This window comes from Heptranchias perlo, chromosome X (assembly GCF_035084215.1).
Source record: "Heptranchias perlo isolate sHepPer1 chromosome X, sHepPer1.hap1, whole genome shotgun sequence".
NCBI lineage: Eukaryota > Metazoa > Chordata > Chondrichthyes > Hexanchiformes > Hexanchidae > Heptranchias > Heptranchias perlo.
In genome coordinates, this window is record NC_090370.1 from 25040386 (window position 1) to 25112474 (window position 72089).

General features: G+C 42.9%; 2 protein-coding genes and 2 long non-coding RNA genes across 4 annotated transcripts; 3 read left to right on the forward strand and 1 right to left on the reverse strand.

The window, feature by feature from the left end:
* The first annotated feature begins 560 nt into the window (after positions 1-560).
* On the forward strand, positions 561-11074 carry LOC137307095 (uncharacterized). Its single transcript, XR_010959033.1, has 4 exons — positions 561-977; positions 1354-1439; positions 7225-7315; positions 10812-11074. It is a non-coding gene; the product is annotated as an uncharacterized lncRNA (long non-coding RNA).
* Positions 11075-11779: 705 nt separating this feature from the next.
* LOC137307096 (histone H2B 1/2-like) lies at positions 11780-12154 on the forward strand. The gene has a single exon (XM_067976421.1). It carries the CDS (start codon positions 11780-11782, stop codon positions 12152-12154), a length of 375 nt encoding a protein of 124 aa, XP_067832522.1.
* Positions 12155-13359: 1205 nt separating this feature from the next.
* Positions 13360-14406, forward strand: LOC137307134 (histone H2A.J-like). The gene is made up of 2 exons (XM_067976451.1): positions 13360-13531; positions 14189-14406. Exons 1-2 carry the CDS (start codon positions 13360-13362, stop codon positions 14404-14406), a joined length of 390 nt encoding a protein of 129 aa, XP_067832552.1.
* A 49000-nt stretch (positions 14407-63406) lies between these two features.
* Positions 63407-65428, reverse strand: LOC137307097 (uncharacterized). Its single transcript, XR_010959034.1, has 2 exons — positions 65035-65428; positions 63407-63706 (listed from the first exon to the last, which is right to left on the reverse strand). It is a non-coding gene; the product is annotated as an uncharacterized lncRNA (long non-coding RNA).
* Between the last annotated feature and the right edge of the window lie 6661 nt (positions 65429-72089).

Here is a 72089-nt window from a genome sequence, read left to right on the forward strand (position 1 = left end):
TCCCAGCAAATACACCGACTCCCATTTTTCTCCCATGTTTCTCCAGGATTGGTTTGAGAAATCCTGCCTTCAGTTTCGGAGTCACACGTTACTTAATTAGTAAAGGGGCCAAGAATGAACAGAACCCATTGGCTCATTTCAAAACGTCGCACTTTATCTGTGAAAGCCCCTTTACCATCAAAATATACCGAGAGAAACAGCAGGGATGGAAACATCCAGTTTAATAGTTGGAGATTGTAAAGTCAGTCTGGATTCCAGCGTTCGGCACTGGTGGAATCCCATCTGTTTCCCATTCTGGTGCCTGTTCCTGCACTGCCTGTGGACCCCATTCCCTCTGACCTTTCCCCCACTTCCTTTGCTCAGACTCTGAAAAATTCCAATTGGGGAAAGTTTCCACCGATTTTTGTGTTGGGAATTAAACCAGATATCTGCGCATGCGTAACTCAGCCCCGGCCCCAGCGCTGCTTGCTGGTGAGCAGAAGAGCGCATGCGCGCTCCCCTCCCCCAGCTCGGCCTGTGGGCGACATTCCCTCAGTGAGCGGAAGAAGATGGTTCAAAACAGCCGGGAATGGAGAGATCACGGCCCCCGGGGGAAGGGAGCAAAGAGCAGCCTCGTTACAGCAGCTCATCGCTTCGGGACCGTGTCCGCAGATGGGCTCAGAGATCGGCATTGAGTCCGGGGGAAGGTCAGGGGGAGTCCGGGGGCTGTTTGTAAGAGGCGGAGTGGATCAGGATCTCGTCCCGGAACATGGAGTGAGAGGGGGAAGGGAGAGGTCATTCTCGGGCTGTGTGTGCACAGGGTGAGGGAGAGAGAATGGGAAGAACCTGCTATTAAAACCATTGCTGCTTTCTCTCCCCAAACCAGGAGTGAATGGTGCTGGTTTAGTTCCAGTCTCACTCTGTTTATTGTTATTGGACAGTGAAGAGTGGAAACAGATGTGGGGAGTGAGACAAAGAGCATCAATTGCAGGCAACAGGTGAGAAGTGTGAAGGACACATTTTGAACAGCGGCTGTTTGCTTTCAGTTGAACGGTTAGTCCCATGGGAGAGGGGATTAGAAACCTGACCTGCACAAAGGTCCCTGCCCCATCGGGTAATCCCATTCATGCATCAGTGCAGGGGTTGGGTTGTGTCTGGATGTTACTAAATTATTTTAAAACCGCCCAACACACCTGGTGTACAGAAGCTGAGAGCTGCAGTACTGCATTGGAGTTAGACACTGACACTCTTTGTATCACTGGAAATCATTTGTGAACATTAAAAATAATTATTAACAGAGATATTAAACTGATCACTTTTGCATTTTCTACCTCACTTGTTCTTGAGTTACAAGAGATACGTTTCTTTCTACAGGCAAATATTTGAAGGATCCAGAATGAATGTGAAGTTTCCTCCACCCGAGGCAAAGGAACAGTGCAGCCAGCTCCTTCTCACACACAGTAGGTATATTGTCACTCACAGAGCACAGAGACACAGACAGTAATCTGGTCCACAGTCTCAGACAGCAGAAGCGGTCAGTCCCACACTGATCCCAGGTTCCAGAGACACATTTTCAATCCAACAGTCAAACAGAGCAGGTGAGGCAGACGCTGTTTCCATTTCCCCCGAACTCAGTCCTGCTGACAGGAAGATACAAAAATCCCAGTACAAAGTCACGCTTTCAGGATGTCAATTTCACAAAAGGGCAACATTAGCCATGGATTAAATACCAGATACCCCGAGATTATCATCGAAGTTACAACATGGAAACAGGCCCTTCGGCCCAACATGTCCATGTCGCCCAGTTTATACCACTAAGCTAGACCCAATTGCCTGCACTTGGCCCATATCCCTCTATACCCATCTTACCCATGTAACTGTCCAAATGCTTTTTAAAAGACAAAATTGTACCCGCCTCTACTACTGCCTCTGGCAGCTCGTTCCAGACAATCACCACCCTTTGAGTGAAAAAATTGCCCCTCTGGACCCTTTTGTATCTCTCACCTTAAATCTATGTCCCCTCGTTATAGACTCCCCTACCTTTGGGAAAAGATTTTGACTATCTAACTTATCTATGCCCCTCATTATTTTATGGACTTCTATAAGATCACCCCTAGAACTCCTACTCTCCAGGGAAAAAAGTCTCAGTCTATCCAACCTCTCCCGATAAGTCAAACCATCAAGTCCCGGTAGCATCCCAGTAAATCTTTTCTGCACTCTTTCTAGTTTAATAATATCCTTTCTATAATAGGGTGACCAGAACTGTACACAGTATTCCAAGTGTGGCCTTACTAATGTCTTGTACAACTTCAACAAGACATCCCAACACCTGTATTCAATGTTCTGACCAATGAAACCAAGCATGCTGAATGCCTTCTTCACCACCCTATCCACCTGTGACTCCACTTTCAAGGAGCGATGAACCTGTACTCCTAGATCTCTTTGTTCTATAACTCTCCCCAACGCCCTACCGTTAACGGAGTAGGTCCTGACCCGATTCGATCTACCAAAATGCATCACCTCACATTTATCTAAATTAAACTCTATCTGCCTTTCATCGGCCCACTGGCCCAATTTATCAAGATCCCGTTGCAATCCTAGATAACCTTCTTCACTGTCCACAATGCCACCAATCTTGGTGTCATCTGCAAACTTACTAACCATGCCTCCTAAATTCTCATCCAAATCATTAATATACATAACAAATAACAGCGGACGCAGCACCGATCCCTGAGGCACACCGCTGGTCACAGGCCTCCAGTTTGAAAAACAACCCTCCACAACCACCCTCTGTCTTCTGTCGCCAAGCCAATTTTTTTATCCAATTGGCTACCTCACCTTGGATCCCGTGAAATTTAACTTTATATAACAACCGACCAAATTGAATACCAGCCCAGAACTCTCACAAACACGTGAGTTTAATTAATGCAGTATCCATTTGAATAGCGTATCAAGAGATACAAATTGCAAGTCAAAACTCATGTACAGTATCAGATTGAGAAATGCTGTGACAGTGTAACCTGAGAAACAAATTAGATACCAGTTTATAATATACTCATAGTATGAGATTTAAAGATACAGTATCAATTCTATTAGCACAGACTGAGATACACATTACACATGAGTCCAATAATATTCTCAAATAAAATTTAGAGATGCAGTATCAATTCCTTTCGTGCAGACAGATCTACACATTATAGACCAATTCCAAAATGTCACCATATCATTTTGAAAGATACATTATCATTCACAATATTACTCACAGAGATACAGGTTTAATAGTAGTTCAAAAAGCACACAAATTATCAGATTAAAAGCTCCAGCATCAAATTCTAAAGTGTGTCCATATTTACCAATTAAATAATGAGAAAAACTATTTAAGCATTAAGGTACTAATCCTACAATATTGAACATGATAATGTAATCTGAGAGAATAACTATGTACAGATACAGAATGAATCTCTCACACAGATACAGTACAGAGACACACAGACACAGAATGAATCCCACACTCACATACAGTACGAGAGACAGACAGACACAGAGTAAGTACCACACTCAAATATGGTACCAGACATGATAGATACAGAATGAATCCCACACAGGCATACAGCACCAAGGACTGACAGGTACTGAGTTCATCCCACAATCTCATAAAGCACTCGGGACTGAGAGGTAAAGTATGAATCCCACACTCACACACTGTACCAGAGACTGACAGATACAGAATGAATCCCACACTCACACACAGCACCAGAGACAGACAAATACAGAATGAATCCCACACTCACAAACAGTACCAGAGACTGACAGATACAGAATGAATCCCACACTCACTCACATCACCAGAGACAGACAGATACAGAATGAATCCCACACTCACAAACAGTACCAGAGACTGACAGATACAGAATGAATCCCACGCTCACACACAGCACCAGAGACAGACAGATACAGAATGAATCCCACGCTCACACACAGCACCAGAGACTGACAGATACTGAATGAATCCCACACTCACACACAGTACCTGAGAATGGCAGATACTGAATGAATCCCATACTAACATACATTATGAGAAACTGCATATATGGATGTAATTCAACACCCACACACAGTACTAGAGAATGTATATACTGAATGAATCCCACAGTTAAATTGAGTACCAGGGAGTGACAGATGCAGCATGAATCCCACACTCACACGCAGTACCAAGAGACTGAGAGATACAAAGTGAATCTCATAGTCACCTACATTAGTGCAGGCTGAGTTACAAATTACGTACCAGAGCAAAAATCTCATTGTGTCAGATTGAAAGATACAGTATCAAATCCACTAGTGCAGACTGAGCTACATATTAGATATATTGGTAAATACTCATAGAGTATTATACTGAAATAAACAGTATCAATACCATTGATACAGACTGAGCTACACATTACATACTCGTTCAAAAACCTCAAATGTTCAGACTGGAAGATACTGAATTAAAGAATGAATCCCACACTGAGATAAAGTACCAGAGACTGACAGACACAGAATTAATCCCACACTCACACACAGTATCAGAGACTGACAGATACAGAATGAATCCATCACTGATATATAGTACCCCTGAGACTGAGAGATGCAGAATATACCCCATGCTCACAGCCAGTACCAGAGACTGACAGATATAGAATGAATCCTACACTCACATACAGTACCAGGAACAGAATGAATCTCACTCATGCACAGTACCAGAGTCTGACAGTTGTAGAATGAATCTCACACTCACACACAGCACCAGAGACAGACAGATACAGAATGAATCCCACACTCACACACAGCATCAGAGACTGACAGATACAGAATGAATCCCACACTCACACACAGTTCCAGAGTCTGACAGTTGTAGAATGAATCTCACACTCACGCAAAGTACCAGAGTCTGACAGATACAGAATGAATCTCACACTCGCATTACTGCGGACTGAGCTACACATTACATACCAGTCCAAAAATCTCATAGGGTCAGATTGAAAGATACAGTATCAATTCCATTGGTGCAGACTGAGCTACATATTCGATATATTGGTAAATACTCGTGTTATACTGAAATAAACATTATCAATACCATTGGTACAGACTGAGCTACACATTGCATACGAGTCCAAAAATCAAATAGATGATCAGACTGGAAGATATCGTTTAAATTCTATTAGCTTAACATTATATAACAGTCCAACAATCTCATACACTTTTAGACTGAAAGATACCGTATCGATTCTATTCGTGCAGACTGAGCCACACATTATAGAGCAGTCCAACAATCTCATACAATATCAGACTCAAAGATACAATATCGATTCCATTAGCACAGACTGAGCTATATGTTACTCACCAGTCCAAATATCTCATACAATGTTAGACTCAGATGCAGAATTAATCCCATTATTGCAGTTTGAACGACACATTATATACCAGTCCAGTAATTTCAACGTGAACAGATTGAAAGGTACATTATCATTCACAATAGAGTTCAGAGATTAAGATGTAACACTGAGCCAAAACTCACACATGGTGCTTGATTAAAGAAAATCGAAAAGTGTATCTATATTAACAAATCAAATACTCGACGAAGAACTGTATCTACTTTGAAGTGGTAAAGATACAGTTTCAAATACGATACTGTAAACTGAAATAAGAACCCAAAATGAATCCAGACTTGCACATTGTCTCAGAGACTGAATTACAGAATGAATCCCTCACTGAGATAAAGTAGCAGAGAATGGCAGATACAGAATGTATCCCCCCCACACACAGACAGTACCAGAGACTGACAGATACAGAATTATTCCCAAACTCACATAAAGCACTTGAGACTGACAGATACAGAACGAATCCATCACTTATATATAGTACCTGAGAGTGACAGATGCAGAATATACCCCATGCTCACACTCAGCACCAGAGACTGACAGATACAGAAAGAATCCCAAACTCACGCACAGTACCAGAGACAGACAGATACACAATAAACCCCACTCTCATATACAGTACCTGAGACTGACCTCTACTGGACGTAAGCGAGAACTGTAAAAGAGCGGATCAAATTCACATTATCTGTCGTGGTGAGAGAAACAGGACAATGTGCATTTTGAGGAAAGTTTCTGTCTGTAACTTTTACTCTCGAATTTTTGCACTTTTTGACAGTGAAAAATGAAGACAATTTATTCATAATAAAGTTTTTGTTCCACTCGTTCAATAGTTGTGAATTTGCCACATTGCGCAGCATTTCTCTCTGATTTCTCAGGACACGATTTACATTGTTCCTCTATCCCATTTAGACTGTAATTTTTCAAGCAGTATGTGGCCTCCTTATTCCCTCCAGCGAAATGCAGCACCGCAAACCTTTCGATATTGAAATTCACTGGCCATTTACACAGCCGTTCTGCAAGTTTATTTTGCCGCTGTCTTCCTCAGTGTTGACAATACCTCCTAAATCAATTACAAGAATTTAACACTGCGTTACAACTAATGTTTGGTCTAACAAAATGTACTTGCAGCTCGCCTCCATTCCCAATTTTTCTAAATCCCAATCGTGCAATATAATGTGAAGAATTAGTTTCTGCTCTGTCCCTCTCTCATCTTCAAACTTCACTGTCCCGGGGTTTGGGGACATCTACTGGCCGGAAGCAGAACTGGTCGGAACAAATTGCTGAAACCGGACAATGTGCAGTGTGAGCGTGTTTATGATTGGTGGCAGGTACTAAATCTGATTTTTTAAACCTGCCCATTAACCTGTAGTGTTTGTTTCTGAAAAGTAAACAGAGCCGGACAGTAAGGATATGGGGAGTGAAACAAAGAGCATCTATGGCAGTCATCAGGTGAGAAGGTTGAAGGACACATTTTAAACAGCGTCTGTTTTGTTTCAGTTCAATGGTTTGTCCCAAGGGAGTGGGAATCAGAAATCTGATATGATCAAAGGTCCCCGCCCCATCGGGTAGTCCCATTCATGGATCAGTGCAGGGGTTGGGTTGTGTCTGGATGTCACTAAATTGTTGTAAAACTGCCCAACACACCTGGTGTGCAGAAGCTGAGAGCTGCAGTACTGCAGTGGAGTCAGACACTGACACTGTTTGTATCGCTGGTTTTCATTTGTGGTTAATGCAATGATTATTAACGGAGAGATTCAATTGATCACTTTTGTATTTTCTATTTCACCTGTTCTTGAATTACAAGAGAATCTTTTTCTTCCGACAGTCAAATCCTTGAAGGACCCAGAATCAGTGTGATGTTTACTCCACCCGAGGCACAAGGAGCAGTCAGTGCAGCCAGCTCCTTCTCACACACAGTAAGTACATTATCACTCACAGAGCACAGAGACACAGACAGGTCATCAGTCCCACAGTCTCAGACAGCGGAAATAGTCAGTCCCACACTGATCCCAATCCAACAGTGAAACAGAGCAGGAGAGACAGATGTAATTTCCATTTCACAACGATTCATTACAGCTGACCGGCAGATAAATAATTTCCAGTCTAAAATCACACCCAGTATCAGATTGAAAGGCACTCTGTCAATCTCACATTAGTTCAGCCTTAGCTACAAATTAAATACCAGATAGAATTGACACATTGGACTGATTGATAGGTACAGAATGAATCACAATCATGCACCCCAAGATTCAAATTAAATACCAGCCCACAACTCACACTCATTATAAGTTTAAAGATGCAGTATTCATGCCACTATTGTACACTGAGATACAAATTAGATACCAGTTCAGATGTTACCCATATTTGACTCACATATATGTCCAAAAACCTCATAGTGTCAGAATGAAATGTACAGTTTCAATTCATTCACTGCAGACTGAGGTACACATTAGATACCAGTCCAAAATTCTCATACAGTATAAGACTGAAAGACACAGTATCAACCCCAATTGTGCAGACTGAGCAACACATCACATACCAGTCCAAAAATCACAGTGCCAAGTTGAATGATACAGTATAACTTCCATAAGTGCAGATTGAGCTACACATTATATACAAGACCAATATTCACATTAATTATTGTACTGGAAGATACAGTATCATTCCCATTCGTGCAGACTGAGGTACACATTAGTTACCTGTTCAAAAATCACATTGTGTCAAACTGAAAGTACAGTATCAATTCCTTTACTGCATACAGACGTTCACATCAGATACCTGTCCAAAAATCGGGTACAATATCAAACTGAAAGATATGGTATCGATGTGATTAGTACAGACTGACCTACATGTTACATACCAGTATAGAAATCTCACACAGTATCAGACTGTAAGATACAGTATCAATCCCATTAGTGCAGACTGAGGTATACATTAGATACCAGTCCAAAAGTCACATTCAGTAACAAATTGAAAGATACAGTATCAATTCCATTAGTGCAGACTGAACTACACCTTACTGTGTAATATATTTAGGCTGGTTTGTATCAGATTGAAAGGTACAGTATAAATTACATTAGTGCAGACTGAGCTACACATTATATACCGTCCAAAAATCTGATACTTTATCAAACTGAAACATACAGCATGAATCCTATTAATGTAGGCTAAGCTACACATTACAAACGAGACCAAAAATCTCTTGCAGTGTCTGACTGAAAGTTGGAATGTCAATTCCATTCGTGCAGACTGAACCACACATTACACACCAGTCCAAAAATCTCATACAGTGTCAGACTGAAAGAAAGAGTGTCAATTCCATGAGTACAGAGTGAGCTGCACCTTACACACGAGTCCAAATATCTCATACCGTATCAGACTGAAAGAAAGAGTGTCAATTCCATTAGTAATGACTGAGCTACACCATAAATACCAGTCCAATAATTTCACAGTAAAAGACTGAAGTGTACATTATCTTCACAGAGATTAAGATATAATCCGACAAAAAAACTCCCACACGTTGTTTGATTGAAACAAAATCCAAAAGTGTATCCATATTTACAAATTAATGCTACACAAAAGATTTGCATAAATTAGTGAATTAAAGATACAGTTTCAAGCACCATACTGCAGCCTGAAATAAGAATACAGAACGAATCCAGACTTGTACTTTTCCCAGAGACTGAGGTACAGAATGAATCCTACACTGAGATAAAATACCACAGATTGACAGATACAGAATGAATCCCACACTCACACACATTCCCACAGATTGACAGATACAGAATGAATCCCACACTCACACACATTCCCACAGATTGACAGAGACAGAATGAATCCCACACTCACAGACTGAACTGGAGACTGACGGATACAGAATTAATCCCACACTCACACACAGTACCAGAAACTGACAGACAGAGAATTAATCTCACACTCACATACAATCTGACACCTACTGGCCATAAGTGAGAACTGTAACAGAGCGGAAGAAATTCACATTATCTGTCGTTGTTTCAGATTCAGGACAATGTGCAATGTGAGGAAATAGTTTCTCTCTGTAACTTCTACTCTCAGATTTTTTCATGTTTTTCAGTGAAAAATTAGACAATTGATTCATAATAAAGTTTTTGTTTTGCTCATTCGAAAGTTGCCCCATTATATTTCACTCTCCATTGCACAATATTTCTGTCTGATTTCTCAGGACACGATTTATATTAATTCAAATAAACCGAACTGAAGCACAAATAAAAACTGAGCGCAAATCTGGAAGGTTCAACGGCGACCGTCAAAAGTGAAAGGGACAAAATACAGAAAAAATTAAAACCGAAAATGCTGGAAAGACTCAGCAGGTCCGGCAGCATCTGTGGAGAAGGGAGGCTCGGGTTAACGGTTCAGGACTATGACCCTTCAATAGATCAGAAAGGTTAATCCGATATAATTTAAATAAGGAAAAGGAATCATCAGAGGAAAAACTTCCGAAAATCAATTAATTTCACTGAATCCGAGCAATTGTGTCTCGTATCCACCGTACAGATCAGGGCAAATAATAATACAAAGGAACAGAGTTAAATTCAACATTATGCGGGAAATAAATGAATTTTAAAAGTATTTTTAATATAAATTAAACCCGTTTGTGTTTTGGAAACACTGTCCCTCTGAACATCATCAAATTCAGTTCCAGTCTTGGTGTTTCTGAATTCAGCGTGCTGGGATTCAAACCTGTTGGAATTAACTGCTTGGAAGGCAGCTATACTCACCATTCTAGCGCCTTATTTCACCAGGAGGGAGAAGTGGAGTGTTTCTGTGGAGTTTCGGACTGAATTGCTCCCTTTGGGTTTCTGGCACTTTAATCATAGACAATAAATAGTTCCCAAACATCAGCCCCTGAACAGACACAACAAGCTGGTGGAATTTCTCATTCATAGAGGATGGCAAAAACGAATAGGAAGAGGCTCGGAAGAAGTCACAAAACAATTCGGGAAGCAAACAGGAGCCAGGAAATCAAATTATCAAGGAATATAAAAAGAAATAGTAAATTATTCCACTGACACAAAAATAACAAAAGGAAAATCAGAATTGATTGAGTGCCACTAAGTGATGCACAAGATAAACTCACAGGTAACGTCAGCGAAATGGCAGAAATGTTGAATTGTTACTTTGCCTCAGTATTTACCCGGGAGATTAACAGGGTGAATGTATTGGAGGAAGAGGTCAATAAAGATATCAAGGCATTTATGTTCGAAAGTGTGGTTAAACTCCTGGTCCAGATAGATTGCATCTGTGCATATTAAATGAAGCAAGGGAAGAGATAGCAGAGGCATTGTTACATGCATCGGAAAAAATCATCAAAAAAGGAATAGTGCCAGAGGACTGGATGACAGCTAATGTGATTCTTATATTTTAAAACAGGATGTAGAACAAGTCCAGGGAACATAAGACCAGTTAACGAAAGGTCGGTGGTAGGATTGATCATGGAATCCTTTACCCAATGAAGCAACAGAAAAACATCTAGAAACCGAAAATATAACAAAGAATACTCAGCACAGATTTCAGAAAAGGAAAGCTTAACAGTTTGGCCAAAGGTTTGACAGTTTAAATTACAGTTCGACAGAACTTACCTGCTTTACAATTCTATTCCTCTGGAAATAAACCTCTGTGTTTGCTTTTTTATGGCCTTATCATCCTGTGCTGCTACTTTTAATCATTTATCAATCTGTACCCCGAAATCCCTTTGTTCTTCCACCCCATTTAGACTCTTAATTTCCAAGCAGTATGTGGCCTCCTTATTTCTCCGAGCAAAATGCACCACCTCACACCTTTTTATATGGAAATTCAATGGCCATTTCGACCGCCTTTCAGCAAGCTTATTAAAGTCTTCATGTATTTTGTTGCATTCTTCCTCAGTATCGGCTATAACCCCGAAATTAATTACAAGCATTTAATACAGCATTACAACTAATGATTTGTCTGACAAAATGTTCTCCATTCCCAGTTTTTCTAAATCCCACTCGTGCAATATAATGTGAAGAATTAGTTTCTGTTCTGTCCCTCTCTCATCTGCAAACTTCACTGTCCCGGGGTTTGGGGACATCTACTGGCCGGAAGCAGAACTGCAACAGTTCGGAACAAATTGCTGAAACCGGACAATGTGCAGTGTGAGCGTGTTTGTGATTGGTGGCAGATATTAAATCTGATTGGTTTCTTCAGATATCCAATCAGAGAATGAAAATAATAGACGACGTTGCATCAATCCCAATGACCCAATCACAATCATTAGCTTCCCCCATCCTTCATTACCATAGGGCTGTGGGGCTGCCTATTTAATCCGAGCTCGGAGCGAATTTGGGTCATTTCTGGGTCTGAAATTGAGTTTGAAAATGCCTGAGGACAAGAAAGCAGCTCCCAAGAAGGGCGCCAAGAAAACCTTGAATAAAGCACCGGGCAAGGGCGGCAAGAAGCGTAGAAAGTCGAGGAAGGAGAGTTACTCCATCTACATCTACAAAGTGATGAGGCAGGTTCACCCCGACACCGGCATCTCCTCCAAGGCCATGGGCATCATGAACTCCTTTGTGAACGACATTTTCGAGCGCATCGCGGGTGAGGCTTCCCGCCTGGCCCATTACAACAAGCGGGCGACCATCAGCTCCCGGGAGATGCAGACCGCCGTGCGCCTGCTGTTGCCCGGGGAACTGGCCAAGCACGCCGTGTCAGAAGGGACAAAGGCGGTGACCAAATACACCAGCTCCAAGTAAAACTCCACAATGAACTGAAAAATTTTAAACACAAAGGCTCTTTTAAGAGCCACCCACAGTCTCTCTGAAGACGCTGTACCGACACCTCTGTATGGAATCATTTTACTGTCGATAATTTGACACTAACGTTCTCTCTCACGGCAATTGATACCAGCTCAAATGCTAAATTTAAATCAGATAGATAGCTTTTTGGCAACGAAAGGTATGAAGGGATGTGGGCCAATGGCAGGTGTATGGAGTAAGATCACAGATCAGCCATGATCTTATCAAATGGCGGAGCAGGCACGAGGGGCTGAATGGCCGACTCCCTGTTCCTATGTTCTTGTGCTTTTGAAATTTCTCTTGAAATCTGTAAGATTCTCTCAATCACTGCCCGGTATAATCAGTGGATCGCTTTTTTATTCAGTCCCAATAACTAAAAACGTGTCCTTGATCCTCTCATTCCCGCTCATATTCCGCCCCTTCCCCCGCATCTGCCCCATCAGAGCCGTTTTAAGGCGGTGGATTGCACTTCAGTCATTTCTTTCTCATTGTCACCTTTGTTTGTTCATTATTCGGGAATATCACTTTCAGAACCGCAATCCTTTGTAAAGCAGCAATCCCGAAAGGGTGTTCACACCGAGTGCAGAACAGTCTAAAGACTCTGTCACTGTTCGACTTCTTACACCAGGAGTCTCGGCTCCGGTTTCGATCGCGCTGCAGCTCCTGTGAACAGGGATCAATCCACAATCTGTGGTTTGTTACTTTTACAAAGATTGAGCTGGAATCTGTCCCGTTAAAAAATGGGGCTTTATTCCCGCCCGATTGAAAGCGAACGGTGAATGAAGGCGGATTTTAACCGGATTGTAAAAGATTCTGGAAGTTGTGACGGGAAATGTGGAATAACAGAGTAAAAGGAGAGAGATTTTTAAATCTTTGTCTTTACGCGACATTATTTACTAAATCCGCTTCTTGTGTTGGAAATATATTGGCGGGCTTTTCAAATTTCATAAACTGTTCAGTTCGGTATTTTCCGCCCTTTTCTCATTGCCGGCTATTGATTGGTGAATAAAGCAGCTCTCTGATTGGTTCAACGAACAGCCCAATGAGATTGCGAATAGTTGGACCAATCACAAGTGTCCCCACTGTATTCCTCCAGAAGGTACAAAAAGGGCGAGTTCGGGAGGATTTCTTCATTCTTTGTGAAAGTGTTTGATATTTTGGAAATGTCTGGAAGAGGAAAAACCGGAGGTAAAGCTCGGGCCAAGGCCAAGTCTCGCTCATCCCGGGCCGGACTGCAGTTCCCTGTGGGTCGTGTTCACAGGCACCTGCGAAAGGGGAACTACGCTGAACGTGTGGGTGCCGGAGCCCCGGTCTATCTGGCTGCTGTGCTCGAGTATCTCATAGAATCATAGAATCATAGAAGTTACAACATGGAAAAAGGCCCTTCGGCCCAACATGTCCATGTCGCCCAGTTTATACCACTAAGCTAGTCCCAATTGCCTGCACTTGGCCCATATCCCTCTATACCCATCTTACCCATGTAACTGTCCAAATGCTTTTTAAAAGACAAAATTGTACCCGCCTCTACTACTGCCTCTGGCAGCTCGTTCCAGACACTCACCACCCTTTGAGTGAAAAAAATTGCCCCTCTGGACCCTTTTGTATCTCTCCCCTCTCACCTTAAATCTGTGCCCCCTCGTTATAGGGAAAAGATTTTGACTATCGACCTTATCTATGCCCCTCATTATTTTATAGACTTCTATAAGATCACCCCTTAACCTGCTACTCTCCAGGGAAAAAAGTCCCAGTCTGTCTAACCTCTCCCTGTAAGTCAAACCATCAAGTCCCGGTAGCATCCTAGTAAATCTTTTCTGCACTCTTTCTAGTTTAATAATATCCTTTCTATAATAGGGTGACCAGAACTGTACACAGTACTCCAAGTGTGGCCTCACCAATGCCCTGTACAACTTCAACAAGACATCCCAACTCCAGCATTCAATGTTCTGACCAATGAAACCAAGCATGCTGAATGCCTTCTTCACCACCCTATCCACCTGACGGCTGAAATCCTCGAGCTGGCCGGCAACGCGGCCCGGGACAACAAGAAGACCCGCATCATTCCCAGACACCTGCAACTCGCCATCCGCAACGACGAGGAGCTCAACAAGCTCCTGGGACGGGTGACCATCGCTCAGGGCGGGGTGCTGCCTAATATCCAGGCCGTGCTGCTGCCGAAGAAAACCAGCAATGTGAGCACCAAGAGCAAGTGAAGCGGCCAAGATTTAATCTGATATCTCAAAGGCTCTTTTCAGAGCCACCCACTGTATCTTTGAAAGGGCTGGTTACTGACTGAAGAGAGTCAGGGATCAATTTAATAAGGACTTGATTCCGATCCTAGAACTAACAATAACTTGTTGATAACAAATGATCCAGATCGGTCTGTTGAAGTACTCGCTTCCGGACAGCAGATGTCGCCAACCTCCAATAGATTGATATTTGCAGTTTGTGTGGTGAATGAGACAAAATATCAAAATTGTCATTAAACTGGGCGGGTGGGATACAGAAATACCAGGGACGTTTGATCATCGGCGTCAAGAGGCATTCTGTTGTGTTCCACCCAATATTATTTACAGTCTTATCCTCCGACAACACTTGCACGCTCTGTATTATTTTACCCACATTTGTATAGCAGAAGCTGACTGATGTGTTGATTATTGTGTCAGCGATTACTGAATCAGTGAATCACATTTTTCTGTTATTGGATGTGAGCGAGGGAATTATTCTGTTCCTGTGTCAGTTACGACTTCTTGCCGCCGTTGGCTGGTGCTTTACTGAAGGATTTCTTGGTGCTTTTCTTGGGAGCTGTTTTCTTGTCCTCAGGCATGTTCAAACTCAATTTCTGACCCAGAAATGACCCAAATCCGCTCCGAGCTCGGATTAAATAGGCAGCCCCACAGCCCTATGCTCATGAGGGATGGGTGAAGGCAATGATTGTGATTGGACGGATGAGAGTGATGCCACCTGACATAGAAAATATGAGTAAGAGTCGGCCATTCCGGCCTTCGGGTCTGCTCCGCCATTCAAAATGATCATGGCTGATCGTCGAACTCAGTACCCTGTTCCCGCTTTTTCCCCATATAAAAACATAGGAACAGGAGTAGGCCATTCAGCCCCTCCTGCCTGCTCTGCCATTTGATAAGATCATGGCTGATCTGTGTTCTAACTCCATGTACTCGCCTTTGGCCCATATCCCTTAATACCTTTGGTTGCCAAAAAGCTATCCATCTCAGATTTAAATTTAGCAATTGAGCCGTTTGCGGAAGAGAGTTCCAAACTTTTACCACCCTTTGTGTGGAGAAATGTTTTCTAATCTCTCTCCTGAAAGGTCTGGCTCTAATATCCCTTGATCCCTTTAGCAGTATGAAATATATCTATCTCCTTCTTGAACACATCTAATGACTTGGCCTCCACTGCCTTCTGTGGTAGAGAATTCCACAGGTTCACCACCCTCTGAGTGAAGAATTTTCTCCTCATCTCGGTTCCAAATTGCATACCCCGTATCCTGAGACTCTGACCCCTGGTTCTGGACTCCCCAGCCATCGGGAACATCCTCCCTGCATTTGGTCTGTCTAGTCCTGTTAGAATTTGATATGTTTTGAAGAGATCACCTCTCATTCTTTTCACTCGAGTGAATACTGGCCGAGTCGACCCAATCTCTCCTCATACGTCAGTTCTGCCATCCCAGGAATCAGTCTGGTAAACCTTCGTTGCACTCCCTCCATGGCAAGGACATCCTTCCTCAGATAAGGAGACCAAAACTGCACACAATACTCCAGATGTGGTCTCACCAAGGCCCTGTCTCACAGCAGTGAGACATCCCCAAAGACATCCCTGTTTCTTTCACTCTCTGATTGATTTCTTCAGATATCCAATCAGATTTAGTACCTGCCACCAATCACAAACACGCTCACACTGCACATTGTCCGGTTTCAGCAATTTGTTCCGAACTGTTGCAGTTCTGCTTCCGGCCAGTAGATGTCCCCAAACCCCGGGACAGTGAAGTTTGCAGATGAGAGAGGGACAGAACAGAAACTAATTCTTCACATTATATTGCACGAGTGGGATTTAGAAAAACTGGGAATGGAGACGAGCTGCAAGTACATTTTGTTAGACCAAATATTAGATGTAATGCTGTGTTACATTCTTATAATTGATTTAGGGGGTTATAGTCAATCCTGAGGAAGAATGCAACAAAGTAAGTTTGCAGAACGGCCGTGTTAATGACCATTGAATTTCAATATAGAAAGTGTGAGCTGGTGCATTTTGCCAGGGGAACAAGTTGGCCACATCCTGCTTGGAAAATAAGAGCCTAAACGGGGTAGAGGAGTAATGTAAATCGAACTGAGAAATCAGAGAGAAATACTGCGCAATGTACAGTGAAATATAATGGGGAAAATTCACAACTATTGAATGAGTAAAACAAAACTTTAATGAATAAATTGTCCTCATTTTTCACTATCAAAATGTGCAAAAATACGAGAGTAGAAGTTACAGACAGAAACTTTCCTCACATTGCACATTGTCCTGTTTCTGCAACCACGACAGACAAAGTGAATTTGTTCCACTCGGATACAGTTCTCGCTTACGTCCATTGGAGGCCAGTCTCTGGTACTGAATATGAGAGTGGGGTTTATTCTGTATCTGTCTGTCTCCGATACTGTACATGAGTTTGGGGTTTATTCTGTATCTGTCTGTCTCTTTTACTGTGTGTGAGTGTGGGTTTATTCTGTATCTGTCTGTCTCTGATACTGTACATGAGCGTGGGCTTTATTCAGTATCTGTCTGTCTCCGATACTGTACATGAGTTTGGGGTTTATTCTGTATCTGTCTGTCTCCGATACTGTACATGAGTTTGGGGTTTATTCTGTATTTGTTGTTATCTGGTACTGTACATGAGTGTGGGATTTATTCTGTATCTGTCTGTTTCTTTTACTGTGTGTGAGTGTGGGTTTTATAATGTATCTGTCTGTCTCAGATACTGTACATGGGTTTGGGGTTTATTCTGTATCTGTCTGTCTCTGGCACTTAACATGATTGTGGGGTGTACTCTGTATCTGTCTGCCTCTGGTACTGTGTGTGAGTGTGGGGTTTACTCTGTATCTGTCTGTCTCGGGTACTGTATATGAGTGTGGGGTTTATTCTGTCTCTCTCAGTCTCTAGTACTGTGTGTGAGTGTGGGATTCATTCTGTATCTGTCAGTCTCTGGTACTGTGTGTGAGTGTGGGATTCATTCTGTGCCTGTCAGTCTCTGGTACTGAAGATAAGTGTGGGGTTTATACTGTATCTGTCTGTCTCTGGTACTGTGTGTGATTGTGGGATTTATTCTGTATCTCCCTGTCTCTGGTACTGTATATGAGTGTGGGGTTTATTCTGTATCTGTCTGTCTCTGGTGCTGTGTGTGATTTATTCTGTATCTCCTGTCTCTTGTACTGTATATGAGCGTGGGGTTTATTCTGTATTTGTCTGTCTCTGGTACTTTACATGAGTGTGGGATTTATTCTGTATCTGTCAGTCTCTGGTGCTGTATATGAATGTGGGGTTTATTCTGTATCTGACAGTCTCTGGTGCTGCATGCGAGTGTGAGGTTTATTCTGTGCCTGTCAGTCTCTGATACTATAAATGTGTGTGGGGTTTATTCTGTATCTGTCAGTCTCGGGTACTCTATGCGAATGTGGGATTTATTCTGTATCTATCTGTCTCTGGTACTGTGTGTGCGTGTGGGGTTTATTCTGTATTTGTCACTCTCTGATACTGTATATGAGTGTGGGTTTTATTCTGTATCTGTCAGTCTCTGATACTATATATGAGTGTGGGACTAATTCTGTAACTGACATTCTCTGGTACTGTCTGTGAGTATGGGATTCATTCTGTATCTGTCATTCTCTGGTTCTGGCTGTGAGTGTGGAATTCATTCTGTATCAGCCATTCTCTGCTGCTTTATCTCAGTGTGGCATTATTTCTGCAATTCAGTCTCTGAGGCAATGTGCAAGTCTGGATTCACTCTGTATTCTTATTTCAGTTTACATTATTGTATTTGAAACTATATCTTTAATACTTTAAAGTACATGCTTTTTTGTCGAGTGTTTAATTTGTAAATATTGATACACTTATGGATTTTCTTCAATCAAACAATGTGTGAGAGTTTTGGAGTAGTGTTACATCTTAATCTCTGAACTTTATTGTGAATGACAATGTACCTTTCAATCTGTTCACGGTAAAATTATTGGACTGGAATATAATGTGTAACTCAGTCTATAATAATGGAATTAATTCTGTATCTCAGTCTGATACTGTATGAGATTTTTGGACTGGTGTGTAACATATAGCTCAGTGCATGCTAATGGAATTGATGTTGTATCTTTGAGTCTGATACGGTATGAAATTGTTCGACTGCTATGTAACGTTTTGCTCAGTCTGCACTAATCGAATTCAAACATTATCTTTCGATATGACACTGTAAGATTTTTGGACTGGCTTGTTATGTGTAACTCAGTCTGCAATAATGTGACTGTGAGATTCATTCTGTATCTGTCAACCTGTGGTAATGTGTGTGCGTGTGGGATTCATTCCATTTCGGTCAGTCCCTGGTACTGTATGCAAGTGAGATTCATTCTGTATCTGTCTGACTGTGGTACTTGTGATTCTCTCTGTTCCTGTCAGTCTCTGGCACTGTGTGTGAATTTGGGATTCATTCCATATCTGTCAGTCTCTGATGCTGTATGTGATTGAGACATTCATTCCGTTTCCATCAATCTCTGATACTCCCTGACCAGTCACTATTTATCCTTCATTTGAAGATTCACCCTGACCTGTCACTATTTCTCCTTCATTTACAGACACTCCCTGATGAGTCACTATTTCTCATTCAGTTACAAACATTACCTGACCCGTCACCATTTCTCCTTCATTTAAGGACTCTCCCTGACCCGTCACCATTTCTCCTTCATTTAAGGACTCTCCCTGACCCGTCACCATTTCTCCTTCATTTAAGGACTCTCCCTGACCCGTCACCATTTCTCCTTCATTTGCAGTCGCAACCTGACACGCCAACATATTTCCTTCATTTACAGACACTCCCTAACCAGTTACTTCCTCTCTCCGCATCTCCCTCCAGATGTCCGTTCACTTGTGAACAAGGCCCTTGTCATCCACAACCTTATTGCGGGTGGCTGCATCTGGAAACATCGGGACAGGAGCAGGCCACTCCGCCCCACGAGACTGTTCCGTCATTCAATTAGACCATGGCTGATCTGTATCTTAACTCTATCTGCCTGGCTTGGTATCATAAATCATAATACCCTGGCCAAACAAAAATCTATCAATCTCAATTTTCAAATTTTCAATTGACCCCCAGCCTTAACAGCATTTTGGAGTGAGGAGAGTTCCAGATTTCCACGACCCTTTGTGTGAAGAATTCCTTCTGACATCACCCCTCAACGGCCGAGCTCTAATTTTACGGTGATAACCCCTTGTTCCAGACTCTCCCAACACAGAAAATAGTTTCTCTGTATCTACCCTATCAAATCCTTTAATCACCTGAAACACCACAATTCGATCACCCATTAATCTTGTATATTCAAGTGAAGACAAGCCGAGTCTATGCATCGATTCTCATAATTTACATAAGTGGTCACTGTAAGTACAGGATAGAAATTCAGAACAGACAGTTTCAGTTTGTGTGGAACATTATTTTCTCCATAGCCCGAAGAAGATGCAAATCCCCCGTCCCACACTCTCCCTCCTTCCTCCTATTCAGCTGTATCTGGAATTGAAGGAAAATGGTGACGGGTTTGGGAGAATCTGCAAATGAAGTAGAATAGTGACAGATTAGGGACCGTCTTTAAATGAACGAGAAAAGGTTACTGGTCAAAGAGAGTCCGTCGCCAAAAGTGGGAGATACCACAGATGGACAGCTTACCGGCAGCAATAGGGTGGGACGTAATGTCGAAATGAGGGGGAGAGCATATATACCCAGCCAGTCTCAGCATCTTCAGGAGAGGAGAGGAAGGGGAACCACTGAGTGTGGAACTGAACCCGGTCAGAGCCAGCACCTTCAGGGGAGGAGAGAGAGGGAGAGGGGAACCAGTGAGTGTAGAACTGAACCCAGTCAGAGTCAGAACCTTCAGGGGAGGAGAGGGAGTGGAACCAGTAAGTGCAGAACTGAAACCAGCCAGAGTCAGCACCTTCAGGGGAGGAGAGAGAGAGAGAGATGGGAACCTTCACCGTGTCGAGCTTCTTGAATGTTGTTGGAGCTGCACTCATCCAGGCAAGTGGAGAGTATTCCATCACACTCCTGACTTGTGCCTTGTCGATGGTGGAAAGGCTTTGGGGAGTCAGGAGGTGAGTCACCCGCGAATAATGAATAAAATTAAAACTAAAGAAAAAGGCGTACGCTGAGTACATAGACAATACCGGAGAGGATGAGAAAAGGGAACGTGAGAAGATTGGGAACGAAGTAAAAAGAACAATTCGGAAAGCAAAGAGGAACGACGAGGTTGAATTAAATTATCAAGCAGTATAAAAATAGTTAATGATTCGACAGACACATAAATAACAGAAGAAAAATCAGGATAGGGATCGGGCCACTGATGGATACATATAATAAACTCACAGGTAATGACAGGGAAATGGCGGGAATATTCAATAATTACTTTGCCGCAGTATTTGTGAGGTTATCCACTTTGGTTGTAAAAACAGAAAAGCAGATTATTATCTGAATGATGATGGATTGGGAAAAGGGGAGGTGCAACGTGATCTGGGTGTCCTTGTACACCAGTCGCTGAAAGCGAGCATTCAGGAGCAGCAAGCCGTTCGGAAGGCGAACGGTATGTTAGCCTTCGTTGCAAGAGGATTTGAGTACAGGAGCAGGGATGTCTTACTGCAGTTGTACAGGGCCTTGGTGAGACCACATCTGGAGTATTGTGTGCAGTTTTGGTCTCCTTATCTGAGGAAGGATGTCCTTGCCATGGAGGGAGTGCAACGAAGGTTTACCAGACTGATTCCTGGGATGGCAGCACTGACGTATGAGGAGAGATTGGGTCGACTAGGCCAGTATTCACTAAAGTTTAGAAGAATGAGAGGTGATCTCATCGAAACATATAAAATTCTAACAGGACCAGACAGACTGGATGCAGGGAGGATGCTCCCGATGGCTGGGGAGTCCAGAACCAGGGGTCACAGTCTCAGGATACGGGGTATGCCATTTAGAACCGAGACGAGGAGAAATTTCTTCACTCAGAGGGTGGTGAACCTGTGGATTTCTCTCGCACAGAAGGCAGTTAGGCCAAGCCATTAGATGTATTCAAGAAGGAGATAGATATATTTCTCAATGCTAAAGGGATCAAGGGATATGGGGAAAAAGCGGGAACAGGTTACTGAGTTAGACGATCAGCCATGATCATTTTGAATGGTGGAGCAGACCCGAAGGGCCGAATGGCCTACTATTGCTCCTATTTTCGATGTTTCTATTTACCACAGAGACCAGCAAGGTGGGCAGGACATTGGAAGGAGAGATCCAAGAAGATATAAAGACATTTAAGACAGGAAGGGAATTCAGGAGAAACTTCTTCACCCAGAGAGTGGTGAGAATGTGGAACTCACTCCCACAAGGAGTGGTTGGGGCGAACAGCAGATAAAGACATGAGGGAGAAAGGAATAGAAGAATAGGGTGAGATGAAGTCGGGAGGGAGGAGGCTCGTGTGGAGCATAAACACCGGCATGGCCTTGATGGGCCGTCCCTGTTCTGTGCTCTCAAAGTGATTCAATGTAATTCACCTTCACTGCTCTCGGGGGAACAACCCCAGCTTCTTCAGTCTTTCCCCGGAACTGGAGTCCCTCATCTCTGGCACCATTCTAATCAATTTCCTCGTCACCCACTCCTCAGTTTGAAGTGCTGCCTGGCACACTCTCCTCCTCACATGTTGTCCCCGCAAACCCCCAACCCCCAACCAAGCCCGAGGGCACTGAGCCCAAGTCCAGCCGAGGTCGAACCTCAGCAGCAGGCCCGAGCTCGAGCCTGGGACTTTTGTAATCTCTGGGGCTCAGCGCTGGACGGTGCATTAGCCCAGCCGTCTGAGGGAGCTGTCCCTGGCTCTCTGAGTGGGGACCCAGGGGAAAATATTGACGTCTTTTTCTTAACCTGTGATTGGTGTCTGACTCGTCTCACCCAAAGAGTCGGGGATATTGGCTTAACGCTATGATTCCGTCAGCATGGCTATGTTAGGCTGTTATTTGACTAGTTTGTGGTACAACTCGGCCCAATTCTTTGCACAAACCCCCAGATGTTATTGTAGAGAATTTTGTGAAATGTATTGCTGGTATTTGAACCCAAGATATTCAGTTTATAGAACAGGTGTTTTAACCACTGAGCCACGGCGCCCACATGTTTCGAATTATTTCCTAACGTTATGGTATTGATACATTTGCCAAGCCACTTTGTTGCGCCTTCTCCCTCAGTACGTCTGCGCAATAACATCAATCTTTTGTTCATCAGTCTCTGCATGGGAAACCATGGGTATCAGTCATGATCTTCTCTTCCTTATCCCATGTCAGTACATCTTATATCGAGCTCTATTCATCCTGTTGTATTCCCACACTCTCTCCAGACTATCTGGTCTTATCCAATTACATTTCTCATCTCTTCCCACAAAATGTTGGTGAGTAATGTCTGTGATACACCAGGCCCTGACCTCCTCCTGTGGGTGACCTCCTACAAATACTGCACAATAGTTTAATGTGTGTGTGTTTTATATTCGGAAATGTGTATTAGCGCTAGTCTACCTGGTGTATATATTCTCACACAAACGGCAATATAGCTGTAGAGCATTTAAATTTTAGAAAGTCTTAATTGATAAGACAAATATAAGGAATCTTACAACACCAGGTTATAGTCCAACAGTTTTATTTGAAAATAAAACTGTTGGACTATAACCTGGTGTTGTAAGATTCCTTACATTTGTCCACCCCAGTCCATCACCGGCATCTCCACATCATGGTTGATAAGACAAGTTGTCCCTCTCCATTTCAACAAAATATCCCGGGATACAGACTTAAAACACCGGTGTCGGATTGGTATTAATTGCTTTCAAGCCCATTTTGATTGCACAAAACTTACGCAGGGCCGTAACAAAAGTTCAATACAATAACGACACGGATGGGATTCGGACCCATACCGACAGAGCACAATGGATTCGCCGACCATTTCTGAATCCAAACAGTAGAAATAAAGTCACTTTGACACTATGTCCTGCCCGTGCACCCAGATCGACAATATTGAAAATGTGGAGTCAATTTCTGAAAGCAAAGGAATTTAGGGATTTCTGTTCCATCCGACTGTTCGAAACGGTCGGGTGCAAAACAGTTCGGGCGCACGTTGGACAACTTTTCACCCAGCGAGTAAAACGACCGCGGAAGGACTCGAACCTGCAATCTTCTGATAACAACTTAACTAAACATCGAAATCAGAAGCCAAATCCATTCGGCCACGCGGCCGATGACAAATTATTTCACCAAATGATCCTAAACGCTGGGCAGGCTGGTTAAGACTCTGCTTGTATCTTTCTCTTCCTTTCACTTTGTTGATGTTGTTCATTTATTGTTTTCTCTCTTGCAGCAAGTTGGCTCCACTGTTTCCGACTGATCCGGAAACTGACAACTGAACTCCCGCTGGGTCTCCGAGAAACCGACAATCAGAATAAACAATGTTCAAATCTTTGATCAAAATGTTTCGCCTCCAATGCGAATCGCTTTCGCACTCAGTCTGCAAAATAGAGTGAGGGGAAATGAAACAAAAGACAAATCGGTTCATTAAAAATGTACACGGAGAACAACACCGAGCGGAGAATGTGAACAGAATTTACTATCCAAGCCCGACGGGCCGAGTGGCCTCATCCTGTCCTGTAAAATACGAACAATCCCCAATTCTGCTGGGTGAGATTATTATTTTCTGATTTTTTTTTCTAAATATAAACGCGGACGGGGTCCCGCACCACGGGGTAAAGCGCTCAGTGTTAATGTTAATATTGAGCACGGTATTCGATCCGTGTAATAATAAAATCGCCGATTTCTTGCGAGATATTCGACACAGTCCCTTGCTGTGTGTTTAATCAGGGCAGGGAATGTTTTGCTGGTTTAGTGATATTCATTTTTCAGGAAATTAGTGAACTCGTCTCGAAACATGAGTTTTCCAGTTTCTGTTTCGCTAAATAGAGTTGAGGTGCAGATCAGCGATGAGCTGCTGTGACTGCGCCGCGCCGGTTTAACCGGAATTAGACGTTTCAGTGAAGTGAAGTGAACCGTCTCAATCCGGTTCATTTCTTTATTTCTAACATTGTTTATTTTGAGTGGTAGATTTATCGAAATTTCATTCAGAGTTCAGTTGTCAGTTTTCTGATCAGTTGGAATCTGAAGAAGATAAAAATAAGGAAAGAAAAACATTACAAAGGTCCAAACTCGAACTGATACAATCACCTTGTCTTCACCTTGAAGAGTAATTCGTTCTCCCTGCTACCCTGATCAATATTTATCCCTCCAGTAACATAACTAGCACACATTATCTGGTCATTGTCACTTCGCTGTGTTTGGGATCTTGCTGTGTGCAAATTGGCTGCCTCGTTTCCTACATGTCAGCAGTGACTACACTTCAAAGAGTGGTTCGTTGTCTGTAAAGCGCTTTGGGACGTCCGAGGTGGTGAAGAGCGCAATCGAAATGCAATCTTTCTTCCTGTGGCCCCATGTGCCAGGTACCATATCCGAATCCTGTCGACTGGCGCACACAGGAAACGTTGGGGGAAAAATTGGATAAGGGCCGTTTTGGGCGCAAGTCGCGTGATGCGCTGTTACTCCGCGCCCAGGTCGGTGAATGGCTGGCGAGTCTTCGGTTTTTTCCTCTGATTTGGGGAATTGGGTAAAATTGAATTAAAAGCTTGAAGTATCAAACTCCTGGAAGCTCATTAAAATTAAAGCTTAAACTACTTAACTAGAGTAAAATAAACAAAAATAACCGTAATTTGTTTTTGCTTTGTTTAAGTTAATCGAATATATTAAGGCATGGCAGGGTAGCTCAAACCTGTCGAATGCACGACCTGTGCCATGAGGGAACTCCAGGACTCATCCCGTGTCCTGGACAAGACTGTAGTGGGAGTTGTGCATGGGCCCCCTTGTCGAAGCTGTGAAGTTGCAGAATGTATAAATGCGGAGATGAGACAAGCATGCAGCCAGGGCAGAGTGGTTTTAATGGGGAATAGATTTAAACTTTCATGTAGATTGGGATAAACAGACGAGCTCATGTCAGAAAGGTAATGAATTTTTTGCGTGTGTTCAGGAAAGCTTTCTGCAACAATGAGTCCGAGGGCGAACAAGGGGGCAGGCCATATTAGATTTAACAATGGGTAATGAGCCAGATTTAGTTCATATCCTAACGGTGTATGAACATTGATCTAAATTGGAAAATTGCACATGTCACTCCACTATTTAAGAAAGGTGACAGAAGGAAAATAGGGAATTATAGACCAATTAGCCAAACATCTGGTTTCGAGAAATTACCAGAGTCTATAATTAAGGATAGTGACTGAACACCTTGAACATTTTCAGCTGATCAGTAAGAGCCAGCATGGATTTGTTTTGAGGAGGTGAATAAAATGGTGGAGAGGGGACTGTCTATGGGTGTTGTTAGTATGGACTTCCGAAAGGCATTCGATAAAGTCCCTCAGAAGAGGCTGTTAGCTAAAGTTGAAGCTCTTGGAACTAAGGGGGATTTATTGATCTGGTTTGCAAGTTGCAGAGCGGCAGAAGACATTGGGCCAGAAATCGCTGCGAGCGGCGAGGCAACGCTCACCACAGCTCCTGCGAATTAAATTAACAAAAATACTTACTGTCGGCTCTGTGGCGATGAATTGCTTGAATTTGAACTTTACAAAAATTGGGCACAATCAACCCAGCCTCTGAGCAGCGTGATTTGCTGCGCAGCTGGAAAGGTGTGTGAGAAAAAGACACGACCACAAAATCGGTAAGGACGAGAGTCCCGCCCACAGAATCAGGCTGCATTGCTCAAACAAGCAAGCAGACTTCATTCCTTTAAAGTTCGCATTCTGTATGTCATTGCAAATAAAAACAATAATAATAAAAAGCCAAAGAAATCATTGAATTACATTAAAGAGACAGAAGGGAAAAGTTTTTAAAAATAATATTGTAATTTTAATTATTTTTCAACAACCAAAAACTAATATAATAAGGAATAATATGAGAGACCCCATTTTTAAACGTTAATCTTTACTTGTATGGCAGTCATTAAAAAATACCGAGCTGTTAAAATTCAGTTTGGACCTTTTATTTAGTAGAATGATACCTGGACTTCAAGGGTTAAATTATGACGAGAGATTACACAAACTAGGGTTGTATTCTCTGGAATTTAGAAGACGAAGGGGTGATTTCATCGAAGTTTTCAAAATATTAACGGGAACTGATAGGGGAGATGGAGAGAAACTACGTCCACTGGTTGGGGAATCTCGGACTCGGGGTCAGAGCCGAACAAATCGAGCCAGAAGTTTCAGGAGTGAAGTTAGGAAACACTTCCACACGCAAAAAGTGGTCGATGTTCGGAATTCACTTCCGCAAACAGCAGTTGATGCGAGATCAATTGTTAATTTTAAATCTGAGGTTGATATATTTTTGTTAACCCTGTGTTCAGGGATTATGGGATTAAGGTGGGTATGTGAAATTAGGTCAGAGATCCGCCATGATCCCATTGAATGGCGGAACAGGCTCGAGGGGCTGAATGGCCTCCTCCTGTTCCTGTGTTCCTGGTCAATGTCATCACCTACCACAACCACCAGCAGGGGCCGCTGCTGACCAGCAGTGACAGAGCAGAGAGACAGAGAAAGAGGCAAGAGAAAGAGACGCATCCAAAAGAAGAGTGAGAAATGGGCAGGGGGAGGGAGAGAGAAAATAAAGACAGATTCATATAGTTGGGGAGAGAGAACGAGACAGACAGACAGGGGACAAAGAGAGAGACAAACAGAGAAGAGAGAGCAAGAGATAGAGATAAATAGGGGAGGCAGAAAGAGAGACAGAGAGAGAGGGGGATAGAGGCAGAGATAATTGAGGGAATGAGAGAGAGAGACGGAGAGAGTTACGGAGAGGAGGACGGAGAGAGAGACGGAGATGGGGGGGGAGAGAAAGAGATGGAGAGGGGGACAGAGAGACAGTGATAGAGAGGCAGATAATCAGTAGGGAGAGAGAGACAGAGAGAGAGGTAGAGACACACAGATGGTAAGGGAGAAAGAATGAAAGACACAAACAGAGGGAGAAACAGACAGACAGACAGAGAGGGCGGTGGGAGGAAGCGAGAGAGAGAGAGAGAGAGACGGGGATCGGTCAGAGAAGGAGAGTGGAGACGGAGACTGAAGAAGGAGAGTATAGAAGGAGAGTGGAAAAGGAGAGACAAATTAGAGGGAGTGAGACAGGGAGAGAGATACATAGAGAGGGAGAATGAGTACATGGAGAGCGACAGAGAGACAGACAGACTGTAAGCGTCAGAATAATTGAGAGAGAGAAAAAGTGGGCGTGAGGGAGAAAGAAATAGACAGACAGAGGGAGAAACAGACTGATAAAGAGAGAGAAACAGGGGAGACAGAGCAACAAGGAAGATAGAGAGGGAGAGAGGGGAATAGATCTAAGAGTGTAGAGGGAAGGAGATAGAGAGACAGAGCGAGTAGAGACATGGAGAGAAGTGTAGAGGCAGAGAGACGGGGAAAGGAAGAGAGAGAGAAAGAGAGTAGAGGGTGAATGACCGGGAATGAAAGATAATCAAAGGATGTCAATGGGAGAGGGTCAGAGGCAGACAAAGTGACAGATTTAGAGAGAATCGGGAGAGTCATAAGGGAATAAAGTTGAGAGCAGCAAGAGAGGGGAAGACCCAGGGGAAATCTACAATACAAATAGTACAAACAGTTGTTCAAGAACAAATGAAAGAGAAAAGCGTAGAGCAGCGGAAAGAAAGTGTACTTTAGGCACGACAGATAAAATAAAAACTAGAAGGCGTAAGGCGATTAACCCAGCATCAAAGCTGTGGCAGGGGGTTGGGAACCTGAGCATGGAGACAGAGGAAAGCGTGTCAGGAAGGGACAGAACGTATGGAGTAAAAGGTAAAGTGTTAAAAAAGGAAAAAGCAGGAACTAAGTGTCACAAAACATAATTGAAAGTTCTTTATCTGAATGCACGTAGCATTCGTAACAAAATGGACGAGTTAACGGCATAAATTACTACGTATGGGTATGATCTTGTGGCCATTACAGAAACATGGCTGCAGGGTGACAACGACTGGGAATTAAATATGCCAGGGTATTTAACAATCAGGAAGGACAGGCAGGAAGGAAGGGGAGGTGGGGTTGCTATTTTAGTAAAGGAAGGAATCACTGTAATACAGAGAAATGATATTGGGACAAAGGATCAGGATAATGAAACAGTGTGGGTAGAGATAAAGAATAATAAGGAGAAAAAAGCACTAGTGGGCGTAGTATATATGCCTCCTAATAGTTGCAACTCTGCTGGAAGAAGTATTAATAAGGAAATAGTCGGGGCATGTATAAAGGGAACAGCAGTAATTATGGGGGATTTTAACTATCATATTAACTGGACAAATCAAATTGGGCAGGGCAGCCTTGAGGAAGAGTTTATTGAGTGTATTAGGGATGGATTTCTTGAGCAGTCTGTAACTGATCCTACAAGGGGGCATGCAACTCATGTCCTAGTTAAGGATCCCCTTGGAATGAGTGACCATAACATGGTTACATTCCATAACCAATTAGAGGGTGAGAAGGTTGGTTCTCAAACAAGCGCACTGAGCTTGAATAAAGGAGATTATGATGGTATGAGAGCGGAATTGATTAACGTGGACTGGGAAAATTGGGTCAGACGGTACATGAGCAGTGGTGTTCATTCAAGGAGTTATTTTACAACTTTCAAAAAATATATATTCCACTGAGGAAAAAAGGGTGTAAAAGAAATGATAGCCATCCATGGCTAAGTAAAGAAATTAAGGATAGTATCCGACTAAAAACAAGGACATATAAGGTAGCCAAACTTAGTGGGAGGATAGAAGATTGGGAAGTCTTCAAAAGATAGCAAAAAGTAACGAAAGGATTGATTAAGAAAGGGAAGATAGATTATGAAAATAAATTCGCAAAACATATAAAAACAGATAGCAAGAGTTTCTTTTGTTATATGAAAATAAAGGGTGACTAAGGCAAACTTAGTTCCCTTGGAGAATGAGACCGGGAAATTAATGGTGGGAAACATGGAGATGGCAAAAATGCTGAACAAATATTTTGTTTCAGTCTTTATGGTAGAGGACACTAAGAATATCGCAACACTGGACAAACAGGGGGCTCTGGGGGGCGGGGGAGGAGCTAAACACGATTAAAATCACTAAGGAATTGGTACTCAGTAAATTAATGGGACTCGCGGCGGATAAATCACCTGGACCTGATGGCTTACATCCTCGTGTCTTGAGGGAAGTGGCAGTAGGGATTTTGGATGCTTTGGTAATAATTTTCCAAAATTCTCTGGACTCGGCAAAGGTCCCGGCAGATTGGAAAACTGCTAATGTAAAACCCTTCTTTAAAAAGGGTAGTAGGCAGAAGGCTGGAAATTATAGACCAGTTAGCCTAACATCTGTGGTGGGTAAAATTTTGGAGTCTATTATTAAGGAGACAGTAGCGGAACATTTGGATAAACATAATTTAATAGGACAAAGTCAGCATGGCTTTATGAAGGGGAAGTCATGTCTCACAAATTTGCTTGAGTTCTTTGAGGATAGAACGTACAGGGTGGATAAAGGGGAACCAGTGGACGGAGTGTATTTCGACTTCCAGAAGGCATTCGACAAGGTACCACATAAAAGATTATTGCTCAAGATAAAGAATCACTGGATTGGGGGTAATATTCTGGCATGGGTGGAGGATTGGTTATCTGACAGGAAGCAGAGAGTTGGGATAAATGGTTCATTCTTGGACTGGTAACCAGTCGCCAGTGGTGTTCCTATATTAACGATTTGGAGGAGGGGACCGAGTGTAACATATCAAAGTTTGCAGATGATGCAAAGATGGGAGGGAAAGTAGAGAGTGAGGAGGACATAAAAAACAACAAGCGGATATAGACAGGCTGGGTGAGTGGGCGGAGATTTGGCAGATGCAATACAATATTGGAAAATGTGAGGTTATGCACTTTGGCAGGAAAAATCAGAGAGCAAGTTATTATTTTAATGGGGAGAAACTGGAAAGTACTGCAGTACAAAGGGATCTGGGGGTCCTCGTGCAAGAAAATCAAAAAATTAGTATGCAGGTGCAGCAGGTGATCAAGAAGGCCAACGGAATGTTTGCTTTTATTGCTAGGGGGATAGAATATAAAAACAGGGAGGTATTGCTGCAGTTATATAAGGTATTGGTGAGACCGCACCTGGAATACTGCATACAGTTTTGGTGTCCATACTTGAGAAAAGACATACTTGCTCTCGAGGCAGTACAAAGAAGGTTCACTCGGTTCATCCCGGGGATGAGGGGGTGGACATACGAGGAGAGGTTGAGTAGATTGGGACTCGACTCATTGGAGTTCAGAAGAATGAGAGGCGATCTTATTGAAGCATATAAGATTGTGAAGGGGCTTGATCGGGTGGATGCGGTAAGGATGTTCCCAAGGATGAATGAGACTCGAACGAGGGGGCATAATCTTAGAATAAGGGGCTGCTCTTTCAAAACTGAGATGAGGAGAAACTTCTTCTCTCAGAGGGTAGTAGGTCTGTGGAATTTGCTGCCCCAGGAAGCTGTGGAAGCTACATCATTAAATACATTTAAAACAGAAATGGACAGTTTCCTAAAAGTAACGGGAATTCGGGGTTACGGGGAGCGGGCAGGAAATTGGACATGAATTTAGATTTGAGGTTAGGATCAGATCATCCATGATCTTATTGAATGGCGGAGCAGGCTCGAGGGGCCGATTGGCCTGCTCCTGCTCCTATTTCTTATGTTCTTATGAGAGAGTGAGACGGGGATGGGTCAGAGTGCGAGAGACAGAGACAGAGAAAGAGGGACAGAGAGATGGGGATGGGTCAGAGAATGTAGTCGCAGACATTGTAGTGGCAGAGAGTGTCGTGGTACAGAGTGTAGTGTCAAGGGCCAAGAGAATGAGTAAAGGGGAAGAGTGAAAGTGAAGGTGAGATATAGAGAAAGGGAGAGAGTTCGTGAATGAGAGAGGTGGAGAGTAGAGGTGGAGGTGGGGAAAGATGGAGAATAGAGGGAGAGAGTGAGAGGGAGAGTGAAGAACGAAAGAGGGAGATACAGTGTCGAGGGAGAGAGACACGGAGAGGGTGAATGAGGAGGGGGAGGGTGACAGAGAGACAGAGAGACAGACTGTGAGAGTCTGAATATTACAGACAGAGAAATAGTGGGTGTGAGAGAGAAAGAACGGATGCTCCAACCTGTTGGTAATTTCTGTAATTACCTTTTATATGATTACAGAAATTTTATATAATTTGGAGAGGCAGGGACAGATTAGGAACAGTCAGCATGGTTTTGTGAGTGGAAAATCATGTCTCACGAATATGATTGAGTTTTTTGAAGGGGTAACCAAGAAGATAGTTGAGGGCTGTGCAGTAGCTGTGGTCTACATGGACTTCAGCAAAGCCTTTGACAAGGTACCGCATGGTAGGTTGTTACATAAGGTTAAATCTCACGGGATCCAAGGTGAGGTCGCCAATTGGATTGACGACAGAAGACAGAGGGTGGTTGTAGAGGGTTGTTTTTCAAACTGGAGGCCTGTGACCAGCGGTGTGCCTCAGGGATCGGTGCTGTGTCCGCTGTTATTTGTTATTTATATTCATGATTTGGATGAGAATTTCGGAGGCATAGTTCGTAAGTTTGCAGATGACACCAAGATTGGTGGCATTGTGGACAGTGAAGAAGGTTATCTAGGATTGCAACGGCATCTTGATAAATTGGGCCAGTGGGCCGATGAATGGCAGGTGGAGTTTCATCCATAAAAATGTGAGGTGATGCATTTTGGTGGATCGAATCGGGCCAGGACCTACTCCGTTAATGGTAGGGCGTTGGGGAGAGTTATAGAACAAAGAGATCGAGGAGTACAGGTTCACAGCTCCTTGAAAGTGGAGTCACAGGTGGATAGGGTGGTGAAGAAGGCATTCAGCATGCTTGGTTTCATTGGTCAGAACATTGAATACTGGAGTTGTGATGTCTTGTTGAAGTTGTACAAGACATTAGTAAGGCCACACTTGGAATACTGTGTACAGTTCTGGTCAACCTATTATAGAAAGCATATTATTAAACTAGAAAGAGTGCAGAGAAGATTTACGAGGATGCTACCGGGACATGATGGTTTGACTTTTCGGGAGAGGTTGGATAGACTGAGACTTTTTTCCCTGGAGAGTAGGAGGTTTGGAGGTGATCTTACAGAAGTCTACAAAATAATGAGGGGCATAGATAAGGTCGATCGTCAAAATCTTATCCCAAAGGTAGGGGAGCCTATAACGAGGGGGCATAGATTTAAGGTGAGAGGGGAGAGATACAAAAGGGTCCAGAGGGGCAATCTTTTCACTCAAAGGGTGGTGATTGCCTGGAACGAGCTGCCAGAGGCAGTAGTAGAGGCGGGTACAATTTTGTCTTTTCAAAAGCATTTGGACAGTTACATGGGTAAGATGGGTATAGAGGGATCTGGGCCAAGTGCAGGCAATTGGGACGAGCTTCGTGGTATAAACTGGGCGACATGGAAATGTTGGGCCGAAGGGCCTGTTTCCATGTTGTAAACTTCTATGATTCTTCTATGATTAGTGATGGACCCTCCTACCTCTTGGTAATTTCAGTGGTTACTTTTTATATAAAGATTAATGATGAACCCTCCTCGCTGTTTGCAATTCAGTAGTTACTTTTTATATAAAAATTATTGATGGACCCTCCAATCTGTTGGTAATTTGAATGGTTACTTTTTATATAAAGATTAGAGATGGACCCATTTGCCTATTTGTAATTTCAGTAGTTACTTTTCATACAAAGATTAGTGATGGAACTTCCTTCCTGTTGGTAATTTGTATCGTTACTTTTTATATGAAGATTAGTGTGGACTGTTCTACCGGTTCGAAATTTGTGTCGTGACTTTTTATATAAAGATTAGTGATGGACTCTCCTACCTGGTGGTAATTTGAGTTGTTACTTTTATATAAAGATTAGTGATGGACTCTCCTACCTTTTTGAAGTCAGTCGTTACTTTTTACATAAATATTAGTGATTTGCCCTTTTACCTTTTGGTAATTTCAGTAATTACTTTTTCGATAAATATTAGTGATGGACCGTCCTACTTGTTGGTAATTTCAGTCGCTGCTCTTTATATTAAGATTAGGGATGGATTCCACTACCTGTTGGTAATTTCAGTGGTTACTTTTTTATAAAAATTAGTGATGGACCCTCCTTGCTGTTTGTAATTCAGTCGTTATTTTTTATTTAAATTTAGTGATGGGACCCTCCTACCTGTTCGTAATTCCGTATTTACTTTTTATTTAAAGTTTAGTGATGGACACTCCTCCCTGTTTGTAATTTCAGTAGTCACTTTTTATATAAAGATTGTTGATGGACCCTCCTCCCTGTTGGTAATTTCAGTAGTCACTTTTTATATAAAGATTGTTGATGGACCCTCCTCCCTGTTGGTAATTTCAGTAGTCACTTTTTATATAAAGATTGTTGATGGACCCTCCTCCCTGTTGGTAATTATAATATGATGTGGAGATGCAGGTGATGGACTGGGGTGGACAAATGTAAGGAGTCTTACAACACCAGGATATGGTCCAACAGCATTATTTGAAATCACAAGCTTTCGGAGGCTTCCTCCTTCGTCAGGTGAGTTGTTGGCTGATTTGCCAGGTGCCCGGCGGAGGGCAATAATCGGCCATTGCGAATGTGTTAACGCTTCACTGAGCTGAACTGTGTGTTCGATCAGTCTTTGATCAGTTCAATAAAAGTGTACCGGGCACAAAACGGTTCAGTGAGTAAAAAGAGCCAGTATCAAAGTTATAAATAAATGCATATCCAGTGAGAAAGGCCAGTTTCCCACCCCTGTTTACTGAATATCAAATTCTAACATGGGGAGGAGGCACCGCTGGACTAAGATCGTGTAAATCTCTGGAGTTCGTGTGACTGCTTTCTGTCCCGGAACCGCTTTAAAATGTGTCTGTGGGAAGATTGGCGGGGTCTCTGAATGGATAAGCCCTGAAATTCTCAGTGTAAAATAGCCGGCCTTCAGTCAGTGTCTGAGCGAAAAATTAGTGAATTGTTCCATCCACGAGCAACAGAGAGCTCCCTCCGCCGGAGAACATATCTGACCGCGGGAAATCGGCTTCACAAAAGAGGAAGAGGCAGAAAAAGTTAATTAAAAACAATTTGACACCACATTAACCTCACATTGATCCCGCAACGATTGTCCGTCTCTCAATGCCCGTGTAGATTTTACAAATTATTTCCTTGTTATTTCATTACAGCCAATCGAGTAAAAGTTCCTTGCATTATTTTAGCAGTTCATCACTTGGGAATTTGATCTGATCCTTGTTATGTGAGATTGAGAGCTCCGCCTCCTGTGAAAGCTGCTGCCCGACATCAGGATGGATTTCAACGCAAACATTCCTCATTTGTTTCAGAACAGGGAGCGGCCTTTCTGGTGGAATCTAATCGAACCGGGTTGACAATTCGCTGCCACGAAAACTGTGAACAAAGTCGGTTATAAATTTTACGTTTTCTCTTCTTGTTCCAGGGAAGTTCAGTAAAACAGATACTTGGTTAGAAATAAATTGTTACATTTGCATCAGCGTCGTTGTTTGCTAAAAGTCCCATCGATTTCCTGATGTTTGCGCTTTCAACCCTGGGGCCAAGAGCCAGTGTTTCGTCAGTGAGCTGCAGAGAGGCTGTTTCTGTAAGTGAGGACATTAACCATTTAACCACCGAATTAAACTACCGCTGAGCATCAATCACCTCAATCACTGGGGGAATGAGGACTGACTATCCACAGTTACATTTATCATAATAAATATTCAGCAGATACACCAGTTACATTGTTAAATCCGGAAAGGACCATTTCTGTGCTGTGATCGGTATAAGGTTTGGATTTCCCTCATTTTGAGCGGGTTCATAGACTGCAATAAATAGCCCGTCCCCGGGATGGAAGTGTCCGAAGAGAGGAAGTGTTTGAGGACAGATTGTGGTGATAATTCCGAGGGACGGATTGTTGTGATCAATCCCAGGGACAGATTGTGGTGATAATTCCGAGGGACGGATTGTTGTGATCAATCCTGACTAAAATATAATACCTCACACTCATTAGATACAGAGAAGGAATTTTCTGTCAAGGACGAGTCCAGAACAAGGGGCAAAGTATTAAGATTGGCCCTAGGCCGTTCAGGAGTGAAATGTGGACGGACTTTTTTGCACAAAGTTTACTGTAAATGTGGAATTCCCTCCTCCAATAGGTTGTGAGTTCTGGGTCAACTGAAATTTTGAAGACTGACAGCTGCAGCTTTTTTTAGGTGAGCGTATCACGCGAAATGGATCAAGGGCAGGTAAATAGAATTCAGGTACAGAGCAGCAATGATCTAATTAAATGGGAGGACAGATTCGAGGGGCTTAATGACCTACTCCTGTTGCAACGTTCCTACATTTAAACATGTGCTGGACTATGAATTCCGGAATTTGGTGAATGTGAAGGTTAACCAGAGTTTCTGTGCAACGACTTCAGCACTGGAGGGTTTGTACGTTCCACTTCAATGGATGCATCGTAGTATCATAGCAGGTACAACACAGGAGTCCATTCGGCCCATGATACCTGTGCTGGCTCTTTGAAAGAGCTATCAAATTAAGTACCCCTTGTTCCCTGCTCTTGATTGTGCCGAGATTGCCTGCATTAATCCGGTCCTAGGGGGGAATATTATGGCCTGGGTGTTCCTTCCTGGCATTACTTTCCTTTCATTCCTGGCGTCACTTGTTCAATGCATTATTTCCCAACAATATCAGGAAAGATTTAACAGGCTGTGTCTCTTTTATCTGGTCAGTTGAAGACGGAGAGGTGAACTGATAGAGGTCTTTTATATTCGGAAGGGGTTCCATAGGCTAGAACTGGAGAGGATGTTTCCCCTTGAGAGCAGTCCAAAAATAGAGGCCATGAAGATAAGAAAGTTACTAATGAAACCAAGATAGATTTCAGGAGAGACTTGTTGCTCAGAGAGTGACGAGAAAGTGCAATTCGCTACCACGTGGAATGGTTGAGGCCAAAAGTGCAGATGCATTTAAGGGGAAGGCAGATAATTACATGAGGGTGCTAGAAATAGAAAGATAAGTTAATAGGGTGCGATGAAATGGTGTGGGAGAACGCTCGTGTGGAGCACAAATCCAGGCAAAGACCTGTTGGGCCAAATGGGCTGTTCCTGAGCTGTAAAATTCCATGTCATTCAATGAATATTTTTATTACACCAGCTCTTTCATCATCACACAGTGTCAGAATTATCAGCACTATATTTAGCAGGGATACTGTCAGTAATACCAGCCCTATATTGAGCAGGGATACTGTCAGTAATATCAGCCCTATATTGAGCAGGGATACCGTCAGAATTATCAGCCCGATATTGAACAGGGATACAGTCAGTAAAGCAGAGCTCTATTGAGCACAGACACTGTCAGTAATATCAGCGCTATATTGAACCGAGATAAAGTCAGTAACCGCGCCATAATAGCACAGATACTGTCAGTAATATCAGCTCTATAATCAACACAGGCATTGTCATTTAACAACCCTATAAGCATCACAAATACTGTCACTATTAAGCTCAATAAAATCAGCACAGATACTTTCAGTAATATCAGCTCGACAATCAAGAGAAGTACTGTCAGTAATATCAGTTCAATAATCAGTGCAGTTACGTTCAGTAATATCAGCTCGATAATAAATACAAGTACTGTCAGTAATATCAGCTCTATAATCAGTACAGGTACGTTCAGTAATATCACCTGTATAATCAGCAGAGATACTGCCAGTAATAGCAGCTCTATAATGAGTGCAGATACTGTTCATAATATCAGCTCCACAATTAATGCAGATACTCTCAGTAATATCAGCTCTTTGATCAAGACAGGTACTCTCAGAAGCATAAGCTCTATAATCAAAACTTATACTGTCAGTAGTATCAGCTCGATAATCAGTAAAGGTACTGTCAGTCCATTTAACAGTGTATTTAATGAGATACAAACTCACCATTTACCCACACTGTCCATTTAACAGTGTATTTAATGATGTATCAACGGAACATTTCCAAACACTGTTCATTTAACATTGTATTAAATGACATATAAACCCACCATTTACCCACACTGTCCATTTAACAGTGTATTTAATGATATATAAACCCACCATTTACTCGCACTGTCCATTTAACAGTTTATTTAATGATATATAAACCCACCATTTACCCACACTGTCCAATTAACATTTTATTTAATGATATATAAACCCACCATTTACCCACACTGTCCATTTAACAGTTTATTTAATGATATATAAGCCCACCATTTACTCACAATGTCCATTTAACAGTGTATTTAATGATATATAAACCCACCATTTACTCACAATGCCCATTTAACAGTGGATTTAATGATATATAAACACACTATTTTCCTACACTGTTCATTGAACAGTATATTTAATGATATGTAATCCACCATTTACCAGTACTGTCTATTGAAAAGTGCATTTAATGATATATTAACTGACCATTTCCCAATACTGTCCATTTAACAGTGCATTTTATGATATATTAATTGACCATTTACTCAAACAGTCCATTTAACAGAGTATTTAATTGTCACCACAATCTGTCCCTGAGATTGATCACAACAATCCGTCCCTCGGAATTATCACCACAATCTGTTCCTCTGATTGATCACAACAATCCGTCCCTCGGAATTATCAACACAATCTATCCCTGGGATTGATCACAACAATCCGTCCCTCGGAATTATCATCACAATCTATCCCTGGGATTGATCAAAACAAGCCGTCCCTCGGAATCTGTCGTCAAAAACTTTCTCTCTTCGGACACTTCCATCCCGGGGAGGGGCTATTTATTTCTGTCTGTGAACCCCCTGAAAATAAGGGAAATCCAATCCTTATACCAATCACAGCACAGGAATGGCCCTTTCCGGATTTAACGATTTATCTGCTGAATATTTACTGTGATAAATGTAACTGTGGAAAGTCAGTACTCATTCCCCCAGTGATTGAGGTGATTGATGCTCAGCGACAGTTTAATTCGGCCGTTAAATGGTTAATGTCCTCACTTGGAGAAACAGCCTCTCCTCAGTTCACTGACGAAATACTGGATTTTGGCCCCAGGGTTGAAAGCGCAAACATCAGAAAATCGATGGGACTTTTAGCAAACAACGACGCTGATGCAAATGTAACAATTTATTTCGAACCAAGTATCTGTTTTACTGAACTTCCCTGCAACAAGAAGAGAAAAAGTAAAATTTACAACCAACTTTGTTCACAATTGACGTGGCAGCGAATTGTCAACCCGGTTCGATTAGATTCCATCAGAAAGGCCGCTCCCTGTTCTGAAACAAATGAGGAATGTTTGTGTTGAAATCCATCCTGATGTTTGGCAGCAGCTTTGTTTGGCGGAGCTCTGAATCTCACAACAAGGATCAGATCAAATTCACAATTTGCAACTTGCTAAAATAAAGCAAGGAACGTTTACTCGATTGGTTGTAATGAAATAACAAGGATATAATTTGCAAAATCTACACGGACATTGAGAGGCGGAAAATCCTTGCGGGATCAAGGTCAGGTTAATGTTGTTTCAATTTGTTTTTTAATTAACTTTTTCTGCCCCTTCCTCTTTTCTAAAGCCGACTTCCCGCGGTCAGATATGTTCCCCGGCGGAGCAAGCTCTCCATTCCTCGCGGATGGAACAATTCACGAATTGTTCGCTCAGACACTGACTGAAGGCCGGCGACTTTACACCGGGAATTTCAGGGCTCATCCCAACATGGATCCCATCAATCTCCCCAGAGACACATTTTAAAGCGGTTACAGGACAGAAAGCAGGAACATGAACTCTGGAGATTTACACCATCCTCGTCCAGATGTGCCTCCTCCCCATGTTAGAATTTGATATTCAGTGAACACGGGTGGGAAACTGGCCTTTCTCACTCTATAAGCATTTATTTATAACTTTGACACTCGCTCGTTTTACTCACTGAAATGTTTCGTTCTCGGTGCACTTTTATTGAACTGATCAAAGACAGATCGAACACACAGTTCAGCTCAGTAACGGGTTAACACATTCGCAATGGCCAAGAATCGCTCTCTGCTGGGTGCTTGGAAAATCAACCGATGGTAACCCGAGGGAGGACTGAACGCCATCCAATCACAGGATAGGAGCAAAATCGGAGACAAAACTTGTTCCTGATGAATTATAATTAATTAGTTTAATTGGAATTAGGTGGGGGAATGGAACAGGTACTTCAGTTTTTTCTAAAATGTGTTATTGAGGATGTTATTTGTTAAATTGGTTCAACTGAAGAAAGAGAGGCCGCTCCGTGCAAACAGAAACAAACTTCAGGAATGTTTTAAAGGGAAACCGGTTCAGGGCTGAAACCATCTTTCACACAGAGAGGTGGTTCCTGATCGCTAATCTTAGGAATTTGAGTAATTACTTTTAATATCAACAGGTAGGAGGATCCATCACTAATCTTTATGGAAAAAATATTCACTCAAATTACCAACAGGTAGGAGGGACCATCACTAATCTTCATATAAAAAATAACTGCTGAAATTACCAACAGGTAGGAGGGTCCATCACTAATCTTTATACAAAAAGTAACTACTAAAATTGCCAACAGGTCGGAGGGTCCAGCACTAATCTTTATATGGAAAGTAACTACTGAAATTACCAACAGGTCGGAGGACCCTTTCTCTTGGCTTTATATAAAAAATAACTAAGTACTCAAATTAATCTTGTGTTTGATAACACGAATGTAATTAATGTATATGTAAATGGAAGTTTTTGTTGCTCTTCTCCTTTTATTACACTCGTGTTATAGTGAATGAAACAACAGATAACTGCATCTTACAAGGTCTCAAACTTGGTTGTACATTAATGCCAGAGATTAACTTCAACTATAGTTTGATGAAATTACTGTCCGAGATTAATCTCTTTTACATTTCCACAGTGTGGACAGGAAATTACGTGGACTAATAGTTTGATTGGTTGCTCTTCCCTTTGTGCGCACACACAGCGAGGCACACAAACAATTGGGAATTATGATTGTAAAACAGCCGTCAAATCTACAAATTATATATTTGTGGTGTTTTCCGAGATTGTCAGACCCCAAAAGAAAATCCAAAAATAAATGTGCAGCACCTGTTTAAAGTTACACGATTCATAACATTATACATTCGTGCTAATATTATTGAACGGTGTAAAATTCCTTACCTCCTACAGTGCTCATTAGTCAGGTGGTGATGCCATGAGAGATATGGTAAATATATTCAAATAGAAGCATCAACCAAAACACATCTCCATGAACACACGGACAATGTCACTACCCATAGAGAGCAGAGAAATCACACCCAGCTCCATCTTGTGTATGTAGATAGATATCAGGTTCATAAAATGCCAGAATTTAATATCAAAACTCAACAAATCAAAAATATTAAAACACATCTGTGAATAAAATAATACAATAGCGCCAGACTGGGTAAAACCGAGTGAAGGATTATTTAATTCATCACCTCGCTCTATATTGCCCTCCAGAATATTCACTCCCTCAGAATAAGTCCAGTGTTGGCCTGCACTGTGAGTAAATCTTACCAATTGATGCTCCCAGTGAAGAATCTCGGCCGTCTGGAACTGGGTTGTGGAGATCAGCGGGACTCATTGGGTTTCACTGGGCAGCTGTCTGTGCAGCACCCGATGTGGAGAGTTGTTGGTAACAGTCGGGAAATGCTCAATTCCAGAGCGAACAGTTGTTCTAATGATGGGGGAGGAGGGACTTGATATCGCGACAAGGCGACGTTTTATCCTTCTTATTTTAATATTTCTGTCTAACCCTCCTATTAATCTATTCATTACAGAGCATCAGAATCTAGGAACGCCTGTCACCACCATGGCTGAAGGTCCAAACAGGGGAGAAGATCCAACATCAACAAGAATGAGAACAGACACCGGTAGGTTCAGAACAACCTTCAAGATATCAATTGTGTCCTGATAAACGGTTCAGATCACGAACAAGAACCTGCCGCTCAATCAGGAAGAGAAAACCGAGCAGATACTGTGTAGATAGAGGAAAGTGAGTGAACATCTAATGGGGCAGTGTGCAGTCTCAGGTGGAGGGACATCAGTACTGGAACTGTTCGCTCGATAACTGGTGTTGGGGACTGTAAGGTGGTGAGAGACAGTGAGTCAGGATGGTCTTCCTGAGTAATAGTGTGACACCAGGGAGTAAGGGGACACCCCGAGTGGCGCAGGTATGAGAGGCAGGTTGGGCACAGGAATAGGGGAGCGATAGTGGTGCGATATTCGATAGTCAGGCGAATAAACATACTCTTCTGCAGCCATGAACAGGTCCCAATTGGTAAGTTGCCTTCCTGATGTCAGAGGGACTAACTTCCTGGAACAGGTGGAACCATCTCTGGGAAGGAAAGGAGAGCAGTAAATAGTCATGGCCGCAACCAATAACAAGGAAAGAGCTAGGTTTACAGAGGGAATATTAACATTTGAGCTCTAGACTGAAAAACACGGCCTCAAGGTGGTGATCTCTGGATTGTTTTGCGCTGGGCTGCTTAAGGAGGACAATATGAGGCAGGTCAATGTGCGGCTGCAGGGCTGGAGCAGGAGGGAAGAGTTCATGTTTTTGGGACACCAGGGTGAGTTCAGGATGAAGGGAAGGGATGGTTACGATCTGAACCGACAAACAACAACGGTTTGACAGACTGAGCTCATGGAGCAGTGGGAGGGTTTCACCTGATAGGACTGGACCGTGTGAAATATCCGGATCTGAGACGAGAGAGTGGAAATAATAAAACTGTTGGAGCAGGAACAGAAGATTTATGAAATAGTGAAAAGTTATTAGCAGGAAAACGGAAGGAGGTTTTGAAGTAGTGACAGGAGAAGTAACTTGATATGAAAAGCGAAGAAAAACGAGAACGGGTCAACATTCCACTGAATTGGAGTTCAGGTTGTGTGTTATGTCTGTGAATCTACAAATCATTCCAAATACGTTTGGAAAGTCAGAATCTTGGGAGATATGATCTGGTATCTATAAGACTGGGCTGTGGTGGATGAGGTTTTGGGGAGAAACAAAATGTTTTATTTTATTTTGTTTCTAAAAGTGATGGCAGGTGTGAAAATGTTGTTGTACCAGAGGAGGATGTGGGACCATATTTCGAGTCAACTGTGGAGACGGATCTGGATCTGAATTTAATAGCCGAGGGAGATAAATCACTGAACTCAGAGATAAGGCACCCGAGGATGTTAAAGGAAGTTAGAGAGTGGATAGGATGGAATTTAATCACAATTCAAACATCAATCCATCTCAGCCTTGTATATATTCAATGACTCATCATCCACAGCCCTCTGGTGTAGAGAGGTCCAAAGATTCAAAACACTCTGCGTGAAGAAATTCCTCCTCATCTCAATCTTGAATGGCCGACCCTTTATCCTGAGACAATGCCCCCTAGTTCCAGAAACAATCTCTCAGCATCTACCCTGTCAACCCCCCTCATAATCTTATATGTTTCAATTAGATCAGCTCTCGTTGCTCTGAACTCCAGAGAGTATAGGCCCAAACTACTCAATCTCTCCTCATGGGACAACCCTCTCATCCCACAAATTAATCTGTTGAACCTTCGTTGCAACGCCTCCAAGGCAAGGAAACCCTTCCTTAAATAAGGAGGCCAAAACTGGACGCAATACTCCAGGTGAGGTCTCACTAAAACCCTGTACAGCTGTAATAATTCCTCCTCTCTCTGGTACTCCAACCCCCTTGCAATAAAGGCCAACATGCCATTTGCTTTCCCAATTACCTGCTACAGCTGCATACTACATTTTTGTGTTTCTTGCACAAGGATAAGTCTCTGTGAACACCAATATTTAATAGTCCCCCACCATTTTAAAATATTCTGTTTTTCTATTCTTCCTACCAAAGTGAATAACCTCACATTTCCACACATTATGCCCCAACTGTCACCGTCTTGTCCACTCACTTAATCTGTCTCTATCCTTTCGCAGAATCTTTGTGTCCTCCTCACAATTCACTTTCCAACCGAGCTTTGTATCGTCAGCGAACTTGGACACATTACACTGTCCCTTCATCTAATTCATCAATATAGATTGTAAATCGCTGAGGCCCAAGGACTGATCCCTGCGGCACCCCACCAGTTGCACCCTGCCAACCCGACAATGACCCGTTTATTCATTCTTTCTGTTTCTTTCCTTTAACCAATCCAGGATCATTCTGTGTCTGTTTAAAAGGGGTATGCTGTCAGTCCCGGATCATTCTGTGTCTGTTCAAAAGCGATGTGCTGTCAGTCCCGGATCATTCTGTGTCTGTTTAAAAGGGATGTGCTGTCAGTCCCGGATCATTCTGTCTCTATTCAAAAGGGATGTGCTATCAGTCCCGGATCATTCTGTCTCTGTTTAAATGGGATGTGCTCTCACTCCTTGATCATTTTGCCCGATTCTCTGTCCCCATTCACGGGCCGCGCTCCAGGTTCAAAGCTCGAGCTGACCGAACGTTCTCTCCCATAGTGACGTCAATATGCAGCGACAAGGTCACGAGACTCAGTCACCCGGTCCCACAGCGCTGATTCTGCAGGATATCCGGGGCTGAATGTTCCCCAATGGGGCATTGGGTCAATGTGCAGGCAGGAAAGGCTCAGTGTGGGGCTCATTCTGGACTGCAGTGGAACACTGGGTAAATGTACAGACAGAAAGGGCACAGGGCCGTGCTCAGTCTGGGCTGCAGTGAGACACTGGGTGAATGTACAGACAGGAAGGCCCGGGATGGGTGTCAGTCTGGGCTGCAGTGGGACACTGGGTAATTGTATAGACAGGAAGGGCTCAGGGTGATGCTGCGGTGAGACGCTGAAAATCGGACTCAGTATTCCTGGGTTTGGGGAGTGACAACACCCGGGGTTCCTGGTGACTGCTGGAAAGTGCACCTGTGTGGGTCTCGGATTGGCCTCTCAGTTTGGGATGAGAATGTATTCATAAATCTCTGATTGGCCCCTCAGTGAGGGAGGAGGTTCAACCCGCTGTGCTCTTTATGAGGAGTGGGGATCTGGGGTTCAAAGGGATTGGATTCATTCATAACCGGTTTATGTGGGAAATAAATCACCCGAATGGCACGAAAACCGGGGTGCGGGGGGAGGCGTTGTTATCAGAGCATCAGAGCGACCACAGAGTCACTGATATAATGTGGCGCGTGAATGTGGCATGGTATTGGCGATTCGAGACTGTATCAAAGTGCAAGCCGAGTGGTTGTAAAAGAGCGCTCGGATCGTGAGTTCAAATCTCAGCCTGGCGTCTGTGAAACTAATAAGTGGAGATATATCTGACAGTATCGGTATTAATTATAGAGCCGATATTACAGACATGTGTTGATTACAGAGCAGATATTAATGACAGTACATTTTCTGATTATCGAGCAGATAATTAATGTATCTGAACTGATTATAAAGATGATATTACAGACAGGGTCTATATTCATTTTAGAGCTGATATTAATGACAGCATCTGTACTAATTATAGAGCTGATTAATGGCATTATCTGGGCTGATTTTAGAGCTTTTATTTCTGACAGTCACTTTATTGATAATGGAGCTGATATTAGTGACAGTACCTGTACTGATAATGGCTGACATTGCTGACAGTATCCGTACTGATTATGGAGCAGATATTACTGACAGTATCCGCATTGATTATAGAGCTGGTATTGCTGACAATACATGTGTTGATTATAGACTGATGCAACTGACATTGTCTGCAATGAGTTTGGAGCTGATATTACTGACATTATCTGTACTGACTATGGAGCTGCTATTGATGGCAGTATCTGTACTGATTATGGAGCTGTTATTACTGATATTATCTGTGCTGATTTTGGAACTGATATCACTGACAGTATCTGTATTGATTATAGAGCTGGTATTACTGACAGTACTTGTATTTATTATAGAGCTGATATTACTGACATTATCTGTATTGATTTTCGAACTGATATCACTGACAGTGCTTGTATTGATTGTCGAGCTGATATTACTGACGTTATCTGTGCTGATTTTACAGAGCTTAACAGTGAGAGTATTTGTGACGCTTATACTGACGGTGTCTGTTTTGATAATAGCGCTGATATTACTGACAGTATCTTTGCTAATCTGACGCTGTTATTACTGACTGTATCTCTGCTCAATATAGGGCTTATATTGCTGGTCAATTCTGTGCTCAATATAGCCGTTATTACTGACTTATCCCTGCTCAATATGAGGCTGATATTACTGACAACATCCATGCTCAATATAGCGCTGTTATTTCTGACAGTATCTGTGCTCAATATAGCGCTGTTATTACTGACAGTGTCCCTGCTCAATATAGGGCTGATAATTCTGACACTCTGTGTGTTGATGAAAGAGCTGGTGTAATCAAAATATTCATTGAATGATATTGAATTTTATAGCACAGGAACAGCCCACTTGGCCGAAAAGGTCTTTGCCTGGATTTATGCTCCACACGATCGTTCCCCACATTAATTCTTCGCATCATATCAACTTATCTTTCTATTGCTAGTCCCCTCATGTCGTTATCTGCCTTCCCCTTGAATGCAGCTGCACTTTTCGCCTCAACCATTCCATGTGCTAGCGAGTTGCACATTCGCACCACTCTCTGAGTAAGATGTCTCTCCTGAATTCCGCCTTGGTTTCATTAGTAACTGTCTTATATTCATGGCCTCTAGTTTTGGACCGCCCTCAAGGGGAAACATCCTCTCTCGGTCCACCCGATGAACCCTTCCGAATATAAAAGACGTCTGTCAGGTCATCTATCAGTCTTCTCCTTAAGAGAGAAAAGAGCCACAGCCTTTCCTGATATTGTTGTAAATAATGCATTGAAAAAGTGAAGCCCGGAATTAAAAGAAAGCAATGCCAGGAAGGAACACCCAGGCCATAAACTTTTCCCCTAGGACCGGATTAATGCAGGTAATCTCGGCACAATCCAGAGCACGGTAGAAGAGGTACTTAAAACTGCACCAATAAAATGCCCGGAGCCGGCAGGCTGTGTTTGTGCATTGCTGAGGTTAAAGCAGATCAGTCAGAAGGCCTGCACTGTCGAACTCACATATTAAAAAACATCCTTCTGTGCAAGTGTTGCCTTGTCCTGCCAGGTGGGTGCGGGCGAACTGTTGGGACTCGTCCGGCAGAGGCGGAGACTCTGAAAAGGCGCCAGAGATTGCGATGTTCCAGCCTGTCTCACTGTTCATCGACTGAACAATAAGATTCTTATGATAGCGTGGGTTTGGGGGGTGGGGGAGGGGGAGGGTGGGGAGTGGAGAATTGCAATCCAGAATCCTGGATACATCATCTCGGCAGAAACAAAAAGCATCAATTTCAGGACCTTAGAATTTAAAATCTACAGATACAGAATCTCTTGTACTGAACTTTTAACCGTCCCCAAAACAAAATCGCAGGTTGGTTTCAGGGTTTCACTGTTTAATTCTGACTGGACACAGGGTGAAAGAATGGGTGTGTTTACTAAACTATATTTAACAAGATTTACCTTCGATTCTCTTGCACCGATTATCTGATCGTTACTCCTCTGGAATTCTGCGAAGTACAGAACCGATGGAGCTCAGCCTTACATAAAAACAGCCAGTCAGAGTCCACTTGGTTCGGGTACAGTGTAGACACATCCCAACGAGGGGGAAAGGAAGGGCACCCAAAGCTTGAGCTCCCTGGATGACTAAAGAAATAGAGATTAAAATGAAACAGAAAACGGAGGCTTATGACGAATGTATGGTTCATAGCTACTTTTTCACCCCGAATTCTCCGCTCCTCGACTTAAGTTCTTTCTGTAAATCTTCCTTAAATCTACTTTTTATTTTCCCCATTTTACCAGCCTGACCCAGTAACTGAAATATATTTGGTCATTTTCCAAGTGAATTGCTCACTTTGCAGACCAAGGAACAGAATGCGTTTTGGTAAGGGACACAGATTGCTCAGGGGCAACTGAGGTATCTGTTTTGTTCAAGTTCGAATTCAAACAATATTCTGTCCAAAACAAACTGTTAGATAGGACTTTGTGTCACATCAGGTGAAACACTCCGAACATTCACCACTGGGACCGACAGATCTCAGGTCGAATTGTTATGTTTTGCTCAGACCCGAACATGTTTCGTGCCAGTAATGAAAGTCATCCTCAATAGTCCATGAACTGATTAAAATGTTCTAAGGTGCCATTCAAGTGCCGTCAAAAACCTATTAAAACCTGTTGCTTCAATGTTATTTTCTCCACCTATCTCCTTACCATGCATTGTCCCTCCCTCACATTCTGCGCGCTGTTGAATTCTTTGGAAAGAAATCTCCGATATTTATTTACAAACAAAGCCTGACACTGAATACAGATCGAAACTGAATATTGCCCCCACTCTGAACACTGTCCCCACTCTGGGAACACAGAGCCCACAGGAGGTGGGGTGGGCGGCGCTGTAATCAATGTAGCGGTGAGAGCCGGTGTTCTTCATAAGTCACTGAATTGGCAGCGTTGCTCTGAGGTACAGGTCATGTGGACCCAAAAGAAAACCTATTTCTTCAAAATGCTTTTCCTCCATTTTCTCTTTAACCCGCACTCTCTCCCACATTCTGCGTGCAGTCGAATTCTTTGCAAAGTCATCTGAGCATCTATTTATAAACAGCCTGACACTGAATACCGACCACCACTGCATAAGGAACATATTCTGAACACAGACTCCATTCTGAAGTTGTCTTTGTCAGTGTCCAGGAAACTTCATTGTCCATCTGGACGATGCTGTTCCTCTCCCCTCACTTCTCCTTCACCCTCCATGGCTTCACACACTATTGTAACATTACATATTTCATTTACATTTCACCCTCATCTTCGTCATCGAATCTTCCTCTCCTGCACTTTATTTTTTTCTCTTAGTATGCTGTAAATCTGCTTGTTATTTTAAACATTTTAGTTGCTTTTCTCTGTAAATATGACACTTTAGTCAGATTTGAACTTAATTCCTTAATTTGGATTCCGAGCAACAAATCCACCTCATCGACAGAATATATTTTCATACGGGACAGAGATTGCTCGGGGGGAAGGAGGAATTCTGTTTTGTTGAAGGCGCAATTCTCACAAAATTGTATCCGGAACAAACTCTGAGACACCGCCCTGTGTCACATGAGGGGAACACGATCAACATCCAATCCTGGGACCTAAATACCTGAGATAAAAGTACTGTGCGGAGTTAAGGCCTTAAAATATTTAGTGCCAGTCATGTAAAGATGTCCTGAATTATAAAATTTCTCTATGGTGTCTACAAGTGCCTTCAAAAGCTGTTTTAAAACCAGTTTCTTCAAAGAGCTTTGTCTCCATCTATCTCTTTCAGCCGGACTTTCTCTCACATTATGCAAGCAGATGAATCCTTTATAAATTAGTCTGAGGTATCCATTTATAAACAAAGCCTGACACTGAACACAGATCCCACACGGAACACAGACTCCTCTCAGAACACAGACTACACTCTGAACACAGGCCACATTCTGAACATAAATCCCACTCTGAACACAGATCCCACACGGAACACAGACTCCTCTCTGAACACAGGCCACATTCTGAACACAAATCCCACTCTGAACACATACCCCACTCTGAACACAGACACCACTCTAAACAAAGACACCACTCGGAACTCAGACCATACTCTGAACACAGGCCACATTCTGAACACAAATCCCACTCTGCACACATACACCCCACTCTGAACACAGACACCACTCTGAACAAAGACACTACTCGGAACTCAGACCATACTCTGAACACAGGCCCCACTCTGAACACTGACCCCTCTCTGAACATAAACTCTACTTTGCACACAGGCATCACACTGAACGCAAATCCGATTCTGAACACAGACCTCACTGTGAACAAAGACCCCAATCTGAAGATTTCTGTGTTAGCGTTGATGGAGCTTTATTTTATATCTGGGCGATGTTGTTCCTCTCTCCTCACTTCTCCTTCATCCCCGTGGCTCCACCCACCTTTGGAATATTATATGTGCCATTTACATTCCGCCTTCCTCTTCATCCCCGAATTCTCCTCTCCAATACTTCAGTTCTTTCTGCAAATCTTTTTTTAATTCTGCTTTTTATTTTTCCATTTCACCTGCCTGACTCAATAATGGAAACATTTTGGTCATTCTCCAACTGAACTCCTTACTTTGCATACCAAGGAACAAAGCCACCTCATCGACAGAATATATTTTCATACGGGACAGAGATTGCTCAGAGGAAAGTAGGTATCTGTTTTGTTGAATTTCGAATTCAACGAATATTCTGTCCGAAACAAACTGTGAGGCAGGATCTTGTGTCACATGAGGAGAAACATTCTGAACATTCACCCCTGAGACTTAAAGATCTCAGGTAAAATTGCTATTTGGACTTCAGAGCCTAACAAATTTCGTGCCAGTAATGAAAGTCGTTGTTATTCGGACCGGTAATGGTAAAGTTGCTCTCAGGTGCCAATCAAGTGCCCCACTCTGAACACAGTCCCCTCGATGATCACAGACACCACTCCGAACACTATCCCCACTCTGAAACCTGTCCCCACTATGAACACGAATCCCACTCTGTGCACGGACCCCACTCTGTGCACGGACCCCACTCTGTGCACGGACCCCACACTGAGCACGGACCCCACACTGAGCACGGACCCCACACTGACCACGGACCCCCACACTGAGCACGGACCCCACTCTGAGCACGGAGTCTAATCTGAACACAGGTCCCACTGTGAACACAATCCCCCCGCTTAAAACAGAACGCACTCTGAGCACGGACTCCACTCCGAACACAGACGCCACTCTGAACATAGACCCCACTCTGAACATAGACCCCACTCCGAACATAGACCCCACTCTGAACAAAGACCCGACTCTGAAGATTTCTGTGTTAGTGCAGAGGAAGCTTTATTCTACATTTGGACGATGCTGTTCCTCTCTCCTCACTTCTCCTTCACCCCCAGGGCTCCACCCAACTTTGCACCATTGCATATTTCATTTACATTGCCCGCTCCTTTTCATCTCCGAATTCTCCTCTCCTCCAAGTTAGTTCTTTCTGTAAATCTTCTTTAAATCAGCTTTTTATTTCCCCTTTTTACCATCCTGGCCCAGTAACTGAAATATTTTGGTCATTTTCCAACTGAATTGCTTACTTTGCCTCCCAAGGTACAAGGCCACCTCATCAACAGAATACGTTTTCGTAAGGGACACAGATTGCTCAGGGGAAACGGAGGTAACTGTTTTTTTGAAGTTCGAATTCAAACAATACTCTGTCCAAAACAAACTGTTAGATAGGACTTTGTGTCACATCAGGTGAAACACTCCGAACATTCACCCCTGGGACCTACAGATCTCAGGTCGAATTGTTATGTTTTGCTCAGACCCGAACATGTTTCGTGCAGTAATGAAAGTCATCCTCAATAGTCCCTGAACTGATAAAGTTGTTCTAAGTTGCCATTCAAGTGCCATCAAAAACCCATTTAAAACCTGTTTCTTCAATGTTATTTTCTCCACCTATCTCCTAACCACGCACTGTCCCTCCCTCACATTCTGCGCGCTGTTGAATTCTTTGTAAAACAATCTCCGATATCTATTTACAAACAAAGCCTGACACTGAAAACAGATCGAAACTGAACATTGCCCCCACTCTGAAAACTGTCCCCACTCTGGGAACACAGAGCCCACAGGAAGCGGGGTGGGAGGTGGTGTTATCAATGTAGCTGTGAGAGCCGGTGTTCTGTATAAGTCCCTGAATTGTCAGAGTTGCTCTGAGGTGCCGATCATGTGGACACAAAAGAAAACCGATTTATTCAAAAGGCTTTTCCTCCATCTTCTCTTCAACCCGCACTCTCTCCCACAATCTGCGTGCATTCGAATTCTTTGTAAAGTCATCTGAGATATCTATTTATAAACAAAGCCTGACACTGAATACCGACCACCACTGCATCAGGGCCATACTCTGAATTGAGACCCCTCTCTAAACACAGACCCTAATCTGAAGATGTCTTTGTTAGTGTACAGGAAACTTTATTTTACATCTGGACGATGCTGTTCCTCTCCCCTCACTTCTCCTTCACCCTCCATGGCTTCACACACTATTGTAACATTACATATTTCATTTACATTTCACCCTCATCTGCGTCAGCGACTTTGCTTCTTTCTCTAAGTATACTGTAAACCTGCTTGTTATTTTCGCCATTTTGGTTGCTTTTCTCTGTACATATAAGACTTTGGTCAGTTTTTAACTTAATTCCTTACTTTGGATTCCTAGCAACAAAGACACCTCATCGACAGAATATATTTTCATAAATTGCTGAGGGGGAAGGAGGAATTCTGTTTTGTTGAAGGCGTAATGCTCAAAAAATTGTATCCAGAACAAACCATGATACACCGCCCTGTTTCACACGAGGCGAACACTATGAACATTCAACCCTGGGACATAAATACCTGAGATAAAAGTACTGTGCGGAGTTGAGGCCTTCGAATATTTACATCCAGTAACGTAAAGATGCCCTTAATAAGTCCTGACTTGGTAAAGAGGCTGTAATCCTGATTTGATAAAAAGTCCACCCTCTGAACACAGACCCCACTCTGAAGATTTCTGTGTTAGTGAAGACAGAGCTTTATTGTACATCTGGTCGGTGTTGTTCCTCTCTCCTCACTTCTCCTTCACCCCCGTGGCTGCACCCACCTTTGGAACATTACATATATCATTTACATTGCCCCTTCCTCTTCATCCCCGAATCCTCCTCCTCTCCACTTCAGTTCGTTTTAATAACCTTCTTTAAATCTGCTTTTTACATTCCCCAATTTATCTGCCTGAGTGAGTAACAGAAACATTTTGATCATTCTCCAACTGAATTCCTTACTTTGCATAGCAAGCAACAAAGCCACCTCATCGAAAGAATATATTTTCATCCGGGACAGAGATTGCTCAGAGGGAAGTAGGTATCTGTTTTGTTGAATTTCGAGTTCAACCAATATTCTGTCGGAAACAAACTGTGAGGCAGGACCTTGTCTCATGTGAGGAGAAACACTCTGAACATTCACCCCTGAGACTTCAAGATCTCAGGTAAAATTGCTGTTTGGAGTTCAGAGCATAACATAGTTCGTGCCAGTAATGAAAGATGTCCTCATTAGTACCGGAAATGGTAAAGTTGTTCTCAGATGCCAATCAAGTTCCTTCAAAAATCTCTTTAACCCGCACTCTCTCTCTCTCTCTCTCTCTCATATGTTGCACGCAGTTGAATTCTTTGTAAAGCAATATGAGATATATATTTACAAACAAAGCCTGACACAGAACACAGACCGACACTGAACACAGACCCCACTCTGAACACATTCCCCACTCTGAACACTGTTCCCACTCTGAACACAGACCCCACTCTGATCACAGACTCCACTCTGAACACAGACTGCACTCTCAACACAGACCCCACTCTGAACACATTTCCCACTGTGAACACATTCCCACGATGAACACAGACTCCACTCACACCACAGGCTCCACTCTGAACACAAACCCCACCCTGAACACTGTCCCCACTCTAGAAACAGAACCTATAGGATGCGGGGTGGGAGGAATTGTAATCATGCTCACTGCTGGAACCGTTGTCCTTTATAAGTCCCTGAATTGGCAAAGTTGCTCTGAGGTGCCGATCATGTGCCCTCAAAGGAATCAATAAAACCTATTTCTTCAAAGGGCATTTCCTCAATTTTCGCTTTAATCCGCACTCTCTCACACATTCTGCGTGCAGTCTTTGTAAAGTATCCTGAGGTATCGATTTACAATCAAAACCTGACACTGAATACCAACTACCACTGCATAAGGACCATACTCTGAACACAGACCCCTCACTGAACACAGATCCAATCTGAATACAGGCTTCAGTCTGTACACGGACCCTACTCTGAGCATCTGAAGATGTCTTTGTCAGTGTACAGGAAACATTATTGTACATCTGGACGATGCTGTTCCTCTCCCCTCACTTCTCCTTCTCCCTCCATGGCTGCACTTACCTTTGTTACATTACATATGTCATTTACATTTCCCCCTCCTCTTCGCCATCGAATCTTCCTCTCCTCCACTTTACTTCTTTCCATAAGTATGCTGTAAATCTGCTTTTTATTTTCCCCATTTTAGCTGTTTTTCTCTGTAAATGTAGCACTTTGGTCAGTTTTCAACTGAATTCCTTACTTCGGATTCCTAGCAACAAAGCCACCTCATCGACAGAATATATCTTCATACTGAACAGAGATTGCTGAGGGGGAAGCAAGAATTCTGTTTTGTTGAAGGCGCAATTCTCACAAAATTGTGTCCAGAACAAACTGAGACAGGGACCTGTGTCACATGAGGGGAACACTATGAACATTCACCCCTGGGAACTAAATATCTCAGATAATATTGCTGTGCAGAGTTCAGACCGTAACATATTTAGAGCCAGTAATGAAAAGACATCCTGAATAAGTCCCGAATTGGTAAATAGTCTGTAAGGTGTCTGCAAGTGCCTTCAAAAGCTGCTATAAAACCAATTTATTCCGAGAACTTTGCCTCCATCTATCTCTTTAAGCCGCACTCTCTTATACATTCTGCAAGCAGTTGAATCCTTTATAAATTCGTCTGAGGAATCTATTTATGAACAAAGCTTGACACTGAACACAGATCCCACACGGAACACAGACCCCATTCTGATCAAAGACCCCACTCTGAACACTGTCCAAACTCGGAACACTGTCCAAACTCGGAACACAGACCTCACTCTGAACACTGTCACCACTCTGAACACTGTCCCCAATATGAACACTGACCCCACTCTGAACACAGACACACATTGAACGCAAATCCAATTCTGAACACAGACCGCACTCTGAACACAAAACCCACTCTGAACAAAGACCCCAATCTGAACACGGACCCCACTCTGAACAAAGACACCATTCTAAGCAAACCCCACTCTGAACATTGACTCAACACTGAACACAGACCCCCATTCTGAACAAAGATCCCACTCTGAACATGGACCCTTCTCTGAACATTGACCCCACTCTGAACAAGTGGACCCGATTCTGAACAAATAGCCCACTCTGAACACAGACCCCACGCTTAACACAGATCTCACTGTGAACACAGATCACGCTCTGAACACAGACCACACTCTGAACACAGACCCCACTCTGAACACAGACCCCACTCTGAAGACAGACCCCACTCTGCACACAGACTCTGCTCTGAAGACAGACCCCACTCTGAACACAGACCACACTCTGAACACCGACCACACTCTGAACACAGACCCCACTCTGAAGACAGGCCCCACTCTGAACACAGATCACACTCTGAACACAGATCACACTCTGAACACAGACCTCACTCTGAAGACAGACCCCACTCTGAAGACAGACCACACACTGAACACAGACCCCACTCTGAAGACAGACCACACTCTGAACAAAAACCCTGCTCTGAAGATTTCTCTGTTCGCGTTGCCGGAGCTTTATTGAACATCTGTTCCAAAGAAAACAAACGTGGCATGTTCAATCTTTACTCATAGATAAAATTCTCCAGCTCTGGCAATATCCTCGCAAATCTCTTCTGTCCCCTCTCTAGTGCAATCACATCTTTACTGAAATGTGGTGACCAGAATTGTAGCAAGTCCTCAAGCTGTGGCCTGACCAATGTTTTATGCTGTTCTAGCATAACCTCCCTTGTATTCAATGACCCCGCTAATAAAGGAAAATATCCCGTATGCCTTTTGAACCATCTGGTCTACCTGTCCTGCTACCTTCAGGGATCTGTGGACATGCACTCCAAGGTCCGTTGGTTCATCTAATCCTCTCAGTATCCCCCCATTTATTGTGTACTCGATTGCCTTGTTTCCCTTTTCCAAACGCATTTCCTCACAATTCTCTGCATTGAATTCCATTTGCCACTTTTCTGCCCACCAGACCAGTCCATTGATATCGTCCTGAAGTCTACAGCCTTCCTCCTCACGGTCAATCACACGGCCAATTTTTGTATCATCTGCAAACTTCATGGTCAAGCTCCTCACATTCAAGGTCAAATCAATAATATGTACCACAAAAAGCAGAAGAGACCGACTACTGAGCCTTGCGGGACCCGAATGGAAACAGCCTTCCAGTCGCAAAAACAACCGTCAACCACGGTAGGAACAACTAGGGTTAGATACAGAGTAAAGCTCCATCAACACTCTCCCATGCTCTGTGTGTGGGTGTCAGTCCTACACCGGATGAGATCTACTAACAGAGGCCGGGATGTTGCCTGGGCCTTCCCCAGAGATCACTGCCTCCCCCCATTCTCGGTGATTCCACCTCTCTGTGATGCTGTGACCCTGATTCTCTCTCTCTCTCTCTCTCTGTCATTCCACTCTCTCTCTGACCAGTCTCTATCACTCACTCAGTCCCCGTCTCTCCTTCTCTCTGTATGTATCTCCCTGTTTCTCTCTCTCTGCCTGTTTCTCTCTCTCTCTCGCGTCGCTCGATCGGTCACTCTCACTCTCCCCCTTGTCTTTCTCAGTCTTCCCCTCTGTCTCTTTTTAACTTTTTGTGCTCTCCTTCTCTTCCTCTTCTTTCTGTCTCATCCCCTCTTCTCTCTCTCTCTCTCTCTGAATCTCTCTCTCTCTACTCTCTCTTTCTCACTTTGCTCTCTCTCTCTCTGCCCCACTCTCTCCCTCTACCTTCTGTCTCCTTTTACTCTCTCTTTCTCACCCTCCTCTGTCTCTGTCTCTCTCTCTTAATCGCTCTACCTCTACTCTCTCTCTCTCTCTGTCTCTCTCTCCCTCTGTACTCTCCCTTTCTCTTGTCCTCCACTCTCTCTCTCTGTACCCGTCCTCTCTGTGATAATAAACTTATTGGCAAAAGATCCAGAGGGGAAATGAGGACACACTTTTCACTGAGGTTTATTATGATTTGAAATGCAACATATGAAAGAGCAGTGAAACCACATTCCATAAGAACTTTCAAAAGGCAATTGGACATGCCCTTGAAGAGGACTAATTTGCAGGGTTGTGGGGAAAAAGATGGGATGTGGGACTAAATTGGGCACTTCTTTCAAAGAGCCAGTACAGGTATGACGGGCCGAATGTGTGGTAAAATTCCAGGATTTCGCAGACTGTGCAGCTCAGAAACAGGCCATTTGGCCCAACAGTTCCATGCCAGTGTTTATGCTCCAAACGAGCCCCCTCCCATATTTCTTCATCTAACCCCATCACCATATCCTTCTATTCATTTCGCATCTCATTGAAACATATAAAATAGAATATAAGATTCGGAGGGGGCTTGACAGGATCGATGCTGAGAGATTGTTTCCCCTGGCTGGCGAGTGTCGAACAAAGGCGAACAGTCTTCGGACAAGGGGTCGGCCATTTACGACTGAGATGAGGAGGAATTTCTTCACTCAGATGTTTGCGAATCTTTGGAATTCTCTCCCCCAGAGGGCTGTGGATGCTCAGTCGTTGAGTATGTTCAAGGCTGGGATTGATAGATTTTTGGACTTTAGGGGAATCAAGGGGTATGGGGATCGGGCGTGAAATTGGAGTTGAGGTAGAAGTTCAGCCATGATCTGATTGAATGGCGGAGCAGGCTCTCCCTCTCTCTGTATGTATCTCCCCTTAAATCCATCTTTGCTATTCGTCTCAACTATCCTTTGTGGTAGCAAGTTTCACATTCTCAGCACCATCTGGGGAAAGAAGTTTCTCCTGCATTCATTTTTCGATTCAATTCGATTTATTCGTGACTGTCTTATAATAATGACCCCTGGTTCTGGACTCCCCTGCAAGCGGAAACATCTTCTCTGCGTCTACCCTGTCAAACAGATCATTAATCTTAAAGACCTCGATCACGTAATTCCTCAGTCTTCTCTTTTCTGGAGAAAAGAGCCCCAGCTTGTTCTCTCTTTCCTGACATGTGCAACCTCTCAGTTCTATGATATTGTTTGAGAAAACTGAGCTCGATGCACTCTAGAAATGTATTGCCCTTATGTCCCAGTCTATGTGAAAATTAAAATCTCCCTTCCTAACTGCTTTGCCTTAGCTACAGGCGCCTCTGATCTCCGTATTTCTGTGTAGGCTCAATACTTCCTGTTTGAAGTATTTGTTTCATTAAATGAATGTTTTTCATGCCCCAGTTCACCTCAGTGTGTTGAGATCTCCAGTGTGATGGAGCTGTCTGCGGGTTCAGGTTATGATCAGCAACTTGATTCTGTGATCCGGGACTGACAGCGCACCCATTTTAAACTGGCATAAAATGTTCTAGGACTGACAGCCCAACCCTTTTAAACTGACACAGAGTTAACCGGCCACTTCCTAGAAGAGCTTCTGGCACTTTCAATTTGCTTTGCAAGTTGGCATTCCCGGGAAACAAATCCTCTGCAGCTGACTATCAAAGGAACTGCTGGAGGGTAGCAATTTATGAAAATGTACAACATCGGCCTGAAATATCTGTAATCTCTGCAACAATGTATAACATAGGCCTGAAACATCTGTAATCTCTGCAACAATGAATAACGTAGGCCTCAAACATTTGTAATCGCTGCAACAATGTATATCATAGGCATGAAACATCTGTAATCTCTGCAACAATGAATAACGTAGGCCTCAAACATTTGTAATCGCTGCAACAATGTATATCATAGGCATGAAACATCTGTAATCTCTGCAACAATGAATACGTAGGGTTGAAACATTTGTAATCTCTGAAACAACGTGTAGCACAGGTCTGAATCATCTCTAATCTCTGTAAAATTGTATAACATAGGTCTGAAACATCTCTAATCTCTGTAAAATTGTATAACATAGGTCTGAAACATCTCTAATCTCTGTAACATTGTATAACATAGGCCTGAAACATCTCTAAACTCTGTAAAATTGCATAACATAGGCCTGAATCATCTCTAATCTTGATGCAGCACTAAATCTGACCTCTCTCTCCTGCTCGCTGCTCGACTCTTTAATATCTCACCTAGTCAGGTCTCTCTTCCACCCGCCCCTCTCGGGCAGTCAGCAGCATGATTCTAAGTACCGAGAGCAGCACTTTCATCACACACAAATATATACAGTCACATGCACACACATACAAACACATATAGGCACATCCATACACATAAAAGCACATCCACACACATAAAGTCACAGATGCGCACACACATACACACAAACATGAACATACACATACATACAGGCACATACACACATATACACGCACATACATACATATAAAGTCACAGACACACACATTGGGCAAAAACACAAACATGTATATATATATATATATATATAAAGGCACATACATACATATACACACACACACTCATACGGGCACACACACACACACATAAAGGCACATACACACACATACGGGAACATACACACATATATACACATACACACACATAAAGCCACACACACACACATAAAGGCAGATACGCACAAATATTCATACATACTCATACAGGCAAATACACACACATAAAGGCACATGGACACACATCAAGGCACATGCACAGACATACACATACACAAACATAAAGGTATAGAATCATGGAAAGTTAAAGCACAGAAGGAGGTAATTCGGCCCACTGTGTCCGTGCCGGCCGATAAAGAGCTATGCAGCTTAATCCCACTTTCCAGCACTTGGTCCTTAGCCGTGTAGGTTACGGCACTTCAAGTGCTCATCCAAGTGTTTTTTAAATGAGTTGCGAGTTTCTGCCACTTCCACCCTTTCAGGCAGTGAGTTCCAGACCCCCACCACCCTCTTGATGAATTTCTTTGTCCTCAACTCCCCTCTACTCCTTCTACCAATTCCTTTAAATCTGTGTCCCCTGGCACTGCCATCACTGCTAAGAGAAATAGGTAATTTTTATCCACTCTATCCAGTCCCATCATTATATTATGTACCTCAAGTAAATCTCTCCTCAGCCTCCTTTGTTCCAATGAAAACAAACCCCAGCCTATCCAATCTTTTCTCATAGCTAAAATTCTCCAGCCCTTGCAATGTCCTCGTAAATCTCCTCTGTACCCTACTGAGTGCAATCACATCTTTCTTTTAATGTGTGACCAGAACAACACGCAGTATTCAAGCTGTGGCCTAACCAATGTTTTATACAGTTCTAGTATAACCTCCCTGCTCTTATATTCTATGCCTCGGCTAATAAAGGAATGTATTCCATATGCCTTCTTAAGCACCTTATCTACAAGTCCTGCTACCTTCAGGGATCTGCGGATATGCACTCCAAGGTCCCTTTGTTCCTCTTCAACTCTCAGTATCCTCCCATTTATTGTTTATTCCCTTGCCTTGTTTGCCTTTCCCAAATGCATTATCTCACACTTCTCTGGATGGAATTCCATTTGCCACTTTTCTGCCCACCTGACTTGTCCATTAATATCTTCCTGCAGTCGACAGCTTTGCTCCTCACTGACAACAACACAGCCAATTTTTGTATCACCTGCAAACTTCTTGATCAAGCCCACCACATTCAAGTCCAAACCATTAATATATACCAGAAAAAGCAACGGACCGAGTACTGAACCTTGCGGAACCCGACTGAAAACAGCCTTCCAGTCGCAAAAATGCCCTTCGACCATTACCCTTTACTTCCTGCTACTGAGCCAATCAATCACTCTCCCTTGGATCACATGGGATTGTACTTTTTGACCAGTCTGCCATGTGGGAGCTTGTCAAAAGCCTTGCTAAAATCCATGTGCACGAGATCAAACGCGTTACCCTCCTTCTTAACTGCTCAAAAAATTCAATCAAGTTATTCAGACACGACCCTCCCTTAACAAATCCAAGCTGACTGTCCTTGATTAACCAGTGCCTTTCTAAATGAAGGTTAATGTTATCCCTCAGAATCGATTCCAATAATTTGCCCACCACCGAGGTTAGACTGACTGGATATATTACTCTATCTCTCTCTTTCTCCCTTTTTACACAATGGTACAGATTGAAGAGTCCTCCAATCCTCTGGCACATACCTGTAGCCAGGGAGGATTGGAAAATGATGGTCAGAACCTCCGCTAGTGCCTCCCTTGTTTTTTCTGAGCAGCCTGGGAATCATTTCATCCGGGCCGAGTGATTTATCGACTGTCAAAAATTCCAATCTCCTTAATATTTCCTCTCTCGCTATGTTTATGCCATCCAATATTTCACACTCCTCCTTCTTAACTTCAATTCCTGCATTATCCCTCTCCTTTGTGAAGACAGAATTAAAGTATTCATTTAGAACCAGACCCACATTTTCCACCTCCACACATGGGTTAGCTTTTTGATCTCCAATAGTCTGTACTTTTTCCACAGTTATCCTCTTGCTCTTTATGCATTTATAAAACATTTTTTGGGTTTTCCATATTTTTAATTACCAGTATTATTCTTTGCTTTCCTAATTTCCTTTTAAATTTCACCTATTTAATTTAATTTCATTTTCCATACTCCTCTAGGCTTTCTGCAGTATTGAGCACTTGGTGTCTGACATAAGATTCCTTTTTTTTGCTTTATCTTACCCTGTATGCTACTTGTCACCCAGGAGGCTCTAGATTTGGCAGTCCCACCCTTTATCTTTGTGGCAACACGTTTACTCTGAAACCCTTGAATTTCCCTTTTAATGGCTCCGACTGCTCTGACACTGATTTAACTTCAAGTAGCTGTTTCTATTTCACTTTTGCTAAATCACTTCTCAGCTTCGTAAAATTGGCCTTAACCCAATTTTGAACTTTAACTCCTCCACCCTATTTCATCTAACCCTATCAGCATACCCTTCTGTTCATTTCTCCCTCGTGTGTTTATATAGGGATTTAAAAGGGATTTGGGTGTCCTTGTGGAGGCATCATAGAAAGTTAGCATGCAGGTACGACAATCAATTAGGATGGCAAATGGCATGTTAGCCTTTATTGCAAGGGGGTTGGGTTAAATTGTAAGGGGGACTTGCTGCAATTGTACAGGGCTCTGGTGAGATCGCACCTGGAGTACTGTGTACAGTTTTGGCCTCCTTACCTAAAGAAAGATATACTTGCCTGAGAGAAGATGCAAAGAAGGTTCATTTGGTTAATTTCTGCTCCCTAGATTCATCTCTGTTTGTGGAAATACGCTGAGCAAAATATCAGGTATTGCTTGCCAGCTATTCAAAAATTTCACATCAAATTAGAAAATGAACAAACAGATTCAGGAACAGATACGGACTGTCAAAAATAAGAAAAAACAAGGTCCAAAAGATTCGCAGAGAGAAGCAAATCAGAGGCATGGATAATTCATGGATGAAGAAGAGTGTGTAAATGTCACTTGAGGATGGAAGATAATAAAATTAGTTCAAGAATCGAGGCTGGATGAGACGTGGAGGCAGAGTTGCAGCAGAAGTTAGGACCAAAAGCAGGCTTCGCTCTCGAGCAATGTCAAAATCTTGCAGGATTCCATGCCACTGGTGGGCCTTGCACATCCTGAGCAGCTCATTTGCGAACTGGGGGTGCAGAAGCTGTGATCAGCTCATGCAATGTGTTCAGAGTACAGGCTGGGATCAGTGTGAAAGTCTTTGTGTTTGGATCGTCCTGTTGCATCAGGGATCTTAACTTAGAAAGAAGACACGGATAGAGAGAAAAAGTGGGTAAGTGACAGACAGATAGGAAACAGTGACAGGTGGAAATAAGAGAGAGAGGGGGAGATTTAGAGAGAGAGAAAAGAGAGGGTAGGCGAGATAGAATGAGGCAGAGAGATAGAAAGGCGGGAGGGAAGGTAAAGCAGCAGAGATGGAAAGGAAGAGAATGAGGCAGAGAGAGAAAGACGAGCGAGAGACAGGAAAGCGGCAGAGTTGGCGAGAAAAAATGAGGCAGAGAGAAGAGAGAGGGACGATACAGATGGAGTGAGGGGGAATGAGAGCGAGGCAAGAAGAGGGAACGAGAGATAGAGAAGAGAGTAAAGCAGGAAGTGTAAGAGAGACGAGGCAGAGTGAAATAAGCGAGAGGTAGAGAGAGAGAGAGAGATTGAGAGACAGAAAAGAGAGACCCCGTCAAGGTGAATGAAAGAGGGAGAACGAGGCAGGGAGTGACAGCGCCAGAGTTAAATAAACAAATGCAGATAAATCAGATGTAGAGAAAGATGAAGCATAGAGAGAGATAAAATCAGTCAAAGAGAGAAAGAGTCAGTGAAAACGAGACCGAGGGAGGCGGCAGAGGCAGAGAGAGAGACAGAAGGTGGAACATGTTTTATCTTTGCTTCCCAACACAGTTAAATATTTCTTATATTTTTATTCTTCTATTATAAGAGCGCTGTTGGGTTATAATCACAGATTTTGAACCCATACCATTGTGTTCAGTAAGTAATGATTTTGACATAGTTACTGATGTCAGAGCAGCTTCATCCAACAGCATCGAGTTATACTGCCAGCTTCACATGGGTCTCTTTTCAATCGCCCTCAACACTGGTATATCAAACTCTCCCAGGGCAGGTACGGCAAGGGTTAGATAGAGAGTGAAGCCCCCTCTACACTGTCTCCATCAAATACTCCCAGGGCAGGAAGAGCACGGGTTAGATTCAAAGTTGAAGCTCCCGCTTCAATGACCAATCAAGCAATCTGATGGACCTGATGCAATGTGTGTCGCCTTCCAATCTTCCTGAAGAAACCCGGTCAAGTGAGATATCTTGAACCTTGAACGCCTGTCTTATTTCAGTAACTTTCTGAATGTGTTATTAGGCACTTTCAGAGATTCCCTGCTCTGGTCTCCTCTTCTCATTACCTACGATTCCCACATCTTCCCGCAGTCTCATAAGACCCCTGAGCACGCAAACCTGGGACACAATGATCCAAAAGAGAAACAAGACACGGATATGAAGCTGTGATCAATGCAGTGAGATTTATTTCTGAGTACAGCCCATTATTCAGACAGCAGTAATACAGGGTCAGAGGGTTATGGGACGCACACAATCAAACAGAGCCTGCTCCCCGTGAACGAAGGTTTCATTCAGTGAGAACTTGGAGCGCTCGAGCTGGTGAGAATCCATCACTGGATCTTTAACTAGTTCGGTCTGCAACATTGGAACCCATCGTGGCAGATCAGCAGCAGAGTCGCCTCGTTTGTGTTACAAGATCCCTCACGACACATTGCTCCAACCGAGCTACAGTTGAACAAGTGCACTAAAATCCAAAATGAAGAGTTAATTAATTGACCGTTCTGAACACAGAGGGTGGGAGATCAATGAGAAAACATGAAGCTGAGTCTGTCCGTGTTACTGGGACTGACTCTGCACCACACATGAACCTCAGCTCACTTGTACTTCATTAAACCTCACATTGACCTCTCCCCGACCTGCAGAGACTCACTCTTTGTTCTCAAGGACAGCACAATAGGTTTTCCACAGAATGGAACCCACCATTCCCGCTCTCTGAGACCAGAGACAAAGAAAAGAAAGATCTGACATTTATATAGAGCCTTTCCCGTCAACAGAAGGGTCGAAGGTGTTTCAAAGACAAAGGATTATTTCTGAAGTGCCGACACTATTTTGTAACCAAATTGCTCACAGCAAAGTCCCACAAACAGCAAATGAGACTTGACAGTGTGGGGAGTTTCTGGTCATGTTCGTTGAGAGAGTAATGTTGGTCCAGGACACCAGGAGAACTCCCAGCTCTTCAAATAATGCCACCAAATGTTTGCTGCCCCATGAACGGGAAGACAAGGTCTCCGTTTAACGATTCATTCAAAAAATGACACCTCTAACAGTGCAGCACTCCCCCAGTGCTGGGCTGTATGTACTGGAGTGGCACATCAACCCACAACATGTTCACTCAATTCCCAACTGAGGCAAACTGACACCCGGCGACTGAAACTTGATAGTTTCACCGTTGATTCCTCTACTTAGTTCATGTCCTCATATTCTGATCTCTATGAAGACTGCAGAATTATTAGGATTCAGAAACCTGTTTTGAAACCCTTTTGATCCAATCCCCTCCCCTCATGTTATGAAAATCTGACTCGTGTCTGGGGTCCGGTTCCACAGATGCCTCCAGTATCGCTCCCAATTCACCATTCTTCATCTGGGTCTGAGCAGTGAGTGTGGGGGAAAGGGGCTGAAGGAGTTCCTGATGCCGTTCGCACTCTCACACTTTGTAGCGGGTAGCACTGATCGGGAGCAGGAACTGTGTGTTTCGCCCTCCGTAATACCTGGGCACTGAGGCCAATTACTGAGTCTCCCAAACAGGTCAATGCTCCGGCTGAGATCCACTGACTTGGCACTGGCCAGTAATTTGTGCTTTAATTCCTGGTCTGTTTGGATCATCAAACAACACCCACTATTCCCACTACCCGCTCAGGTACCGACTAAACAATCGGGGGATTTAGTTGGTTCAGGTTAAATTCTTCAATCATTCTTACAATAATATTCATTTAACCAATCAAACCGTAAGCTTCATTCAGATCATAAAATAGTTTAAACAAAACTTGGTGCTGAGAGATCAGAGAAACTTACGTATGGTACTTCCGACAAATGCTCTTCCTTCCAACCTCCACCGATCAGCAGGGATGGACTGAGTCAGCACCAGGACTCCAAATACCAAGAGCAGGACTTTCATCATCTTCCGCTGAGTTCCTCAGAGTCAGGGTCAGACGGCTGGAGTTCACAAGTTCTGTATCTGGACTCAGAGAGTTTGCTGTATTTATAATCGCATACACGGGGAGGGACTCTCTGAAAATATTCGGAGAAAACGAATTTCCCTTCTGTGTAACCGTGAATCAGTTGGCAGCTTGCCTCAGTTGGCAGTTCTCTATCTTTCAGATCACAAGGTTGTGTTTTTGGCCCCACTTCTGGTTTTAAAACTCGAGCTGATCTGACAGGATGTGCCAGGCACACAAGCAGGACATTTCACCCTTAACTCCACCCGAAGTATTGCATCCACATGAGCTCGAAATCAGACCCCTCTCTCATGCACGCTCCCCGTGCACTTTAATATTTCACGGTCTGATCTCTGTTCCACCGGTAAACAGACACAGAATGATCCGGGACTGACAGCGCATCCCTTTAAAACAGAAACAGAATGATCCGGGACTGACAGCAAACCCCTTTTAAACAGGGACAGAATGATCCGGAACGAACAGCAAACCCTTTTTAACCAGACACAGAATGATCCGGAAGTGACAGCGCATCCCTTTTAAATAAAAACTAAATGATTGGGGATTGAAGTTGAGGAGGAGTGTGAAATATTGGATGGGATAAACATAGTGAGAGAGGAACTATTAAGAGAATTAACTTCTTTGAAACTGGATAAATCACTCGGGCCGGATGAAATGTATCAGAGGCCGTTAAAAGAAGTCAGGGAGGAAATAGCGGAGGCTTCAACAATCATTGTTCAAACTTTACTGGATCCAGGCGCAGTGCAGGAGTAATGGAGGATTGCGAACATTGTACCGCTGTTTAAAAAGGGAGTGAGGGATAGGCCGATTATTACAGGCCAGTCAGCCTAAACTCAGTGGTTGGCAAATTATTGGTATCAATTCTGAGGAACGGGATATACTGTCACTTAGAAAGGCATGAACTGATCAAGGACAGTCAGCACGGATTTGTTAAGGGGAGATCGTGTCTGACTAACTGGATGGAATGTTTCGATGAGGTGACAAGGAGGATCGATGAGAGTAGCGCAATTGATGTAGTCCACATGGATTTTAACAAGGCTTTTGACAAGGTCCCACATGGCAGATTGATCAAAAAAGTAAAGGCCCATGGGATCCAAGGGAGAGTGGCAAATTGGATCCAAAATTGGCTCTTTTGCAGGAAGCAAAGTGTAATGGTTTACGGATATTTTTGCCACTGGAAGGCTGTTTCCAGTGGGGTGCCGCACTGCTCGGTACCAGGTCCTTTTCTTTTTGTGGTATACATTAACGATTTGGACTTAAACGTAGGGGGCACGATTAAGAAATTTGCGGATGAAACAAAGATAGGCCATGTGGTTGACAGTGATGAGGAAAGCTGTAGAGTGCAGGAAGATATCAATGTACTGGTCAGGTGGGCAGAAAAGTGGCGAATGGAATTCAATCCGGAGAGCAAACAAGGCAAGGGAATACACAATAAATGAGAGGATACTGTGAGGTATAGATGAAGTGAGGGACCTTGGAGTGCATGTCGACAAATCCCTGAAGGTTGCAGGAAAGGTTGATAAGGTGGTTAAGAAGGCATATGGAATGCTTTCCTTTGTTAGCCCAGGCATAGAATATAAAAGCAGGGATGTTACGCTGGAACTGTATAAAACACAACTGAGGCCACCATTTGAGTACTGCGCACAGTTCTGATCACCACATTACTGGAAGGATGTAATTGTACGAGAGAGGATGCAGAGGAGATTTACGAGGATGTTGCCAGGACTGGAGAATTTTACCTCGGCTGGTGTTGTTTTCCTTGTAATAGAGGAGGCGGAGGGGTGATTTGATTGAGGTGTCCTAAATTATGAGGGGCCGAGATAGAGCAGGTAGGAAGGACCTATTTCCCTTAGTGGAGGGGTCAATAATCAGGGTGCATGAATTGAAAGTGATTTGTAGAAGGTTTAGAGCGGAAATGAGGATTCTTTTTTCACCCAGAGAGTGGTGGGCGTCTGGAACACACTGCCTGAGAGGGTGGTAGAGGCAGAAACCCTCAACTCATTCAAAAAATGCCTGGATGTGCACCTGAAGAGCCTTGACCTACAGGACCATGGACAAAATGCGGGAAGGTGGGATTGGGCTGGGTGGCTCGTTTCTCAGCTGGCGCGTACACGATGGGGAGAATGGCCTCATTCTGTTGCGCAATTTTTCTATGACTCTATGATTCTAGGCATGGAATGATCTGGGACCGACAGCGCACGCCGTTTAAACAACCACAGAATGATTCGGGGCTGACAGCACACCCCTTTTAAACAGGCCCAGAATGATCCGGGACTGACAGCACACCCCTTTAAAGAGGCCCAGAATGATCCTGGTCTGACAGCACACCCCATTTAAACAGACACAGAATGATCCGGGTCTGACAGCACACCCCATTTAAACAGAAACAGAATGATTCGGGACTGACAGAACACCCATTCTAAACAGGCACAGAATGATTCGGGACTGACAGCACACCCCAACTAAACAGGCACAGAATGATCCGGGACTGACAACACATCCCTTTTAAACAGGCCCAGAGCGATCCGTGACTGACAGCACATCCCTTTTAAACAGGCCCAGAGTGATCCTGGACTGGTATATATTAATCATCTGGACTTGGGTATACAGGATATAATTTGAAAGTTAGCAGAAGAGACGAAACTCAGAAACGGGGTAAACAATGTAGAGGATAGTAACAGTCTTCAGGAGGACACAGACAGACTGGTGAAATGGGTCCATCCATGGCAGATGTAAATTAACGAAGAAAAGTGTGAAGTGATACGTTTGCTCGAAGAATAGGAGAGACAATGTGGGGGAACAGAGCGATCTGTGGGTATATGTTCACAAATCTTTGAAGGTGGCAGGACAAGTTGAGAAGGCTGTAAAAGATGAGAAATCCCGGACTTTATTAATAGAGGATAGAGGACAAATAGAAGAATAACATACTAAAACATTATAAAACACTGCTTAGGCCTCAACGGGAGTATTATGTCCAATCTGAGCACCGCACTTTAGCAAGGATGTCAAAGCCTCAGAGAAGGTACAGAAGAGATTTACCAGATTGATTCCTGGGATGAGGGACTTCAATTATGTGGAGTGACTGAAGAAACTGTTTTTTTTCTCCTTCGAACAAAAAAAAGTTAAGGGGTGATTTGATAGAGGTATGAAAATCATTAACAGTTTTGATAGAGTAAATAATTAGAAGCTGTTTGCAGTGGCAAACGGCTCGGTAACCAAAGGACTCAGATTTAAGATGATCGGCAAAAGAGCCAGTGAAGATATGCGGTCGTTTTTTTTCCGCAGCGAGTTGTAATGATCTGGAATGCGCTGCCTGAAAAGTGGTGGAAGCAGATTCAATAGTAACTTTCATACTAATGTGTAAAAGGGAATTGGATAAATCCTTGAAGGGTAAAAAAATGCAGGGCTTTGAGGAAAGAGCAGTGAAATGAGATTAATTGAACAGGTCTTTCACAGAGCTGTCACAGGCATGATGGGGTCAAGTCTTTGAAAACTGTGTAATATCGGCCTGAATCATCTCTCATCTGTACAACAATGTGTAACATAGGCCTGAATCATCTCTAATGTACACAACAATGTGTAACATAGGCCTGAAAGTTCTCCAATGGACACAACAATGTGTATCATAGGCCTGAAACATCAATAATACATCCAACAATGTGTAACATAGGCCTGAATCATCTCTCATAGAAACAACAACGTGTAACATAGGCCTGAAACTTCTCTAATGCATACAACAATGTGTAACATAGGCCTGAATCATATCTAATGTATACAACAATGTGTAACATAGTCCTGAATCATCTCTCATAGAAACAACAACGTGTAACATAGGCCTGAAACTTCTCTAATGCATACAACAACGTGTAACATAGGCCTGAATCAACTCTAATGTATACAACAATGTGCAACATAGGCCTGAATCATCTCTGATGTACACAACAATGTGTAACATAGGCCTGAATCATCTCTAATGTACACAACAATGTGTAACATAGGCCTGAATCATCTCTAATGTGCACAACAATGTGGAACATAGGCCTGAATCATCTCTAATGCACACAACAATGTGTAACATAGGCCTGAAACATCTCTAATGTACACAACAATGTGTAACACAGGCCTGAAACATCACTAATCTCTGAACCACTGTGTAACATAGGCTTGAAACATCGGCAATCGTTGCAAAAATGTATAAAATATGCCTGAAACTTCTGCAATCGTTACGACAACTTGTAACATAGGCCTGCATCATTTCCAATCCCTGCAGCAATGTATAACATAGCTCTGAAACATCGCTATCTCAACAATAATATATGACTTAGGCCAGAAACGTCTCTAATATTTGCAACAATATATAAAATAGGCCTGAAACATCTCGAATTACGACAACAATGCATAATATGGGTCTAAAACTTCTCTTAACTCCACAAAAATATATAACAGGCTTGAAACATTTCTATTGTCTGCAACAATATATATCATGTGCCTGAAACACATTTAATCTCGACATCAATGTATGCAATAATGCTAAAACTTCTCTAATCTCAACAACAATGTGTACCATAAACCAGAAACGTCTCTAATCTCTTACACAATGTATACAATAAGTCTGAAACTTCTCTAAATGCTACAACAATGTATAACATGGGCCTATATCAGCTCCAATATCTACAACAATGTACAACATGGGCCTGAAACATATATAATCTCTGCAACAATATGTAACATAGGCCTTAAACATATCTAATCTCTACAGCAATGTATAAAAAAGAACTAAAGCATCTTTAATATCAACAAAAATGTGTTACACATGCCAGAAAAATCTTTACTCTCTGCAACAATATAAGAAAAAGGCCTGAAACCATTCTAAACTCAACAATAATATATAACATCGGCAGCAAGCGGCTCTGATATTTGCAACAAAATTAAAATAGGCATGAATCATCTCTAATATCTATAACAATGTACAATATAGGCCAGGATCATTTCTAATCTCTGCAACAAGATGTAACATAGGCTTAAAACATCTGTAACATCTGTTACAATGTATAACAAAGACCTGAATCATTTCCAATGCCTAAAACAACGTGTAACGTAGGACTGAAACATCACTAATCTGTAAAACAAGGTGGGACACAGGCCCGAAACATTTCTACCCATTGCAACAATGAGCAACAAAGCCCTCAACTATGTGTAATCTTTGCAACAATGTATAACATTATCCTGAAACAGCTGGCATCTCTACAACAATGTGCAACATCGGCCTGAAATATCTGCAATCGCTACAGCAATATATAACATGGTCCTCAAACATCACTAATTTATACAACAATAGATAAAATTGACCTGGAACATCTCTAATCTCTACAACAATGCATAACATCGGCCTGCAACAATGTAGAAAATGGGCCTGATACAACTCTAATCATAGAAACATAGAAACATAGAAAATAGGAGCAAGAGGAGGCCATTCGGCCCTTCGGGCCTGCTCCGCCATTCAAAATGATCATGGCTGATCGTCTAACTCAGTATCCTGTTCCCGCTTGTACCCCATATCCCTTTAGCATTAAGAAATATATCTATCTCCTTCTCAAATACATCTAATGACTTGGCCTCCACTGCCTTCTGTGGTAGAGAATTCCACAGGTTCACCACCCTCTGAGTGAAGAAATCTCTCCTCATCTCGGTTGTGAATGGCACACCCCGTATCCTGAGACTGTGACCGCTGTTTCTGGACTCCCCAGCTATCGGGAACATCCTCCCTGCATCGAGTCTGTCGAGTGCTGTTAGAATTTTATGTTTCGATAACATCACACTTCATTCTTCTAAACTCTGGTGAATACAGGCCGAGTCGTCCCAATCTCTCCTCATACGTCAGTCCTGCCATCCCAGGAATCAGTCTGGTAAACCTTCGTTGCACTCCCTCCATGGCAAGGACATCCTTCCTCAGATAAGGAGACCAAAACTGCACACATGCTCCAGATGTGGTCTCACCAAGTCCCTGTATAACTGCACAAAGACATCCCTGCTCCCGTACTCAAATCCTATTGCAATGAAGGCCAACATACCTTCGCCTTCCGAACTGCTTGCTGCATCTGAATTCTTGCTTTCAGCGACTGGTGTACAAGGACACCCAGGTCTCATTGCACCTCCCCTTTTCGCAATCTATCACCATTCAGATAATAATCACTACAAAAATGTATGACAAAGGGTTAAAACGTCTCCAATTCCTACAGTAATGTATGACATAAGCCTGAAACATCTCCAATCTCTTGCAACAGTGTATAACATATGTCTGAAATATATCTAATTTCGACATCAATGTGTAACATAGGTCTGGAACATCTCTCATCTCTGCAACGATGTGCAGCATATGCTTGAAAAATCTCTAATCTATAAAACCATGCATCGCACAGGCCTGTAACATGTCTAATCTCTCCAACAATGTGTAACGTTGTCTTGACGCATCTGTAATCCCTACAAAAATGTATAACATAGGTATGAAATGTTTATAATCTCGTCATCAATGTATAAAATAGGGCTGACACATCTCCAATCTCAACAACAATATGTACCATAAACCAGAAACATCTCTAATCTCTGAAACGATGTACAATGTCGGTCTGAAACGTCTGTAAACTCTACAACAATATATAACATAGGCCTCAAATATCTCTAATCTCCAGAACAATCTGTAAAATAGGCCCGAAACATCTGTGATCGTTGCAACACTGTATAACATGGCCCTGTCACTTTTATATGTTGTAATATTATGTAACACATTGTTGTAGAGATTAGAGATGTTTCAGGCCAATGCTGCACATTGTTGAAGAGATTAGAGATGTTTCAGGCCTATGTTAGACATTTTCCGAGATTAGAAATGTTTCCAGC

What these genes read in the sequence shown, in the direction of transcription:
- LOC137307134 (XM_067976451.1), top strand. Translation starts at nt 13,360, where the DNA reads ATGTCTGGAAGAGGAAAAACCGGAGGTAAAGCTCGGGCCAAGGCCAAG. An exon ending in TCTGGCTGCTGTGCTCGAGT is followed by an intron (nt 13,532 to 14,188) that starts ATCTCATAGAAT and finishes ACCACCCTATCC; the next exon opens with ACCTGACGGCTGAAATCCTC.
- LOC137307096 (XM_067976421.1), top strand. Translation starts at nt 11,780, where the DNA reads ATGCCTGAGGACAAGAAAGCAGCTCCCAAGAAGGGCGCCAAGAAAACC.